At 53.5% G+C, this 70,874-nt stretch overlaps 1 pseudogene; it reads left to right on the top strand.

The window, feature by feature from the left end:
- Positions 1 to 41,736: 41,736 nt before the first annotated feature.
- On the top strand, positions 41,737 to 50,056 carry LOC129066319 (cyclin-Y-like protein 1; annotated as a pseudogene).
- Positions 50,057 to 70,874: the final 20,818 nt, after the last annotated feature.

Genomic DNA, 70,874 nt, shown 5'->3' with positions numbered 1-70,874 from the left:
GCAACACCAAACCATACACTTTTAGAAGTGTTTTCTAAAACACATTTTGAACCCCTCATTTCATTGGTTCAAAAATGAAACCTCATGGGAAAACAGAAATAGCTCAAGCTGAGTGATAATGAAAACAACACATTAAAATTTGCTGGGATGCAGTAAATGCAGTAGAGTAAAATTATAGCTTTAAATGTTTATATAAGAAAAGTTTAAAATTAGTGACTTAAATTGCTATTTCGAGAAGCTGGGAAAAGATGAGCAATTTAAATACAAAGTAAATAAAAGGAAAGAAATATTAAAATAATAAAGACAAGAGTAGGAATTAGTGAAATAGAAAATACTGACATAATAAAATTAACAAAGCCAAAAGTTGGCCCTAAAGAAAGAGTTTTAAATATGATAAACTCCTAGCAGAACTGGATAAGAAAAAAAGAGAATACACAAATTACCATTCTCAGGATTGAAAAAGGAGCTCCTACTATGTGTCCTACATCTAATACAAAGATAACGGGGACATAATGAACAACTTTATGCCAGTGGAGTCTGAAAACTTAGATACAATGTAAAATTCCTTGGAAAACACAACTTACTAAAATGCATTCACAAAGAAGTAGAAAATCCTAATAGTTTTATATTCATTAAAGAAATTATATTTATAATAAAATACCTTTCTACTAAGAAAATTCCAGGCTTAGATAGCTTTACAGAGGAGTTCAATCAGAAATCAAACAAAGAAATAATACTGATCTAACACTAATTCAGAAAGTGGAGGAAGAAACATTCCAAATTTGTTTCATGAGGTCAGTATAACTTCTAAAATCTAACAAAAACATTATGAAAGAGGAAGCTAAAAACCAATATCCTTCCGAACATAGACAAAAATCCTTAAGAAAATATAAGGAAATGGAATTCGAAAATATATAAAAAAGTATTATACATTATATCAATTGAGATTTATTTCAGGGACACAAGCTTGGTTTAACATTTAAAACTTAATCATTGTAACTCACTTTTTAAAAGTACAAAGGAGAAAAACCATATGATCATTTCAATAAATGTAGCAAAAGCATTTGGCAAAAAGTCAACACCCATTTTTAATTAAAATTCTCAGAAAACTAAGAATAGAAGAGAACTTTCTCAACTTTATAAATGGCATCTGTGAAAAACCTACAGTTAACTTCATACTTGATCATTAAAGACTGACTCCTTTTCCCCTAAAATCAGGAACAAAACAACAATGTCCTTTCTCACCACTTTTACTCAACATTGTACTGGAGGTCCTAGCTAGTAAGACAGAGCAAGAAAAAGAAATTACAGACATATAAAGTAGAAAGAAAGAAAACTATCTTTATTTGCAGGTAACGTAATCTTGTATGTAGAAAACCCTAAAGAATCAGAAAAAGCTCTGACTGGTGTGGCTCAGTGTGTTGGTTGTCATCTCATAAATCGCAAGGTCACAGGTTTGATTCCCAGTTAGGGCATGTGCTTGAGTTGCAGGCCAGGTCCCCAGCTGGGAGGCGTTCAAGAAGTAACTGAACCATGTTTCTCTTCCTCTCTTTCTCCCTCCCTTTCCCTTTCTCTAAAAATAAATAAATCTTTAAAACAAAAGAATCTACAGAAAAATTACTGGTATTAATAAATAAATCTATCAACATCATAGGCTACAAGGTCAATATACAAAATCAATTGGTCAGAAATTTGGTTTACGACATTAAGTTTGAGATGAATTTAAAACCTATGGTTCAAGGAAGAGGCCTAGTTTGGAGATACAAGTATAGAAATAGATTTTATAAGACGTTTAAAACACTTGGATGAATAAATCTCCTAAGGAATAAGGATAGAGAGGTAAGAAAAGATGCCCAAGGACTGAGGGTATCTTCATAAACCATCTCTTCTAATAAGTTTCACATAGTTGCTCTTTCTCTGAGTCTTGATTGTGGTGAGGGGCTTATGGGACTTCAGCTGGGTGGAGATTCAATAAAAAACCATGATCTCCCCCAAGGAACTCTCATTTGAACAATGGGATAGACTCCCTACAGATGTTGCAACTGTACTGCCTGCACCATAAGTTTTCATTAATAGTAACTGACCCTCTAGTCAGTATTTGTGGTAACCTCACTGAGAAGCCCTAGGCCACTCAGACGCTTGTGCCCAGGGAGCATGGGTCCTTTCTGGCTGGGAGAGGGGTCTGCTGAACCACTGAGAGTATAAATCTTCTTTTCATTGTTTGCTCAAGAGGAAGCATTTCTCCGATAAACTACAGGGCTGTTTCTTTCTTTGGCTTTTTATGCTTTGGTGCCTCATCTAGTCTCTGTGTCCTGTTTGGCTCTGGGGCTCTGCAAAGACAGGAATGCTCCACTACATCACGTCTGCAACGTGCTGCCAGCCCCAGATTCTCGGAGGATGTCTTGCTTCTGTTCCACCTTCAGATCTGGGAAGATAACAACTCTGGGCATTTCACATGACCTCAGGCTATGAGTGACTATAAAATGTGGAGCCAGATGGATTTACCCTTTTTTTTAAGACAAAACATGGCTTGTCTCTGCTAAGATCTTATCTATTTAATGAGCAGAGGCAGTATAATTAAAGCCTTTCTCCTGAGCCTCAGGACTTGCCAGACCTGCTGGAAAGTTTGCTTCGTTTTCATAAATCAAATTGATTTGGACCTTCACACGCTTGGGGGCCAGTTCTGACACCCAGGAAGGGAGGCTGACACAGTGGTGTTTGCTTTTGCCTTCTCATGGGGAGATGGCCTTGGTTTAGAGGAAAGCTCCTGGATGGGGCTCCTGGCTGTGCCCAGATGGCCGCGCTCAAGGCAACGGCACGGGATGAGAAGCGCCGCTTTCAAGCGGGATCTGGGAGTGAGCCCTTTGCCAGGGAGCAAATTCTCCTGATTGGGCAGAAACCCAGGGGTGCCGGGGCTAGGTAGCCCCTGACCAGTGAGCAGGGCGCAGAGCACTTAGGGTGGCTTTCCTGGCTGTGCTGGCTGTAAGGGGCCTTCAGCATGGTTCCTCAAAGACCCTGGCAGAAGTTGACATGTTTGCAACTTGTGTTCTAAGCAAACTGTTTGCAATAAATATGCTGGCTACATTGTTTTCTTGGCTCTTGTTCATTGGTTTAATAATGTGTTATTTTGGGGGAAATAGCTCTTTCTCTGTTGGCTTGGAGGAGGAACCCAAGAGAAATACTGTGTTGGATTCTGTGCTAATCTTACAAAACAACACGTGTGCGAGAGTGGTTTGGCCAAACCTGGCTACAGCCTCATAGAAACCCATAGCAAGGGGGCTGAGGATGGGGCCAAAACTCTGTTGGCAGGTCCCCAGGACTCCAGTATGGCATTGGATGGGTACCTGCTTGGGAGTAGAGAGAAAAGAGCAGGGGAGCAGACAGCATCCGCAGGGCTGAGCACGTTGCTTTTGGCCTGCACAATGGGGTGGAGAGACGTCTTCCACATAGGCTCCAAGGGAGGGGACCCAGGACAGACAGAGCTGGAGGGGACAGCTCAGCTCCTCTTGAAAGCCCGCACTCGCAGGTGGGAAAGCGGGCAGACTGAGTGGATTCATCTTCCCTGCACTGGCAGGCCCAGCACCCAGCCTGCGGCACATACTTGCAGGACACGATGTATTGTTCTGAAGCAGGGTCTTTTTACAGCCACAGCTGCTCAGTTATGACCCTGTGTTGTTTCCTGATGGGTGGTGGGGAAAGCCGAGAACAGCTGCAGCCTCTGTGAGAAGGAAGCCCAGTTTCTCGTGCATCTGTGGCCCTGCCCAAAGCAGAGGCCCTTGAAGGGTGACCAAGCTGAGTTTTTAGCTTCTCTAGGATGACCGGCTCAGAATATTACTCAGCTGCCCCTGCGAGAAGAACTTTTGAGCTGGGGGTAGGCACGGGACAAGAATGATCCTTCCTGGCTTGGAAGGCAGAGGGTGAGAGTAGAGGCAGCCTTCCGAGTTGGCTGGAGCTGACGAGGCCCTGTTATGGCAGCGAAGGGCGCCGCCCCTGTAATCTTCTTCCGTGGGCCACACTCTCCTGCGGGCCGATGAAGGGCTGACTTGCCCCCCATTCCCACTCAGCGCTGTTCAGTGAGGTCAGTACAGACATGCTCTCAGCCTATGAAGAGTTCACTCTCCCTAGGGGAGAGTCCAGTCCCATTCAGCCAGTATTTATGGATCATCTGCTCGTGCCAGGAGCCATGTTCTTTCTGTGGGGATGATCTAATTCTTGACCTTGGGGAGCTTCTGGGCTAGTAAGCCAGCAACCCAATTTACTCACACAGGTTCTCAGAGCAGCAACCGATGTTTGCTGGGCGAACATATGCCAGGCACCTTCACCTGCATGACTGTATGTAATGCTCCCAATGGCTCTGAGAGTTTTACACTATGATTATCATCCATTTTACAGATGAGGAGACCAGGGCAGAGAGAGTTAGGTAACTTGGCTAAGAGCATCCACCAGGAAATGGAAGAGCTCTCACTCTTTCCTAGAGCCAGAGGACCGATCCTAGGGAAAAGAGTTGTTCTAATCTCGATTGCTTTTGTGACGAGCCAATGATAGGGCATGTAACACTGTTCCGTGGAAGGCCAAGGTGGTGGTTCTGACAAAGAGAGTAAGGGAGGCTCTTCAGAAACCAATGGCGAGACAGGCTTTGGAAGGCCAATGGAATCTTAACAAGTGCAGATGAGGAGGGAAAAAAACCCTCGCAGAGAGCCAGCCTTAGCAAAGGTGTCACAGCGTCAGGGCAAAGCAGGGCGTGCGTAGAAGTCTGGCGTGGTAGGAACTTGGCGTTAGGGGAGCAGGTGGTGGAAGATGACTCAGACAGCTGAGACTCTGCGGCCCTAGCTCCGTGAAGCAGACAGCGAGGGTGGCGAGGATCTGCGGTTGCGGGAGACTTCTGATAAACTCCAGGTCCTCAGGACATTCACCTCCATGGGCAGCGCCACCTTCAATGTTCATGAAAACGGCAACATTTCTTCTGAGCATCTGTATAGCTGCCACCATGCTGGAGGCTTCATGTTCATTATCTCTCGTCTTCACCATAACCCTGCAAAGCAGATGAGGACACTAAATCCCAGAGAGGTTAAGTCACCTCCTCAAGGCCACCCAGGTAATGAGTGACAGAGCTATGCGTCAGACCCAGGTCTAAGAGATTCCAAGGCTGTGCTCTTTGCCAAACACATGGGGCGTTTCCCGGGAGAGCAGAGAATGAAATGAAGATTGTTTTCCGCTCATCCTTACTCCTGGGAGGCCAGCTTGGTCCGGGAAGCTGCCACCTAGCGCTGATGTTACCTGCAGGGACACACTTTCCCCCAGGGTCTTCCATTGCCCTCGCTGTTGATGGAAAGGCCTGGGAATGCCCTCCGGGGAGGGACTCGTGCCCCAGGGTGTGGTCTGTGAGAGGGAATAACTTGCACTGGAAGGCAGTTGGGATGAGCGTTCCTGTCTCTGACTTCGTCTGTCTCCATTCCGCACGCAGGCCTCCTGGGCACTGCGCAGGTGCACGCCAGCCTGGAATGAAACCGAGTCTCGGCCAATTAAATGGCATACGGGAGCCCTGATGTAATTTGTGGGTAAGGGCTTGTGGACAGTTTCCCCGTCGCTTGTTTGCTTTCTTTGCGTTGGGTTTTGAGTTTGCAGATGTTAAGCCACAGCTGGTTTCCTCCTTTCGGTAAGGGCCCTTTGATAGCCGGTCAACTGTGTTCTCCACTATTGTTTTTCACAGGTCTAATAGCTGTTGGCAACCATGTTGTGTTATTTTGTTCACATAATTATTCATTGAGCCTGAAATACCCCCAAGCGACCATCAGCATCTCAGCTGCGGCCCTGCTCACTGGAGGCACCGCTAGGAAGTGGTTAAAACCTCTGGGATGAAATGGGGAACTTTTCCTGATGTGGCTGATTGGGCCGCTAAGGCTAAGAGTGAAGTCGGACACACAGGTTGAGTTCTAATTCATCCTGGCTTGCTATGACACCGTTGCCCCAAGTCCCCTGAGTTCTGTGACCATAACTCTTCTCAGAGAAGTCTTTTTAGGAAAGACAGGCCAGCCTGGTCTCCCTTGCTCAAGGCTGAGACTGAGGGCAGAGCGGGGACCGTTGAGCCCCTCGAGGAAACCCCCTTCCTCCCGCCTTGGGTGCGTCTGTTCCTGAGCCACTCCTCTGGCCAGTGGCTGCTAGGAAGTCATCCTTCCAGCACCAGGTAGAGCGCAGATACAAAAAAGAGAAAAACCCCTAGATGGTGACCTATTCTCTTCTCACATTGTGTAACAGGCTGGGTGGGGAGCGAGTTTGAACTTCTCCTTCCCTTTCATCTCATGACTTAAACAGCAATTCCTGGCAGTGACGTTCAGGGTTAAGGGCGAGCGAGGAGGGCAACGGCCATCGAGCGCACGAACGGACACAGACAGCGACATGGACCTAGGGCCTCTGGCTTAACTGCACCCTTGGGAATAGCTGCAACTTTTCTGTTTGCATAAAAGAAGGCCCCAGGAAGTATTTTGTGTTTTGAAAATAAAAACCTTGTATAAAAAAGGAAGAGAGAATTTTCCCCGGTCAGCTTCCGAGGACTACGTTCCAAGGTCCTTGAGGAGGGAGTAGGAAGGAATTTAATTTCCCCGTGGAAGGGTTTGCAAGCTGCAGGGAAGGGGGCGGCTCTCACCGCTGATGCTGCGCAGGGAGGAAGCGCCTTCTCGGACGGGCTCTGGATGGAGTTCAGAAGGCTCTGCAAGTGTTTCGGGGGCCTTATGGCAAATCACTCAAATTTCCTTGTATTCGGATTTCCATTTAGCGAGTCCTTCTATACACAGGGTCCTACAGGTGGCTGCCTGGCCTCTGCGCTCCAAGGCCGGCGCCTCGGAGCCATGCCTGCTGCCTGCCTAGACCAGGCGCCTCAGTTTCCTTGGCTGTGAAGTGGAGACGGTAATTGCAGCCGCCACAGAGTTCGGGGAGGGGGGGATTAAAATGAGATAATGCCAAGGAAGCACGCAGTCCCGTGACTGACACAGTGATTGCACCATCAGCGGTTACTTTTTTAATGTAAACGTTTTATTTTGGAATAATTTTAGATTCACAGAGGAGTTGAAAAGATAGTGCGGAGAGTTCCCATGAACCCCCCACCCACTCTCGCCTCGTGTTAACATCTTATATAATCACGGTACAGTTATCAAGACTTAAACCAACATCAACACATTACTATTAACTAAACTCAAGATTTCATATGGAGTCTACTAGTTTTTCTACCACTGTCCTTTTTTTCTCAATGTATGCATTTATAGTATTTGATAATGAATGAGTTATCTAATGTATTTGTTTACTGTAGTTTACATTCCGTATTATTTTGTATCAGTTTCAGGTTTACAGTACAGTAGTTAGAACGAGCATATACTTTACAAAGTGGCCCCCCTGATATTTCCAGTACCCACTTGGCCCTACTGATGTCCTTGCTGCTTCATGACCTGATCCAGGGCCCTATGTCGCATTTACGCTCATTTTTATGAGACTTCTGCTATTGGTCTGCTGGCGCGTGAGATGAGCAGCAGCATCCTCTCTCAGACACAGCACAGCCACCCGCAGAGCCGGCAACAACCAGCCTGGACGTGCAGTCAGGGCCTTTGCTCTAGCAACACCTTGCCTAAAACCTCTGTGCTTTGGGGAGAACATTTGGGCCCAAGTTCTCAGTCCTTAGAGCTCCACCAATCCTCACCCTCCACCCCCAGCTTGTGGAGGACAGAGCCTAGGATGTGTGCAGAGGCGACCTTCTGGGCTTTGCGACACAGGGGCAAGGGTTGGGGCCATGGACTATTTGTATTGAGCTATGGCTAACAAGGGGTCACCTCCTGGTGTCCAGAGGCTTCCGGGGCAGCCTCCATCCCATGCCAAGCCAGTGCAGGGTCCAATGCAATCTGTAAAACAGGCCCTGTGGCTGCCCCCCACCCCCGCCCCACACATAGCTTTTGCTGAAACCTGACTCCTTGAAGCAAAGGCCTTGGCCCCGGGAGCCCCTCTAGGAAGTCCCACTGGAGATGTTTAGACAGAGCTTTGCTCAATTTCCTGTCAGGGCCTGCGGTGGTGAAGAGGGTTGGGTGGTGGCCCAAAGGGCTTAGGGCGCTCAGAGCCTGTCTTCTGGCCTCACGCTGACCCTTCCTCTCCAGCCTCGGGTCTTGTGGAGGATTTGGAGGGCTCTCAGAGACGGTTACCAGCCTGAGTGGAGGCACCTCAGCAGGGATCTCCATTCCTAGATCCACCGAGGCATTTCTGAAGGGCAGGCGGCCCCCAGCCCCCACTAGTGGAGAGTTTGGCTGCCAGCCCTTGCACTGGCCGGGGAGGACAGGTCCTTGCGTTCTCTGTCAGGGCCGCTCTCAGGGCTGCCTCCCAGGACTGTCCCTTTTTTTTTTTTAAATAATGTTTTAAAATCTTCATCTGAGGACTTCTTTTCTCCCCTCATTGCTTTTTAGAGAGAGGAAGGGAGAGAGAGAAACATCGATGTAAGAGAGATGAACCGATGGTTTGCCTCCTGTACACGCCTGGACTGAGGGTCATACTTGCCTGGACCGGGACCGAACCCACAGCCTAGGCATGTGCCCTGACCTGGAACCAAAGCACAGCTTTTCAGTTTATGGGATGCACTCCAACCAACTGAGCCACACTGGCCAGGGCTCAGGCCTGGCACTTTTATGCAGCACCAAGCTGCAGCCTGGGAGTTCGGGGGCCTATGCTTCGGAGCTGCGCAGCAGACCCGAGGCGCTGAGTCCGAGGGCCCCCGCGTCAGGCAGCCGGCCCACCTGGTGCTGGGGGTGGCTGACGACCAAGAGCGTGCGCTTAGCGCACGTTCCTCTTCCAAACCCTAAGCACATTTAATATTTTGATGCCTCAAATCAATTCTCCTAAAAACTAGAACCACGTGCCCGGGAGGCAGTGTGGTGTCGGCACACGTGGAATGGGGACGCAGGGCCTGGAGGCAGGTGTCCTGTGCTGCGGCCCAGACCTGCCACCAAGGGCCCTGTGAGCTGGGACAGGTCCCTGCCATCCCTGGACCTCGGCCTCTCCAGCCATAAAACAAGGACACTGGAATCTTGAAGGGCCTACCAGCTTTGAGGGTTTATGATTCCAGGGGGGAAAGAGACTCTGAAGTTGACTGTTTATAGGGAAGTTTATTTGAAATCCGTGAGGGCCTATGACTGCTTGTAAATGTTTAAGATGTGTTTTTGAGTAAGTCTGCATGCAGGCAAGCGTGGAGAGAAGGGGAACACTCCTCAGGAAGCCCCTTCCTGTCTGCTGGTGCCGGTGGGCAAGGGCAGCAGTGAGAGCCGGGCAAGGGGGAGAGACCAGGCGGGATCTGGGCCGCCAGGGCCCGTGGCACCGGGCGCCTGGGGGCCTCCCCACGGCTGCCCAGAGCGGCCTGAACTCCTTCCCTGCCATCCTCAGCTCTCCCCCAGGAACGAAGGCCTGGAGTCGGCAGCCCTGGCCTGCCAGCTCCCCTTGGGGGGAGTCCTGCGGACTCCCTGTGGCCAGCTTGAGTTCCGCTCAGCGCCAAGCAGCTGGGCAGCAAGGTCCCAGCTAACGGATTTTGGGGAAATGGAGCAGAGGCAATGGGAGCCAAGCTCTGGCCTGTAACTGGCCCCCGCCTGGGGTGTCTGGCAACCATAGCACCCACAGGAGCCACGAGGTGGAGGGCCTTCAGGTTCCTGGGATTAGATTGCTTTAGGACAGAGAAAGAGTTCTGTGCTGACAACATAAATTTAAAAAGAAATTGCTGTAAATGGCCAACCTGGTGCCAACCAGCAGGGGACCCCTTCGGGAGAAGGACATGAACCCTCGGGGCTTCATCCTTTCCTTCCTTGAGTGTGTGGGGCCCGTCCGAGAGGCACAGAGCTGGTGCCTGACCCGATGGTGGCTGGAGCCTGGCAGGAGGAAGGACCTAAGCAGGTGACCCACAGACGAGGGAGAGGTGGCGAGTGGCAGATCGGGGCCCTGGCTCAGGCACTGGTCAGAGGAGATTCCCTGCGGAGGTGAATTTAGTCTGAGACTTGAGGGGTGAGGAGGGGCCAGCGGGGACAGGGAGTCCCCAGCAGTCACAACAGCTTGGGGCTAAGACCCTAAAGCCGGAAAGTACTGGGCTGGGGTGAGGGCTTGGGGTGTTGAGTGAGAAGGGGGCTGCTGGCATCCAGGGTGCCCATGGCGACTTTTGGTGGCTGCGCTTCCTGGGGGGGTGCTGTTTGGGGGTAGATGGTTGTGTGGGCAGAGTGAAAGAGAACCGTTTGTGTGTGCTGGTTAGCGTCCTGGGGGGGGACAGGCCTTGCCCACTCGACCAAGCACGACATCCACACAGCTAAATGCCAGACTCTTGACTAAGAAGCTGAAAATCACAGCTCCCAGGACTCATTCAAACACAGAGTGACTTCACGGAGCCCTTCCCGTGTGCACCCACTTCCCCCGCCAGTCATCGTCAGAGGCGCCTCTCATCTTGTGTCCTTTTGTTGTGATGACTCACATTTCCTGGAGTCCTGCTGTCCAGCCGGCCCATAACCGCTGGAGGACAGAGTGGGCGGGAGCTGCCCCTGAAGCATCCTTCTCCTGCCCTCAGGGGCCAGGGAAGGAACCGGAGTGGGAAGGGGAACTTGCCCCTGTGACACACAGCCTTAATCTAGCTCCTGGCGGTGGAGTCTGCTGAGCAGGAGGAGGCTGTGGACGGGTCGGGAGGCAGGGCCCAGGAGCATGTGGGCAAGGCAGGAGGAAAGAGGGTGTTGTCTCCTTTGCAAACTGCTGGGTGCACCCCCTTACCATCCTCCCGAACTTCTTGGGTACTAGGCCCGGCTCCAGTACAGCAACTCTGTGAAGCTTTGTCCAACTTCCTAGACCTTTCTAGGCCTTTGTCCTCTTAACTTTTTGAGTTCCTGTGTCCACTTGGTTGTCCAGGCCATGCACTGTAGACCCTTGCTGCTCAGAGCATGGTCCATGCTTTGACAGCTTTGGCGTCACTTGGGGCTGGTAGACATGCAGATTCCCTGGGCCTTCCCTAAACCTTCCGAATCAGTGTCCGCATTTTAAGAAGATGCCAAGGTGACCCCTGAGCTCATATGGGTTTGAGAGGCAGGGCCACAGACCTCCATCGGCTGCTGCCCCTGCTACTCTACCCTCCTGGGTGGGGTGGGGAGCTCCCAGGGCCAGAACCCCGCCCCTCCGCTGAGGTCCAGCTGTGAAGACAACTGCTCTTGTAGGCAGGGACTCGGCATACGTGTGATTTGACTTCATTGGAGGAGGTGAGGGGTGAACCAAATGGAGTAGCACAGAGGTAGGAAAAAAAGGGAGCATTTACAAGCAGTTCATCCAGGGCCTCAGGAACCTTGGAGAAGGCTGTGGATCTCTTAGAATGTCCTTTGTCCGAGACATTTTTCTCTTAGTGAGTCCTGAACTGAGATGTTTATGAAATCAAGGCCATCACTTGGAGATATGACAGGATTGAGAGGGTAGTGGCCGTATAGAACCACTCTTTTCCTGACCTCAGAGTCTCAGAGGTCCCAGAGGGCTGCTTGCTTCTCTATTTCTCTTTCAAAAAGCCTGACTTACAAAACATCAAGGTCAGAGAAACCAAAATTATGGAGCAGCACCAAGACATGTCAAGAACCACTTCTCCCCTCCTTCCCCATCTCCGTCACCAGTACGCCAAGCTCGCTGAGTCAGGGGGGTGGGGGAACTTGCCGGTGTCCAAGAGATCAGAGCTGCGGGGAGAATGATTGCTCCACTTGGGGTGCAAAGAGCTTCCAGACACGCAGTGGGTTCTCAGGAAAAGCCAGGGTCATGGGAGGCTGCTGCCTTGGAGAAGGAAGATCCCAGGGTAGAGGATGACCCTGGGGTGAAGGCGCAGCCACGTGCTGATGGAGTGCAGCTGGAGAGCCCTTCCTGTCAAAGACACTGATTGTTATTAAGCGTTTACCAATAGCCTGGCCCTGACCAGGTTCTGGGAAAGGGAGAGAAGGTGCTCAGTTCAGCGTCAGTCCGACAGGAGTTGCTTTGTTACGGTGTTCTGCTTAGAGTCCATGGGAACTGAGAATGCTCAGTCAGCCCCTACCGCTTGGGTTAAGCCAACGGCCTTACCACGGTGCGGGAAGCGCAGTCTGCCTCCCCCTGGCAGCCTTTCCCCGTTACTCTAGCCCCCTCCCCCGATGAAGAGCTCAGTCTGCTCGGTTTACACACAGATAACGCACCATCGTGCGGTGGTCTGCCCCCCGCCTTCCTCCCGGCCCCATCTCCCAGTGTCGCACCCCCCGTGCCGCCTATCAGTTTAGTGCCATTCAGCTCCAAACCCACCCTACCTGCCCGCTCTGGGAAGACGGAGTGGGCTCTGTCAATATTCCCCCTCTGCCCATGGGACTGATGCTGAGCCTTGTCCAAAGAGGACGTTGCAGGGACAGCGGGGAAAGGCTCAGCTGCAGCACCTTTTACGAGACAACATCCTGAAAGGACAGGGTTCAGTCTTACAGGACATAGTGCATGCTTTGTATCAAAAGCCATACCATGGCGCTATCTCCCCACAGCCAGAACACATGCGTCAGGAAGCAAGGGGTGTAAACAGGGGCCGCGTCTCTTCCTGTTATGCCCAGGAGTCCACACATAGGACGTTTGTTTGTCTCCTGTCCAGGTGTCATTGAGCTCTGCTGGTTTGTAGGTTTCAGTACCCAAGTGGGGACCCCTTCAATCAGGGGCTACAACTGTGATTCCATTAAAGTGAAAGATGAGACCTTGCCACTTGGGGCTTCTTATGCCACTAAATCAACAAAAAGCAGTTACTCTGCCAGATGGAGTGATTGATCCTGATACCAAGGATAATTAATGGGGTTGCAGCTCACAATGGAGGCAAGGAAGACTATCTCTGTGCCCCAGGGGACTCTGGCGTACCCCTTAGCTCTTCCACACCCAGTAGTACAGGCATGTCCAAAACTGCAGCAACCAAAAACCAGGCAGGTGACTGAGCACCCCTACTCTTCGGGAACGAAGCCTTCAGTCACGCCACCAGGTGGAGAGCCCCAGCCAGCCGAGGTCCCAGCTGACCATGGACAGCACAGAACAGGGAGCAAGGGAAGGAAGCCTCAGACTTCAACTGTGACCTCAAGGCCAATTACAGAAGAGAGGTCGTGCTAGCTTTGCACATTTCTCTCATTTATTTTATGTATGTGTTTATTGGTACATGCTAACCGATTCTTCTTTCCATTTTTATTTACTTTATAGTTGTTGGAAGTTAACTTTACATTTAGTCTTTAGGAAACAGATTATTCACCACGTATGTGATGGATTTGAGGAGTAGTTACTACAGCTAGAGGCATAGATACAACAGCTGTTAGGACTGTGTGTCTCTTCATGCGGGATAGTGTGAGAAATTCCTCACTTAGACGGAGGAGAGCCGTATCTTATTAGGTGGAAGTAGAGTCTTGTTTCATTGTTACACAGACGTTCAAATGTGTGTGAAAGTGTGCATATTGGAAACTGAGTGGCCACAGGAGTGGACTGTGCTATTATTAAATATATTGCTGCTCAGCTCCAAACTCTCCCTCCTATGCTGCCCTGTTGGAATGGAGGCGGGCATGGGCTTTGCAAATGTCTTCCTTTGCCAGCTGGCATAGCATGGAGTCTGATCACTAGAGAACCCTGAAGGGCCGTGGAGGAGGAAGAGACTCCCCTTCCTGGTCCCAGTGCATCCTGCTCGGCGGGCTCGGAAGAGTGCACTCTCGGCAGCACTCAGGCCTGCAGAGGCCGGCTTCTTGGGCGCCTGGCTCCTGTGTGCAGGCCGCAGCCAGAAGTGCCCAGTGGCCGGCATCTTCCCCGGCATCTCCTCCAGCGTGTCATAGTGGCATTCGAGCAGCAAGACGCCTTCACATGAACAGTTTTCCCGACATCCTCCCAGACCACTGCGAAGTGAGGGTGGGCGTGTGGCACCCCCGGACACAGAAATGGAATAAACTGGATGGGAGGACAAGGTACAAAGTTCCTCCATTAGGCATGAAATGAAATGAAATGTTTATTTGGGGGATGAGTAGCAAATGCAATTGTTGAAGCTGGTGAAGAAGTCAATAAAAAACTATTTTCTCTGCATCTCAGGGTGGGATTGAAGATGCTGTAGGTCACAGAGCTGGGTGGTCAAGAAGAAAAGCCGGACATTAAGTGGGGAGAGCAAGGGCAAAGGAGCCTGTGTGTGATGATTAGTTTTACTTGTCAACTTGGCTATGCTGCAGTAGCCATTCATTTAATGGGACGCTAATCTAGATGTAGTTAACACCTGCAATCAGTGAAGGAAATTACCTTTGATAATATAGGTGGGCCGTGTCCAATCAGTTGAAGGCCTGAAGAGTAAACACGGAGATTTCCCAGAGAAGAAGCAGCTCTGCATCCAGACTGCAGCATCCAGTCCTGTCGGAGCCTCCAGCTCCGTCTCAGAGACTGCGGGGGCTCAGCCGGCCCGCTCCTGCCTGTGTTCCTAGCAGCACCGAGGCCAGGGCTTGGCCCAGTATAGCTGCTCAATAAATATTTCCTGTCTGGAAACGACAACCATCTGTCGGAGTTGGTGTGAACAGAGCTCTGCCTTGGGGCAGGGGTGGGAGCTCAGGGACCAAGGAGGGCCTTTCCTGTCCTTAGATCCTGTGACAGTGAGCGGGAAGCTCTCCAGGTTGTCGGAAGACAAAGTGGGAAGGAAATCTGAGATCTATAAAGTAAACTATGAAAATTTAGGAGGCGTGCTGGAAGAGATGTAAATTAGGGGAGAGATCCTGAGACTTCAGCGTAACTGGTGCGCTTGTGCAGGTGAGGACTTATATTGGCCGTTCTGATGGGTCTTAGAGCTTCACATGTATTAATTCCTATCTCAGCTTCCCCAGGAGGTAAGTTCTAGTGTGTTCCCTACCTCACAGGTGGGAAAAGGGAGGACCAAAGAGGATAAGGAGCTGGGAAAGCATACATTCTCCAGGCACATACCCTCAGGCAAAGGGAAGTGAGCCCTTGGTCCATCACAGACCTCCACTTGTATTTTCAGGAGTTCATCAAGAAAGCCCCACAGGGCTGAGTGAGTTCCCATTCTCTCTGGGACCCGAGGTTCGCTCTGCAACAGCCCTGGTGGTCTTCAGCGTGGGGACAGATTTCTGCGCAAATCTTTTGACTCAGAGCTGCAGAGCTGCCTTTGTGGCTACATGTGCAATTCATAAAGTTTGCATTTTCCACAGGACTGGGTTTCCAGAGCATTTTGGCCTGAACCCCACAAGCGTTCAAGAATTTCAGCCGCGAAACACTGTCCACATTGCACAGCCCCCCGTCCTTCCCACGGCTGTGCAGTTTGGCACGGGCGTTCTATTATTGCTCCGGGATCAGGTTCAGAGTTTTATTTTATTAATATTTTTTTTTTGCTAGTACTTGGAGGGGAGGGGATGTGGACCAAGTCTGTTTTCTCTGGGTTCCTCATTGTTCCCTGACGATATCCACATTTGGCCTCTTTCTGTCAATTCTGACCTCGTCGGCCACGTTGACGCACGTGTTCCGTGTCCTGAGGGCTGGTCTGTGCAGTGCATGGAAATGAGCATGTCTGGAGGTGAAAGCATATGTTTAAAGTCTACAAATTTGCAAATGTATTGTGACTTTGCAACCACTGTGTTAGTTGGGTTTAAGAATTGCGTTTACACTAATTTTTCCTAAATCAAAATAATCTTTACCTGAATGCTGGATCCTGGTGTTGGGGGATTTGGTCTCGGTCATGTGGGGCTCCTGCCCTGTCTGCCCCCTACCCTGGCCGGGGAACTCTCAGGACCACACGGGCCACCTTGTCCAAGCCCACGGGCTCGGGGTCGGGCAGCATTGCTACTTCTGTGCTCCGCTGGCATCAGACGGTTGCTAAGGCCGAGAGCTCGGGGTCCCGGGTCCTGTCCCCCACCCCCCAGAGCTGTTCCTCTCGGAGGTCTGCTATCTTCCTGCCTTACCCAGGACCATAACTGCCATAACTGGACCTTGTCAGTTATGGAGCCCTGGGCACCATCTTCTAGTTCTAAGGCTGTGCCCTCTCTGTTACGGGTCGTACTGTGTCTCCTCGAAAACAGATATGTTGAAATGCACTACCTCAGTATGCGACCTTATTTGGAAATGGGGTCATTGCAGATGCAGTTAGATAAATTAAGATGAGATTATACTGGAGTCAGGTGGGCCCCTACAAGAGAAAAGAGACACACTGGGAAGAAAGCCATGTGGTGACAAAGATGAAGACAGAGACTGGAGTTAGGCAGCCGCAAGCCAAGGAACGCCAAAGGTGGCTGTCACCGGCAAGCCACCAGGAGTCAGCAAGAGGCAGGAAGGGGTTCCCTACAGGTTTCAGAGGGAGCACGGGCCTTCTGGCACCATCATTTCAGACTTCCGGCCTCCAGGATAGTGAGACAATGCATTTCCATCGTTTTAAGCCACCCAGTTAGTGGCACTTTGTTCCAGCAGCCCTGGGAAGGTAAGACATCCTCCATGTCAGGGTCCCTCAAGCACTTGTCCATACCCCGCCCTCCCCAAGGCGCCAGCATAACCCCTCCTCCTGGGGCCTGGGGTTCCTTCTGCGGGGAGACGCCTCCTCAGAGCGGGAGGGCTGCCAGGACAAGGCTGAGACCGGCCACTCTGCTTCTGTTGACCGATCCTATTACTGATTTCTGTCAGTACTCAGTCTAAGCAAAGCTACATTGTATGAGCTGCACTGTTTGCCATACAATGTCAAGTTTGCAGCCAACACCCGAGCCTATGCATTTTCCTTTTAGTTTATTCTTCCCCATGGAGGCCGAGTCCCAGGTGCGATCATGGGTGTTTCTCAGAGAGCTGGCGGTGCAGGGCGCACTGTGGGAAAGTCAGGTGTTTGTGAAACACAGACTCTTTCATACTTTCAGGGTGCACGACCGCCAGGATCAGGGCATGCGCTCTGGGATAATGAAAACCCCCAGCCAGCGCCCTTGCCCTTTGAATATGCAGAGAATAGCTGGGCGTTGTTTTACCTAGCCTCGGGCTCCCTGGGTGCCGGGGGTGTGGCTCTGAGTTTTGGCCTTTCTCTCCTTGGTGCACTTTCCAGAAGTTTCAACCTTGACTCTCTCACCCATGATCCCTCCTCCGCCCTTGGCATTGGGGTTTGCATGTCTTGCCGCCTTTCAGACCTTCAGACCGGCTCCGGCTTGTACGGACTTAACCGTGGGCTGCTTGTCTGTTCCTGCTCCATGAACTCGCGCGAACATGGGGAGGGCATGGGTTGAGAAGAGATGAGGTCTTCGGGCTCCAGAGAAAGAGACGAGGAGTTTCTCTAGAATGGCCAGTGGGCCACGCAAGTTACGATGAAAGAGCAGAGCTGCAAGCGAGAGGAGCGGGACGGAGCCTCAGCTTAGAGATTCAGTGTTGGGTTGTTAGTCTTCCCAGAACCATTGATTGAGCAGATGCTCCATACAGGAGCCATGCTCTGAGAAGAGTGATGGACAAACTAGACTGAAATCCCTGCCCTGTGCATTTACGTACATTCGGGTGCCTGCAATAAGACAATAAGCAGGAAGACAAGGCGGGAGGCCCTATGCTGGAAGGATTCGAGACCAGCTAGGGAGTGGAATGCTTTGGCTGAGGACAGGTGACGTGAGACAGAGACGGCACAGTGCCTGGTGCTGGGAGCATGTGTTCCTGGAGGGCTGGCATCAGGCCACCAGGGTGGAGTTTAGTCCCCTGTGAGGACTAGATGGTGGCCGTGGTGGATCTCATCAGGAGCATATCGATCAGTCTTCCGGATGTTCCCAATGATGGGGATGGAATTAATAAAATGTTCAGCTAAACGGCATCTTTCAATGAGATCTGAAGGAAAAGGAGATACATAAATAGAAAGAGAAGGGGTGGAAAGAAGAAAGGCTGACGCTGGCTTCCTGGCTGCCGCTTCCCAAGGACCACAGTCCGCAGGCCCAGCAGGTGGGGCCTCTCCCTGGGTGCCCGGGAGTGACTCACACAAAGGCCTCTCTTTTCCGTTGCACCAAGCACACGAACTATGTGGTGGCTTCCTGGGGTCTCACAGGCAGGTTCTTGTATTGGGATGCCTGTGACAATTCTGGCACTGGCTTCTGGTGGGGTCACTGTGGGAAACACCCATCGGAGACTGGGGCGCCAAGGCTGGCAGTGGGGGGTCCCCATGCAGGCTCGCCCAATCCTCATGTTAGAGCTCCCTATAGCCCAACAGGCCCTCCTGTGTCCTCAGCAAAGAGCTGCGGACTGTGCTTGTGGCCTGAACGCCCTGCCTGCTGGCTTGTGCCACAAGCAGGCTGCCGTGAGTGACAGCCAGCTGGAGCAACAGGCCAACCTGATGGGCCTGTTCCCAGGAGCCTGTCCTCACTGCGGAGTCTTCTAGTCTTTTACAGAAACCCCTGATTCAGGTGTCTTGAACCAACCACTGGCTTCAATTAGAATATAAGATATGGAACAAATATCACACACACACACGAGCTTCAGGGCTCCCCACTGGCCATGTGTTTTTGCAGGCTGTTAACTGATGTTACTCTATCTGAGCTGTAACAACCAGAAATTCCCTTCCTGAGACATTCTTTGAGGAGCAGGATTCTGGTTTCGCTCTTCGCTCTTAGGAGTCAACTCCAGCCAAGAAGGTGCTCTTCTTGTCCTGCTGTAAGCCAGGAATGCTTTTCCCACTTTGGAGCCCTAGGGTTTTGTTCGTTTCCATCAATACCGCTTTATTGGGTGGAGTGACTCACAGACAGATCGTGTTTGTGTGAGTGTGTGTGTGTGCGTGTGTGTGTGTGTATGTGTTGTAAGCCAGGATTCTGAGCACTGAACCCAGTTTCCCACAATGGTAACATCTTGCAAAACCATCATCAAATACCACAACCAGGATATTGACGATGGCACAATCAAGCTACAGAACAGCCCCACCCCCACAATGACCGCCTGCTCCCACCCATCTCCACCCCTAGCCCCCACCAGTCGCTGCCCTGTTCTTCAGTTCTGAGATTTTGAAAGACGTGGCTTTCACCAGGCCAACCCGGGTGAAGTTGGCTCGCTGTTGTCCTAAGCCCTCTGCCCTTGGCTAGATGTAAAGGTTACAAACTGGTGTCCACGCTGCTTACACAGTCAGCGTTGCGTGGTAGACGGCAGTGCGGGCTCCACAGGCAGAATTCTACCTGTAGAAATTACTAGCCAAGTGACTAAATAAGCCAAGTCACCGAACCTTCACAGGCACAGCGGGGGTGCTAATAGTAGGACTCAGAGGGTTGATGAGGGGTTAACTGAGTTAATAGACTCAATTCCTAAGGACAGTGCTTCTCGAGCTTTCCTGTCACATGCATCACCTGGATCCCATGAGGGGGCCTGAGAGTCTGCATCTCTTACAACTCCCCAGTGAAGCTAACACCACTGGCCTCAGACCACACTTCGTAGCCAGGACTCGGACGAGCGCCTGGTACAGAGTAAGCGCTCAGAAATGGCTGCCTTTTTTCCCAGTGGGAGCCTGAGCCGTGTTGGGTAGAACCTGGAGCAATGAGCGTGGGCTGCAAGGTTCAGAGCCTGGCGGGCCCTCGCGCTGCCAGCCCCATGGCCAGGCCGGCCCCCGAGAAGGAGGCTGATGGTCAGCCTTAGTAGTCACGGGCTCTGGGGAGCGCGGGGGCACCCCTGGCCCAAGTCCCTATCCCCATGCTGTTTTCCATAGGAAACAGCCCGGGAGTCCGTTCCCGTTGCTGGACTCTCCTGGCTCCAGAAGTAGGCTGCTCCCCTCGTCACGTGGAGCGAGCCAGCAAGGCCACCTGCGCTTAGGTGACCGTGACCAGCTCTAAGCTGCCAAAGGTTGATTTGCCCTTAATACATCAGGGACAATAATGGGAATGAGAGCTCTGTCCTGGGAGCAGCTCTACGATGTGCCCCTACCCAACCCGGAGCCTCGTTGCCATGGTTACCTGTTCTGAGCGCGCTGCCTTGGGGAAGGTGAGCAGGCTGCGATGTTTCTGTCTAAGGCGAAGTGAAATGCCATTCTTTAGGCATGAAATCCCACAAGTGACACAGCCTGGTTGTGAAAATGCCAACAGCACAGGAGTGCATGGAGTTAACAGTGCCACCGCCTTCTCCTCCCTTCCCTCCCCGCCCCCACCATCCCCTTGAGGAGTGACCACTGCAGCGTGTGTCCTCCTGGCGCCAGTTCTGTGGGCACACAAATATATGTTACTGTAGAAGCCATGATGAGTCCCTGCACTCATTGTCCCACACCCTCACCTTGCCCTTTTCACTTCGAAATAAACCCTGACCCTTTCCCCACAACATCACGGAGACCCGCCTTGTCCTTTTAAACGGCGACACGTGGCAGTGCCGAGATGCACAGCACCCCTACATTGTGTTCACTCCCAACACATATTTCATCTACATCTATGTTTTTACTTTACAGGTCGCAGTGAACATTCTCCAGGACGGGTGCCCGACAATGACTTGCTGCAGCGGACAGCACGTGCATTTATGTTTTGGCAGGCGGTGACCTCTCCAAAGGCTCTGCCTTCTGTTCGTCATCCACTGACAGTCTATGGGTCCACCCGACACGTCCCGGCTACTGCAGGGTGCTCCAGCTTTTTCATTTTTGTCAGCCTACAGGGGGAAGATAATGACTTGCGCTTGTTTCACGTTGCATTTCTCTAATCACTAGAAAAGCTGAGCGTTCCTTCCGATGTTCATCTGCGATCGGCAGCTCCTGAAATCAGTTTCTTGCAGCCACCTGGCCGCCAGCTCCGCTCACCCGTGAGGAGGCACCGCGGACGTCGCCGAAGGAGGTAGGCAGTATTTATTTGTTTACGTAAAGACTCAGCTGCAGAATTGGTTGCGGCAGCCCCCAGAGGGCCTGCAGCTCGTGTTGGAAGGAAGATGAAAGCTTCCCTGTGACACTAGGCCCTTTCTGTTCTGGGAACTGCTAATCGTCATCCTGTGTCTGCGACGGTGCAGCTCCAGCCAGCCTGCCGGGGCCCAACAAGGGGGCCATTCATGGATCTGCATGGTCCTGAGGCAGCGGGGTGTGGCCACTGGGAAGAGCCCTGCGACTGGGGCCAGCAGACCCAGGTTCCAATCCCAGCTCTCTCTGTGACGGGCATGAGCCACATTCCCCTGCCTCTCCTCCTCTTTGCCATCTTGCAGCTTTTGACCTGCCTCACTCTCCTGAGGCCTTGCTGCACCATGGCCTCTGTGGCACCGTTTTTGCCGGACCCTGTGACGAGCACCCTTCTCCTCTGCCCGTGAAGGGTCCTCGTCTGGGTGTCCTCTGCGTCCTTCTCCACACGTTCAGTTCCTCCCGACAGCATGCACAGGGGCAGCTTCGGCGTGTCCCCAGCAGCGGGCTCTCAGCAGGAGCGCTCTCCTGGGCCCCGGCTCACACCCCCGCCTGTGCGGCAGTGCCACCTGGGGCTCCGGTCCCAGGAACGCTCACGAGGTCCACACCAGAGCACGTTTCTCCCTCAGGCTCTTCCTCCCGTGTGCCAGGCCTTAGTAAATGGCGTTGACTAGCCACCTGAGCCAAAGGCCTCAAGAGTCATCCGTGGGTCCTCCAGCTCTGCTGCTAGAAACTTTCCCCAGATTCCCCGCTGCCCGCCGAATGAAACCTGGGCTCTTTGGATTTTTTCCTAACTTACCTTCTCATTTTCCTCCACGGGTTTCCCTGCATGTATCTTACATTCGAGTCAAACTGAGCTACTTATAATTACTCAAATCATCATGTCCTTTCTGGCCTCTGCCCCTAGAGAGCAGGAGTTTTCAACCCTGGCGCCACTGGCACCTTGAGAGAGATCAGTCTTTGAGGTGGGGGGCGGGGCAGGGGCTCTCCGGCGCGCGGTAGTGCAGCGTCCCTGGCCTCTGCCCATAGCGTCACCTCCCCAGCTGTGACAATTAAAAGTGTCTCCAGACATTGTCTCCAGTTCCCCCGGGAGACAACACTGCCTCCTGTTGAGAACCACTGACCTAGATTCACATTGTGTCAGCTGCATGGAAAGCCCCCTCCCATCTCTACCACCCCCACTGGGTAATTTAGTGACAAATTCAAAATAGCAAATGATAGAAAAGTATGCACTGTGATTGTTATGTGTGCCAGTAAACGAGGACTGGAATAGAATATGCAAAGATGGACAGCGTTATGTAAGCCATGTTTCCTTGGGCTCTTCTTGTGGGTGGTTAAAAGTGGGGTTACTTTTTATAGAACTAACCTGCATATGGCTGTCTGTCACCTCCCCCTGCTGTTGTAAGATTCTGACCCCAGAAATTTCTGGGCGCACTTCATCTTTGTGGCTTCACAAAAGAGTCCTGTGATAGAAGAGTTGCCCCTCACATGGAACCCTCCCAGCCACACACACCTGGCAGACTGGGTGATGCCCGTCCGCTGAAAACGGGGCGCCGGCCAAGCACTGGGGTTCTCTGCCAGGAACACCGATCCTTGCGGTTTCAAAGTGGCCCTGCATCCGTGTGAACCCCCGCGGGGCTGCTGCGTCTTTGTGTTCCCTGCAGAGGGATGGACAGGGGATTCTAGTGAAACTGTTCTGTGCGCCTTGGACAGGTGTCCGTGGAAGGCTTGGGCTGGGACTGATCAGAGGGACAGATGCTAGGCTGACTCCTTGTTCGAACACCTCGGCTTTGTTGCTGACCAGGGCGCTGTGTCTGAGGCCCTCCCACAAGGCCGCTGGTGCCCGCTCCACCGCCCGCCGTCTTATGGGGAGCATGGGCCGGTCTGCTGCAATGGGAAGTGGGATTATGACTTTTTTATATCAGATTTTCTTAAACACTCTCATTATTTTTAAAAAAATATGGGATCCATCCACAAGTCCTGCCCCTAAGACTTCTGAGCTTCCTTCTATCAGACCCTCTACTCCCAATATGATGAAACACAGACTCTCTGCTTCCAGGTCCCACGCTGTGACCCTCTCGTGCGACCTTAAAGGGGTGCTTCTCTGCAGCCTGGTTATTGGGGTCCTTTTCACTAATGTGTATACGCCTTGAAGACACAGAGTCCCTTATCCCACTGTGGGTGCCAACGGTGAGGGCTCCCTGGGTGCGTAACATCCATCACGTGCTATGAACTGGGCACAGAGGTGAACTGTAAGTGACACAAGGTCCTTCCCTGGGACATCTGGGGCACAGAGACCTTAGACCTGCTCTGCCACCATTTCACCCCGTCCAGCTCTTGTAACTCCTCCTCTCAGAGTGCCACCCACGACATGGGGAACAGCCCCCTCCGCAGTGATCCGACAAGACCCTGTGTTTCAGTGCCCTGAGCCTCTGAGAAGAAACCGTCTGCATTCAGCCAAGGGCTATTTTCAGTGTCCTGTGCCTTTTAGACCAGAAAACAGTGGTGTGGTTTTTCAGTAAAATACCCCAGTGATCGCCTGTCTTCAGATCTTTCACTTAAAGAGCTTATGTTCGGGAAGGACTCAGCAGGTTGCAAGTGAGGATTGAAACCCAACCCCAGTCACTCCCGGCCTAGGTCCCTCTGCTCCTCAGATGTCTAGCTACAGTTCTAGGGAGCTCCTGGAAGCAGGGCCGGCCTGCGGCCCCGGCCGAAAACCACGGCCTCGACCCTGGGGCACAGGGGCTCTGGGAGGGTCCAGGAAGAGATCTGATTTCTAGTAGAAGCTCGCTGTTCAGGAAGTCAGAAGGATAACTCAGGGGCAGGAAGCGCCATTGTTCAGGAGCCTTGCTGATTGCTGTAAGAGACCTGGGGATTGTAGGTGCTGCTTATCAGGAGGAAGGTTGTTCCCACCCTCCCTGTGCAGACTTTGGAGGGCCCAAGGTGTGGAGGGTGGTGACCGCAGCGGAGGAAGGAGGGAATTGGTTTGGAACGTGTAGCTGTAACTATGCCTTACTCATGCAGAATTACAGGAAGAGGGTTTGTTGTGAGTGAATTTTCCAGGAAATATATAATCAGCCCTGTGAGCAGGTTTCGAAAAAGTATAATTATCTGGGAAGGGAATCTTTCTAATGGGTGTTACGCCTTGCCTGGCTCCTTAAAAGGAGGACGTGGAACAGCATTTTGCTTCTTCCGTATTTTGGCTCTCGGGCCCATCATTTGCTCCCTGAGCTTTAGCCGGTCTCACGGGCTCTGAGATGTGCCCCGTGCCTTTCCATCCGTGAGCCTGGTGCTCTCGTCTGCGCCTGCCTGCAGCCTGTGTGCCTACCACTCTGCGTCTCCCACCAGCGCTCTGCTCAGCGTCAGCACACACACAGTGAGTGCCAAAGAAACATCTCTGAATGAATGACTTAGGGCCATAGAAACCCCCGCTGTTATTACGTTCTGTCCAGCTGGCAAAGTACTTTCATTGTTTTTTCTGAAACAATATGTCCTCAGGAGCACCCACGAGCAAAGAGTCCTGTCTATTCATCACTCTACAAGCATTTCGCTGCCTCCTCCTTTGTCCCAACACAATGCCGGGCAGCAGAGGCATGAAGGTGAATCAGACCTGTTGCCTTTCCTCAAGGAAGTCATGACCTGAGTTAACATAAAGCAAGTGGACACAGTTCAGCAAGTGCCATGTGTAGGTGTGTCCCACACGCCATGCAGCACGAGGAGCGGGGGGTGGGGGGGGTCTCCTGTATCTAATGGCCTAAGACAAAGGCGTTTTTAAAATTCTCTCTGATTTCCACTGTTCTTCTCTTGTTTCTCACTGTCACTTCCTGATGTACCTACTTCTTTACCGCGCTGAGTTGCAACTCCGCCTGGCCGCACACCGCAGGCACCTGGGGGCCCGCTTCAGCCCACGCGGAGCCCGCACTCAGAGATCCTGATCGGATCGGTCAGGGCCAGCCCCGGACTCCCAGCCGTGCCGACAGGCAGCCCGGCGTTAGAGTGGGCGGTCCCGAATCTGCAGATTCGGGCAACGCTGGGGGATGACCTCATCGCACCTGTGAAGTTAAGTGCAGGGGCTTTGTGACGGCTGTTTCCTGAGCACAGACTCTATTTTTCAGTCTCAGGGGTGTGAGGACCAGTCCTGGCCCCGAGCAAGTTTCAACAGCCTCGGAAGAAGCCAACGGTGGAGCAGCCCAGCAGCAAGGAATGTGCCTCACCGGCATCGTAAGCCTGCGGGCAGTCGCCATGGGCTTGAGGTCATTGCTAGTCAGGCATTTAAAATCTCAGCTAATCAATGTTGGTGCTAAGAAGAGGCCACAAAGCCTATCATAGTGGCCAAATCATCAAAACCAAGAATTTTCTAAACTGGGAAGCTCCAAGATCTATGGTTTAAAAACTGAATATGAGCTATTCATACATCCAGAAAAGTTCAATATAAACTGACATCATAAAATATATCTAGGAGGGCGAAGTTCTGAAGGTAGTGACAGTCTGTCACCTAACTTCTGTAAGGTCTTCTCTCAAACACCAGCCTCAGCAGGCTCTGGCTCCACCCAGCTGCCAGCGACACGAATCCACCAGGCAGCCACCTGCTGCCGCCTCGCACACCCAGATCACATCACCGCCGTCCCGAAGCAAATGCTTATGGAGCGCCCGCTGTGCGCCTGGCATAGCGGGACGCAGACACGGAGGAACACAGATGCTGTCCTTGAGGCGCTCTAATATATGAAGGGTGGGAGCAGGCAGCTCACAGCTGCCTCCTCCGGCTCATAAGCTCACTCCGAGCAATGAACGAGGGCAGAAACATCAACGAGGCAGGGGGCGCTCCAGGGCTCCGTCCCCTGAGCCTGAAACGCGGGGTGCTTAGCCCTCCTTGCCTTCATCCAGAACGGGTAGTGCGAGGAGCGGCAGCTGTGTGAGGAGAGTCGGCGATGAAACAGTCAAGGAGTCACAGCTGGGTGACAGGGAAGACAGGTGCTGTGTTATTCTGATATAAAGTTATAAGGATGGCAGCCACCCTTTGGTGGGTGCTCACTGTGTGCTGGGCACAGTGCTAAACGTGTCACGCATGTCCACCACAGCCACCTCTGATGTCAGCGTGCTTACCGTCATTTTACCTTGGAGGACGCCGAGGCCGTGCGAGGTCCGCAGTGTGCCCGGGATCACACGGCCTGTAAGGAGCCTTCCTGAGAGCCATACCCAGGCCTGTCTTATCCATAGCTGCTGCGCATCCTAAGAAACGAGGAATAAAGGAGATTCTCCAGGGCTGGAGCAGGGAGAGGACACCTCTGGGCAGAGGCAGACCCCGAGACAAGGGTTTGAGCGTGAGTTGGTGACTGGGAGGCGATCCGGGGAGCACTGAGGGGAGTGGGGGTGGGAGATGGGGGAGGGAAGGGCACCGGATAAGGGCAGGTAATCAAGAGGTCCCTCCGTGGGCAACTGGCTGTCAGCCCCCTGGACACTCAGGGAGGTGATGCACACCACACCTCAGTTATCCTACCTGGGTGGTGACGCAGCTGGAGACGCTGTCACCATGCCACCCCCTGTCATTCACTGAGGGCTGCTCTCAGGGACCCTGACTCTCAGGCACTCTGGCTGCTGGCAGAAAAGGCTGAAGTTCTCAAGAGCAGCCTCAGGCAGAACTAGGTGAGCGAACTGCCTGAGGCCTGGCTCCAGCTGCGGCCCCTGGCGGCCCGGGAGGCGAGTCCTCCCTCGAGCTGCGCAGGGAGGTGGCACGTGCTTGAGCTTCAAACTCGCACCACGAGCTCCTCTTCAGAACTCGATGCCTGGGCTCCCCGGGAGTGAGCTCCAGCCCAGCAGAGAGGAACCTCTTACCCATACATAGCTGTGGCTGCTTTGCAGAACTCCCCCTCCTGACCAGAATGATGTCCCAGCAATTCAGAGATCAGCAGTTTGGGAGTTTGTGAGTAAACCAGTGGCGAAGCCTTTGTAGGCAACTTTTACATGCTGGGTTTCAGGGCAGGGGGCCTGGGTTTCCGCGCTAGCTCTGATAATGTCCCCCAGGCCAGCTTTTCTGAGTTCTTATTGCCCGGCTGGTCTGCAACACCCCGTCTCAGCCAGCGCAGGTTGGGAGCACTCTCTGGGGAACACATGAGCCAACAACCCACTGGGTTTGCCCTCGTGCAAGTTTGTGAATGGAGCCGCTGCCCGAGGCCTCCCAGAGCTGGGTCCCAGGTGTTTTGCAGGGATGGACACAGCGCGGCAGGGGGAATGGGCTTGGGAGCCAGGGCCCAGGGGAGTCCTGCTCCGCTGTTTGCTGGCTGTATCCCTCTAGGCAAATCACTGCCGTTTTGAGACTCAGTTCCCTCACTGGAAGGATGCGGATAAAAATACTGTTCTCTTTTGTGTTGTTGTGAGAATTAAGATAGACAGTGCACGCAAGCAACGCTTTGCATGGTGCGCAGCACACAGCAAGGGCTCCATTAATGTTAGCGTCTTATTATCATCACTTTGTCCCTGCAGGGATCCCTCTCGGTGGGGGCAGGAGGGAGCACCTGGGGCTTCCTGAGCCTCCTGGCGGCAGTCCTGACGTCATGGGAGCAGAGGCTCTTTGCCGGTCTCTGTCTGTAATTGTCAGGCTTTGTTCTCTTCCACAATTAGACATATCAGATTCAAAAGAGACATTGTCTGACACTAATGAATAGATTAGCCTCCCTCCCCAGACAAAGGAGATTTTCCTTATCAAGCCTCTTGAAATGTTGATGTTGCCCAGAGTGGGAGCTTCAGGGAGCCACTCCCAAGTAAACCATTCATCCCTGCAGTACCTGAGTGCCCTGCCTCGGCTGAGAGGTGGGAACCTGTGGCTGGAGCACAGGGATGGGCCTGGGGGTCCGTCAGGGGGCCTGCGCTGGGCGTACCCCCGGGCTGACCCCAACTGGATATGTGGGGGGGTGGGGAATGAAAATCCTGACTCTGATGTCGGGGGCAGGGTGAGGGGCGGAAGACCTGGAGTAAGGGAAGCCATGATTTCCACGCTCGGGCTCAAGTTGGCAGCTCGCAGGTCTGCTCCACTCGGCTCGGGCCAGGCTGAAGGGTGCAGGCCGGACCAGCTCTGAGGTTAGGAGGTGGGTGGTCACCGCGGGGCCAGTGGGCGCTGTGCCCTCGCCTTCTCTCTCTAGAAGACCTGCCTGCCAACCGCAGTGCCTGTGGCTGAGTCTCTCTGGCGTGGTGTCAATGCTAGGCATATGCATCCTCAGGCCCATTCCCCACTCTGGCTTGGGGTGCTGGCCTCCCACGTCAATGTGCTATGTGTGAAGGGATGCTGTAGGTCTTCCCAAGGACACCCAGCCAATGGTCTATTTCCTTCATCCCTGAACGCACATTCCAGCTGTTGGATGGGGGGCCAGACCTGTGAGCTGGCAGGGGGCTCCTGCTCCCACCGGGCGGGGCGCCCTTCCTCCCCCTGCTTTGATAAGATCCCGCCCTTCCTCGGTGTGTGTGTGTATGTGTGGAGACGTGCCAGCGGAGTGAGACTGGGGGAAACCTTTCCCTGCCGCAGGTTACCGGATCATGGAGGACACAGAACTTATTGAGGAGAAACATGTTTTAAAAAGCTGAGCATAATATCAGAGTGTTTTAAGAAACACGACAGGATTTCATACTTATTCTTCTGCTTTCATAATAGAATTTGACCTATCCTGAAATGAACTGTCTTTCAAATTATCTGCCAGATCACACAACAGAAGGCATTAGGGGTTTTTTTTTTCCCCTCTCCAGAATTAACATTTTAATTTTAGCGACAGAGTTAAGAGAAAAACTCTGAGACAAGGGATCTAGCTTTTCAAGAGAAAATGACAGCACTTTTAAAATGGGGGCACTCACCACGACAGCGCCCCCATCCCTGGTTCGGTCCATCTGTAGGAACTGGCCTTCTCAGAAGGATTGGAGGTCTGAGCAAAGCCAACCACTAGCTTCCAAACTGATTTTCAAACCAAAATTGGAACAGTTCTCAAATGCTCCTGGGTTTTGGGGCTATTAATACTGAAGAACAATGAGAAGGGAAAAGTAAGTGTGTAAGAGGTGATTTATGACCGAAAGGAAGTTGCAAGCGCAGAAACTTGTATGCAACCCAATCACAGACTCCTCTGGAGATGTTCCAGGGAAGAGATGGAGAGAATATAAAGGAGAGCATTTCCGAGGGATATTAAAGCTCATAAAAGGGGGTAATGTGGGCTTGGGGCCTAAAATGAGCGAGGAGCAGCGGACTGGGTTGAACTTCCCATAACCACAGCAGTTTCTGAGCGGCTGTCATCGGCGCCTGAGACACCCCGTGAGCCTTTCCTTGTATTTATTTCTTACCATTAGTCCGTCACCAGGCAGGTTAAATGGCAGGAAGAGAGACTCCCTACCAGATTGTGGGACTGTGACCACTGCTGCTCAAACCCGTGGTCTCATCTCAGGTGTCAAGTTCTCAGGTGTCGGGGCCGACTCCAGCTGCTGACCAGTGAGCCCAGCCACGGCCACGTCCGAGCGCAGGTAACGCGGGGCAGTGAGGCTGGGCAGTGCCAGCCTGGCCAGGTGTTCTGGGAACGGACAGCTAGCCTCACCCTTTTATTTATAGTACTTGTGAAAGTTCTTTATTATTATTTACAGCTTTATTGAGGTCAAACTGATATGCAGTATAATGCACATAAAGTGTACAACTTGCATACTTAATATCTACATGTATGTGTGTATAGATGTGCATATATACATATGTGCCTCTACTTGAAGGACTAAAGAAAGTCAGCTCATCCATACAATGTTTTGACTGCAGGGAGGACATTCTCATTCTCGTAGCGTGTACACCAATCGCATTCCTTTGGGGCAGCAAAACAAGAGGAGGCAAGGCTACTGAGGTGGGCTTCCAGCTGTCAGTCCTTAAGAGGCAGGAGGTGGGACCAACTGCAAATATAACCCCAGTTCCCCCAATGGCCAGGTTCGTTTCTAAAAAGGAACAGCAGGCAATCGTCCAACCTAGAGAGTCAAAAGAGTAGTTTACACAGGTGCAGTCCTTTACAGTTTTAAGTTATACCACCAGGATTGATTGGGAAGGTACAACATATCTGGATTGTAATTATGATTATTACTAATCATCATTACCAATTCAGCTTCTTAGGAGTCATTCTAGGGCTAAATGGGGGAGGGTAGAAGGGACTGGTCACTGGAAGGCCGTGGCTGTTCCCAAGCCCTGAAGTCCTGCTGGGGAAGCCTCTGAAGGTTGACCAAGATGACTTGCTACCGCTAACACTACTTCCGCTGGCAGCATCAACCTCAACCCTCTGCTGCCCAGACCATGTCTCCACATAACATACACTGTTGCCAGCAGAGTGAGACTGGAGGAAATAGTGTGTTTTAGTCAGTACTGGCCAAGGAATGGGGTCGGGGGAGGGCAGGGGCGTGGAAAGGCCTGGGAATGAGGAGAGGTCTGGGATGTAGAGAAGAGTCAAGCCTCATAAAGACATTTTACGGTGTGGTTAGGTCCAGAACTATTGGCATCGCATGTTTACTGGTCCCCTAGGATCTTCAAGAGCTGGGAAGTGCCTCCACTCCCGTCTCCCTTTCTGCCAGCTGGCATTCTTGCTGACTTAGCAGTGCTGAGAAATGTACCTCTGGTCTAGCTTGGAATGTTTCAGTTCAGATTCATAAACGGGGTGAGGAAGGGCCTGGCTTGGCTGGTTGCGGAGGCCGGTGTCCTGTTTGGAGGGAGCATCTGGAGGAGCACCCCGACCCCCACCCAGTTGTGTTGAAGAGCTGGGTGGTCGGCAGGGCCAAGGCAAGGCAAGGCGAGGCCGGGCATCGCACATCTTCCCAGAAATGGGCCTGGGGGGCCGGTGAGCCCGTCACCATCACACCGTCCGGAGCCGGGGACACGTGTTACCCTGCACTCTGCAGTCCTCCGTGCGAGGCTGGGCCGGCGCCCAAGGCCCACGCTTCCTCAGCGACGCCTGCACTTTGGAAATGACCCCACAGAGCGCAGCAGTGGGGAAGCCCTGCAAAGATCGTTTCTCCTCCGTGCCGGGCTTGGACCCAGATGTCCCTATGGGTGTGAAATGGAAAAGGAGTCACATCCTCCCTGCAATGTCCGCAGGCCGGAGGGCAGCCCTGGGCTCTCAGTGCTGTGCCCTGGGATGTCCGAGCTGAATGCTGGCGAGCATCTGAGGCGGGGTGCACTTGCATGCTCTCTGCCTCCGCTTGTTAAAGGCATTGTTACTTATTCATTTGTTGTGTTAATAAGTAGTTACACATGCTCATGATACAATCTCGAAAACACTGAGAGGGAAACCATAGAAAGCCTTTCTTTTTCTCTAGGCCCCACCCCACCCTCTTATCCTCCCCAGAGGTAACCAGTATTTCTAGAATCCCGCTCCCCCTCCCAGCCTCCCCGTGCCCCCACTCCCCGTGCTGCTTTTACTCCAGCCACTCTGGGCCTCTTTCAGCTCCTGGGAGAGCCGTGCTCGGGCTAATGCCACGGGTCCTGTAAGTCTCAGAGCCGTCTCCTCCGTGCACGGTTGAGCTGACTCTTCCATGGCCAACCCAGGCATGTATTCTAGCGTTTCTCCTGTTTCCCATTTCCTGTCCCCCGTCTCCCTCCTAGGACTGAGAGCACCATGAAGGCAGGCACTGATCTCTCCCTGGGTTCACATACATCCAGCGGGCCCTTGGTACGGATTACGGGAGTACAAGTGGATGGCTGGATGGACAGTTGAATGGAAGGATGGAAGGATGGATGGATGGCTGAGCTGCCTGGGATATCTTCTGACACCCTGGAAGGGCTTCCTTCATTTCTGAAAGCTCTGACTTTCAGAGAAAAGAGAAAGGGCTTTCCCAGAGCCGGAGACACCTGAGGACAAGAACAACCCCTGCTCGGCAGAAGCCAGCCCGCGATGCCTTTTTAAAAGTCCACTGGGAAAGATGAGTGGCTTGGCTCACGCATGATCTCCCTACCCAGAACATGTGACGCCAAATCTCAGAATCTCAGTGGCCTTTCTTGGCCCACAGAGAGCCCTCAGGGAACCAGGAAGGATGACTGAGACAGTAGAACTCTTCGGTTACCTACAGATTGAGTGAGAAAGGGAGCATGTGACCGCCTACATGCCTCCAAAATCACCAGGTTTGTTTTGCTTTAAAAGCCACTCATAAGGTATGGAAAGAGTCATCCTCGGAGATTTTAGGGTAGCACCCAGGATCCCAGTATTTCCACACGGAAATGCTTCATTGGTCACCAAGCTGGGGCACACAGTGTTGCTCCCAGCCCGCACTTCCAGATGAACGGGACTTCTAGATCACTGAGGCTTGGCACTGAAATACTCATTGGATCTTCCAACACCGCTGTTATTTCTAAGCATTTTTGAAACCTTCCTTTTGTAATTTTCTTCAAGTCAGCTCAGGACAAGTCTTCTGTTTTATGTCACTGTTTTTATAAGGATATAGTCCCTTCCCTACTTAGTAAACAGAGCACTTTAGAGACAAGTCACCAGTTCTACGGAGCCTCGGGACAACCTGACATGTGGACATTGTTTTCCAGGGTTTGTGTTCAGTCGAGTTCTCAAGGGCAGCAGCAGTGTGCGGGCTGCGCACCCTGCAGGAAGCGGCCTCTAACTCCTCTGCTTTTACTAACGATTCTTCTCTCCTCCCTTTTTGTTACTTGTCCCTTCCTGTGTCTCCTATTGTCCTGAGTGTGTCCCTTCTTGTGCCCGGGCTTTCTGATAAATTCCATAATTCCTTGAGGCCTAGACAATATGGACGCCCCTGCAGCAGATTAGGACTCCGGGACAGAATGCTCCCTGTTTACTTAGGGCTGTGGGACATCCGTTAAGAGCTTCAGCAGCAGTGAAGACACCCGTCATGGAACAATCTGTTACAGTTTAAAAAATAATAATGGAAAGAAATTGCTCAAGAACGGATTCCAAGAGGGAACATGGAGATGTTATCCAGAGACTGTTGTTTCAGGCTTATTACAGACATGCTGAAAACCAAGGCTAAAATGCCAACATGTCCCACGCAAGGAGATCCATTGGGAAAGTAGTCTTTCCACGTCAACGAGAATGAGTTGATGGAGAAGCAGTTGTGTCTGTCACCGGTGCAGCGAGGGGAACAGCAGGTGGGACTGTGGGCACCTGTTCTCACCACCTGCGGTCCCCACCTGAGCCTGGCTAAGCCCTCACTGGGAGCCAGTGTCAACGAGAGCTGATGGGACCATGAACATCCATATGATCAAATAATATGATTTCATTCATATGTGTAATCTAATGAGCAAATGAACTAACAAGCAAAATAGAGACAGACTCATAGAGAGCAGGCTGACAGCTGTTGGGGTGGAAAGACTGAACAAAAAAGAAAAGAAAGAGAAAGAACTAATAGACAAGGACAGCAGAGCGGTGGCTGCCGCGGGAAGGGGTGGAGGGGGCGGAGGACGTGGAGGAGGCTCGGGGGGGTGGATGGTGAGGGAAGGAGACTTGGGTTGGTGAGCACGCAATGCAATGTACAGACGATGTGCTACAGAAATGTACACATGATCCCTGTATAATTTTGTTAACCAGTGCCACCCTGATAAATTCAATAATAAAAACCAAAATAATAATAATAATAGCTATCGTTCTTTAAATCCTTACTGTTTAAACACTTAGCACACATTCCTCAATTCATCCTTAAAATAGTCTTATAAGATATATTATTATTTCTACCTTACAGATGAGGAAGCTGAGACCTAGAATGTTTAATACCTAAGATCAAGGTCACACAGCTGTAAGTTCACCCGTCGTTGGAGCCTGTGTACCCAGCCCACCATGCTTGCTGGCTCTGATCGGTGGTCCGCATTTAGTTGATGAGAGGAGCCAAACCAGTCCTCTGGCCCCTGGCAGCCAGAATCTGGGTGCTCCAAAGCCTCCCGGGTCCGCCATGAGCTTCCTGCTGCTGCCTCCAGGTCTCAGGAGGGGGTCTGCAGACACCTTCTTCACCGGAGCCTCTGAGAGCTGGGGCAGCGATCGTGCCTCCCCGGATAGCAGACCTCCCCTCTGCTGCCCGTGGCCACGGTCAGCCCCAGCGCTTGTGCCTATGGATGGGCTCGTGCGCAGCAGCGCCGGCTCCTGTTGGCCGCAAACATACATTGCTGGATGTGCTTACACCTAGAGAAGGCTTTGAGAGCTAAGTGTGCAGGTTTAAAACCTCTGTCAGAGTCCAATGTCCTATTGTGTGCGTTAGCATGTTTGGATCTACATGGTCCAAGGATGGCAGGTGTCTCTCACTGAAAATTTTGAAGGTCCTAAGACTCGGCTGTGCTGATTTGTGTCCCTGTAAATAGCAGCAGAGGAGGGAGGGGCTCCAAGGTGCCTACTCTCTGGAGGCTGAACAGTGGGAGGTGTTTTTCTAGATTAGCTTGTAAGCAGCCCGTTTGTGCCATTGCAGGGAAACTGACCTCTCTCCATGGACGTGAAGGCTTGATTTTATTCAAATTGGCAAAGGTGAACCCAGCCCCATCCTATACTGGGCTCTCGTAAACAACAAAGGCTTACAGCGTGGCCGTGGCCGCTGTCCTTGGGGGAGGGGGGCGTGCATGGTTTGTGTCTGCTTGGGGACTCCGGGCTAAGGAGGAGCAGGGAGGGGAGCGCGCAGCCCTTGTTGGGTCAGCCAGGCATTTGCAGTCACACTAGGGTGGCCGACTATCTCTGTTTGCCCAGGACTGAGGGGTGTCCCAGGACAAAAGGCACTGAGTGTGAAAACCAGGAAAGACCTGAGAAACCAAGGTGAATGGGTCCCCCTTAAAGTTGACAACCCTCCTTGTGCCATACTTTCCTTACCTGCAAAATGGAGATAATACCACCAAACTGTGCACGTGGATGTGAGAAAGAACGGACTGTGATAGGATTTGTAGAAGGGGCGGCCGGTGGAAGCAGCAGTATTTGAATGCCTTGCCCCGCTGAGGCAGAGGAGGATCCCAGAGCTGCGCAACATTCAGGAAGGACAAAGCCAGCCGGAGGGGAAGTGACCTGGGGAGGGCTCTACGGGGGCAAGGAAGCCCCAGCTCTCTCAAAGAGCCAGTGAGACTTGGTCTGACATTGTGCAAAGAGATCTGATGGTCTTAGAATGTAACAGGAGTGATTCTAGAAATAACTTCTTCCCTGCTTCAGGCCACTTGTGTTTTGCAGGATTTTGCTACCGCTGTGCTGTGACTCTCAGCCTCCTCTATCCCCCCCGCCCCCACCACCTGTCCACTCCTCTCCTTGAGATTTGCTACTGCTGCACCGTAGACTGCGGTCCCCCCTCTGTAAAACACCTGCTCATTAACTGGCCATGAGAGGTATCTGGTGAGCCCGGATTAGGGAAACTTAAGCTCAGAGAGGTTAAGTGACTTGCCAAGAATCACCCAGCAGATCAATTTTGAATTCAGAAACAGGAACCAGATGTCCTCGCCTTGCTCTGAGCTTGCTGCGGAAGGCGGAGCGCAGGGCCCGGCGGCCGCAATCGAAAGGCTGCGCTCCCCTGGGAGAGACCGGGAATCGCCAAGCCGTCCTGTGATTTACAGGCCGGGGAAGGCATTTTTATAACAATTCAGCCTTGAGGACACCCCCGGAGTTTAGAAGTTTTATATGTGAAGCAAATTTCTATCATTTAGAAAAAGATGCCACATGAATGGGTTTAATGAATCAAGGACTTGGCATGAGCTGTATCGAGTATCAAGTAACGAGGTTCCGTTTCCAGTCACACGTTTAGCACTTCTCATTTCAGCCAAAATTGGCAAGAGTCAAGCTGGTTATTAAAGCGAAACCTGGAAAAGGCAATTAAGTGCTCTGAGGGTTAAAAGGTTGACTCCAGTGGAGACATGAATCATAAATTTTACTCACAGATATTCATTCCTGTTACTCAGAGGCTGTGGCTCTTACAAAGAGCAGCGGGTGAGACGGGGACCCCGCGCGGGGCTGGGTGATAAAAGGCAAGGGTGGCCCTTGCTGGCCCCAGCCGGGTGCTCTGTAGGGGGAGGGCAGGCTAGGGTCTCAGGGAAGGCTGCAGGGTCCCCCGGCCCTTCCCTGGAGGCGGGAGGCATTGTTGGAGGCATCCTGTGCCCGAATCCTCTGGGCAGCCGTCCTGGTCCGCCCCGGACCGAGGGGCGCCCTGGCGTGCCGGAAAGTGGTCATCCCCAAAACTAGACAAACTGCAGGCAAACTTGATGACCAGCCCTGTGAAGACCCAACAGTTTCACAAAATGAATAAAACCAAAGGTGGACTTTATGCCTCCACCTCCAGGGCTGTACGGTGGGACCCACTCCGTTCCCACCACCTGGGGCGATTCACTGGGAGGAGGCAGCGGAGCACCAGGCAGAGGGCGGGGGCCGGCTCGGACCAGGTCGCTGCCCAGCTGTGGTGCCCTTTGATCGCCGGCCCTTGGATCAGTGTGAAAGTTCGAGGGGGCTCTTCTGGTCCACCCGGAGGGCTCAGAGAAATTCCGGGTCCTACCCAAGATCTACTCAAATTGTGTTATTCAAGCTGCCGTATCTTCGGGAAAGAGGGGGACCGTGCTCCTGTTAGTTCTTTGTCCGAAAGCGGGCCCCGTTTCAGAGCAGCCAGCAAGGGGGGCCGGTACTCCAAGGAGAGTCAAACCCGCTGCCCTGAGAACAGCTTTGTCTGTTTTCTGATTAAACCTATTTTGAATCACTTGATATGCAGGTGGAGAAGTAGGCAATCTCGGTGGATTTGTTAAGGAGGCTTTTTTAGCGAGAAAGAATTCTATCCCACTTTGTCCTTTCTGAGTGTTGTTTGCTATGAAAAGGCGCCCCAGAGGAGAAGCCACAGAGAGTGGCGGCCGCCTGCCACTTCCGAGCTGAGAGGGGCCAGCCCTGTCTGCACGTTTTAATTTCTTTGGAAAAAGTTAGGTAGCTGAGTATCTCTCTCCAAATTTACATGCAATGCAGTCACCCACGGAGATGCTGTCTTTGCTAATAATCTAGCAATTAAAATGGAATGTGACTGCTAATTAAACCTGTCACTCAACCAAGAGATGGGTATTTGTTTTCAAGTGGAGCTGGATTTGATCCAGCCTGTCTTCAACAAAAGCTGAAGACTGAAGATTTGGAGTAGAACGTGAGGCCCCAAGAGGAAGGTCGCTCTAAATACCTTTAAGTTTTCTTGTTTTGAAAATGGGCCCTAATACCAGTTAAGATCAAATTAAAATCTTAAACCAAATAAGTCACCTTAATTTCAAAAGCGTTGTCTTTGAGTTGTGTTCTCATTTCTTCCTTCAGTCAACATACTTTTTCCTCATTTAATTTGCATGTAGAATGTTAATAATTTGAAAGGTTCAGAGTTCTTTAGTATTAAACTTTCTTTAAATTTGTATTTAATCAAGACTGCTACCATTTAGCGTGGCATGTTAGCAGGGATCTAGGTAGTCAGAGGCTGCATGGTCTACCATGGACAATGCCTACCCAGGAGGATTCTAGGTTTGAAACATTTCAGTTGTCATAATTAGAGAATTTTGTGTCAAGAAAGGCAAGGAGTGGACCAGGGTAGCGCCGGGCAGCTCTCCTTGGCAGGGGCCACCCTGGAAGCCCCGCGCTGCCGTGAGCGGATTGGGACATTGGGGCCGGCCTGGCCCAGAGACGTGGCAGCCTTGGGATGCTCAGCTCGAGAGGAAGGCTGCAGTCGCATGCGGGGCCTCTTCCTGATGTCTCGGACGTGCCGGGCTCTGGCTGTCACACAGAGGCACGGGCCTCTGCCGTCTCCTCCGTGCTCAGGGCCAGCATCACTAGTCTAGCACCTCGTTCTTTTCTCTTGTGCCAGGACACACCCTGAAGCCCTGTTAACGCCATTCTCAAAGCAGCCACTCCCAATCAGATGGAAGGGAGAGTCAGGTGAAACACAGTCACATTCCTGGCTGTGGGACATCCTGTCTGAATGCCCGCCAGTGCAGAAGGAGAGGTCTCAGAGCAAAGAAAAAGAGGAGGGATTGTGGGGGATCAACGCCATCCACAGGCGGAATGAGGCCGGCAATGTCCCCTCCCCTGCTCTGGAGCCTTGCTCTCTCAGCGGGCAGAGTGCGTGTGGGGAGACTGGCCTCCCTGCCTCCCAGATAAGGCTTCCGAGTCAGTGGGAGGGAGCACTGTGGAGAAGGTGCCCTCACCAAATGCTTTAGGAGACACATGAGAAGAGGATGTGGCAGGCAGGCTCCAGGCCACCGCTCACCTTCACAGCCCACCAGGGTGTCTGTTCCCAGACAGAGCCTCGCACAGGAAACCAGGCAGCCACAGCAGCGGGCAGGAGCACAGCCACCTGCAGGGAGACAGGGAGAGGCTTTGAAGGAGGCTCTTGGCTCCTGAATGTACCGCGTGGGTCCCCCGGGCCGCCTGGTGTGCTGCGTTTACGATTTGTATTGAACCACTGGCCACACAGATGTGTCCCGCCCACACAGGCTTCCAGAGGCCCCGTCCTAGCTGGAGCTCCCCAGGGGAAGCTTGCGGAGGGCCAAACAACGCCAGCAGCCTCCACCTTGAGGTGCATGAAGATGCGAAGATGCACCCCGCTCCCCTGTCAGGGGGACGCTACTTAAGTATTTGGGGACGCGAAGTGGCTCCAGAAAAATGGATGCAAAAAATACTAAGATTAGAATTCTATCAGCTCCTGCCTCCCTGCCTTGACTCTTGCTCCCTGGAAGTTCCTTGTCTACCTGGCAGCAAGGAGCCGACCACCAGGCCGCACCACCTCCCACCTGCTCTCCTCACACACCTTCGTGTTTACACCCTCCTGCTTGTCGCAGGCACCGGCCGGTCTAGGCCCCAGGCTGCACACGCCCGCCCATCTGTCCCTCTGCTTGATCCCTCTTCCTGGACGCTTGCTGGCTGCTGCTTACCACTCGCGAGTCGAGTCAAGGGTCCCTTCCACGGAGAGGCATTTCCCGAGCACCCAGTCCCAAGTAGTGACCCTCTCTTTGCACAGAGTCCCCCTCGAGCATGTCACCCTGCCATCTTCCTCTCAGCACTCATCACTCTCTGAAAATGTCACCTTTCACTTTTTCTCTTGCTTATTGTCAGTCCCCCCGTGAGAAGATGACTTGGTACCTACCACAGGGTAGGTTCTCCGTAAGTGTTCGACAATGAAAGAAGCTTTGTTAAGCCTCTAGGGCCAGAGGATTGTCTTTTTCCTCGGGATTCTCCAGCTGGCTCTGCAGGACGGTGAGCGGGAGGAAGCAGCAGGCTCTCCCGATGCCAGTGTGCCAAAGCGATGCGCGCCCAGGCCAGGGTGGCCGGCCGCTCGGCCTCTGCGGGGCACAGACACAGAGCTGCCTCTCCGCCCCAGGGGCCTGTCTCAGGCTGGCCCCCCATATCGGGCAGCTGTGCTGGCACCTCCTTCCCGCTGCCCGTGCTGGAGGCGGCTGTGTTGACTCTTGGACCCCAGCCGCAGGACAGGCGCCCCTGGGAGTCTCTCCTCTGATGCTGGCCACATGTTTTTGCTCCGCCCCAACCTTCTTCCCAGGACATGGGCTCTTGGATTCAAAAGTAAACAAATTCCCAGAAGCTCTGGGCTGCAAGAGGGGCTGGCCTTAGTCATTTGGAAAAAGAGAAAATACTGAAGTCTCACCAAGAGACAGTTTGTTCTTGGCCAAGAGAACACAAGACTTTGCTCTCTGGCCTTTGTTGCTTTGTGACAAAAAGCAAATCCAGGGAAGAGAGGCCCAGATGTGGCCTGCTCAAGAGTGGCCTCTCTGAGCCTCAGTTTCATGACCAGAAAGTGGATATCGCAGTAACGTCTATGCCCAAGGTCAACTTTGAAGCAAAAAGTATACAACACATGCACAAGCTTAATGCAGAAACACCCAGGAATGCTAGGAAGTGTCTGGGGACTTAGAGCAGCAGGCTGCTAGGTAGGGGCCCGATGGACGTGGCTTAAAAAGGGTGAATCGAAGCGCGGTGGGGCAGCACCCTCCTCTCTGCTCCCAGCCAAAGTCAAGGCAGGACCACGGCTCTCAGGGAGCAGAGGAGCTCTGAGCAAGAAGGATCTGGGTCTCCCTTTCCTTGGCTCCCCTGTGCCAAGCTGTGCCAGGCACACAGTAGGTGTGAACGAAGAGAGAGATGTGCTTGGCTGCAAATTCCAGGACAGGGATGTTCAGTGAGTGCTGAATGAATGAATGAATGAATGATTGAATCGGGAGTCATGGTGTCCCCCGTCCCTGTCCTGTCCCTGCTGGCCCCCCACCTGCGTGCCAATTCAAGTCCATGCCATGGAGCAAGGCCAGGCCCTGGAGTGCCCTGGGGGCAGAGGAGCCTGAGCAGCGGAGTCTCTGCCACACTGTCCCAACACCGTGGGAAGTCTCAGGCTCGCTCAGGTCTCGCCCAGGCCCCTGTACTGGGGAGCAGCTCCAGCCAACACGTCCCACCTCCTGCCAGATACTGTGCAGAGACATGGTCCTCGTTCACAGCCAGCCTGCCCTCTGAGCCAGCGTGGGAAAAGCCACAACGCCTGGTGGAGCGGGGGGGCTGGGGCTGGGACGTGCGCGCAGGGACGAGGCACCGGACATTTAGACTCTCCTCCTCCCGTGTTTACCTCTAGGAGAAAAGAATAGCACAGGAAGGATGATTGAAGACTTTCTTTAAATGTTTTTTGTTGTTGTTTTTGAAAGAGCAGAATGCCTGAGCATGTGCAAAGCGCTATTTAAATTTCTCGTCTGTAGCATGTATTTGAACCTATAATTATGGCTTTCGAAAACAAAAAGGATAATTATGAAAATTTCTGGGCTCATTAGAGACACACAATTGACATCTAAAATGATTTCAGTGAGATAGGATGATGCTGGAATGAGTCTCTTTTAAGAGACCCAAAGGAAAAGAACTTTGCTTTTAAAAAACTCCAAATTCTTCGTTAGCCTGGAGTGTCACGGGTCACCTCAGGCAGCACTTCCCTCCGCGGGGAGGAGGTGCGGGGCCGCCCCCCTGCAGTGCCCGCGCAGCTGGCACCCCCTCCATGGGCCGGGCCCATCGGCCTCAGCGGGCGGTGGTTTTCAGGGCCTCCCTGCAACTGGTGGTCACCAAGACCCCTGCTGGGTGCATGTTGTGCTGTAGCACCCGCCCTGGGCTGCTCAGGAGACCGAGAGTGCAGTCAGACACCCTGGTCCATTGGTTGTCCTGGGATGTGACGTGACCCTGGAGCCAGGCTGCCCAGACTGAAATCCTGACCGCGCCACCCACCAGCTCTGTGCCCGTGGCGCATCCCTTCCTCTCTCTGGAGTCGTTGGGCCTGTGGAGAGCAGGCAGCTGGAAAGCCTCCCCGCTGTGCCCTTCCAGCCTGTGCGCCGGTGTCATGCCAAGAACGCCAGGTCTGACTGAGTGACAGGGCAGAGGAGGCACACAACTGGCGTGCCAGCAGGGCCAGCAGGGCACAGCAGGCTGTGACAAAGGTCTCCAGGAGAGACAGGCAGCCCAGCAGCCTTCTCCCAGGGCCTGAGAAATGGCCATCTGCCCTGTGTCCTCAAAGGGATGGGTCTCATTTCCTGTGGTCTCCCTGTGGTTATTCTAAGGCCCAGGGCCCCAATAAGGTCATAGTGTGGTTGTTTCAGTTAGTAATTGGAAGCTCAGTGCCCCCCAGCTGGACGTGAGAAGGTCAACATAGCTTTCTCTCTGGCTGGTGCTTCTTGAGTCAACTATTTGTGGCCTGTGGTCAGTCAGTGGGGACTCTGTGGACGGGTCAAAGCCAGGACTCTAACAAAGAACTATTATCTCCTCAGCCTGAAGCTTATGTAAAATCTGATCTAATGAATCTGAGCGTTTACTTAGTATTTATGGCTCTAAACAACTGCTAGAATTTTTAAAAATGATAGCAACATGAATCATACATGTAAAACCCAGAATCAAAAACTTCACTAAAACAAATTAAAAAGACGATTATCTTCACAGCCTTGGGGTGAGCAAAGATTTCTTAGGATACAAAAAGCACTAACCATGAAAGGAAAGAATAATGAATTGGTTGTCAAAAGTGTAAGTTTCTGCTTTTCATCATCAAAAAACGCCATTAAGAAAATTAATGAGGAATAGACTGGGCAACTTGGGGGAGGCGACAGCAGCTCGCGGAGAGGGGTGCGGCGGCCGGGCCCGCGCCCCGCGGCAGGGCGAGCAGCGGCGGAGGCCGAGCCTGCTCATGCGGCAGCCCGCGGTGCCAGCGGCGCTGCGCTGTCGTTGGGGGCCAGGGCAGTCCCGAGAGCGCAGGCGAGTCAGGGTCGGGCAGGAGCCAGGTGGGGGTTGGGGGAGGTGCTAACGAAGGCGGCGACAGGGGCGAGGAGGGCAGGCACCCCCTGGGGGACGCGCTGACCTGTTGCACGAAGCCCAAGGCCAGCCCCAAGCTGGGCCGGTGCTCAGGGGCAGAGCCGGACTTCGAGTCAGGGAGCCATGAGGCTGCGGCTGGGGGTACGGTGGCAGTAACACCTTCACCCCCTGTCCTGGACCCTGCAGAGGTGGATTTCGGAACCGGGAAGGCCACCACTTGCAACATATACATGACACAGGATCTTTGGAATCAAACCCTTCTGACCATTGGAGGGCAAGCACGATGTTCCCGAACAAATTTCAAATGGATGTGCGAAAAAAGAGGAGCAACAACAAAAGCATGTATCCCCAGGGCACCTTACTAAGAAATATAGCTCATGCTCAACAATATTTCTAGGTAAGAGCAGTCAGCCAGCCTCATATTAGAACCACGGTACAATGTGTGACCTCAGCGATATGTCCACATAAAGGCCAGAGGTGCAAATAGATCCTTGGATGCTTCTGATGAGAGATCGCATCCACTCACAGGAGCAACGGTTCCAGAGGAGCACTTCAAGCATGATCCTGAACGCAAATTTATTTACAGATTTGTTCGTTCTCTTTTCAAAGCTGAATGTGCAGGAGGGAAATAGGTTTACTTAGAAAGGCTTTTAACTTATGCCGAGATTGGCACTTGTCCCACCAGCTGGGACAGAGTTGTTCGGGGAGCCGTTCTCCTTGCCTCCGAGGTTTGGGACGATCGGTCCAGATGGAGTGTGGGCTTCTTTCTGCCAGAGCCCAAAGACATGCCCACTGAGGATGTACATGAGGTGGAAAGGCATTTTTTGGAGCGTTTATGCCAAGTACTCCTTTGACCTACGCTCCTTAGAAGATGACAACAACCTGCCTTTTTTGTTCTTATGCCTCTTAGCAAAGAAAGAGCACAGAACCTAGAGGCCATCTCCAGGTTTGTGAAGACAAAGGCCTGTGCGGAGCTGCCAGGGAAGGCCTCTCTGCGGGTAACCCCACCGCCGTGTTCTCAGCCGTCTGCAGGGAGAGCTGCGGGGTGGTAGCCCTGTGGGCCCCTCATCGGCAAGGACTGGGAAGATACCCCTTCTCCAGCTCCAGGACCAGCAAAGTTAGTGACAGACGCCACGTGGAAGAGACATGCGGACAGCAAGGGCTCTGCTTGTAGGAAGGAAGGGGCCCTGCCCACGCAGCGCACTCGGTGTCCCTCACTGGGCTGGGACAGAAGCCGCCCTGAAGCGAGAGCTCCCAGCCCACGCGCAGACGTTTGCTGACAACACAGGCTGAGAGCCGTGAGCTACGGGAGATTTTTCATAGAAGTTTAAATTTTGATACTTGAAAGACTGTATGTTTTATGATTTCCTATTTTTCTGAACCATCCCTTCCAAAAAAGAAAACAGAAACCCCTCCCCTAAAGGAAAAAGAGCCCCCCCCCCCAATATTGCTACATGTTCCTTTACAATCAATGCGGTATTACCATTAAAACATGGGCCTCCTAACAACTCCTAAAGCCACTTAGCAACAGACTACAGCATTGTTAGGTATTGAAGGATTTTTCCTACTATATCATGGAAGCTTCTAGTCATTATTGATAATCAGTTCAAACCAGAAAGATGCCAAATAACACTTGTCATTCAATTCTTTGCAGGCACTACTTATTAGCATGTTAGCATGTTTGGGATAACAGGAAGTTTCAGTCATTGATTATCTACTTATAATGGGTCCACGCTGCATATCTTAAGAACAATAATGGGATTTAAAAAAACTACAAGGCTGCTTCTCATTTTCTCTGATGATGTTTCTTTGTTCAATAAGTGTATCAAAAGATATTTTCATAATTCCAACCAACATGGGGGTCCACTGGCAACAAGCAGATAACGCTATAGGTGCTTCCCAAGCGCGACTGGTGCGCCTGGGCCCCTGGGGCGCCGCAGCCGGAGCAGGCAGGCCGCCCACGCACAGAGCGGCCCGCGAAACATTTAACGTTCTATCTCTAAACGTGTCCAGTTTCATGAACTGTAAAATGACAAAGATTGGCTGAAACAAAGAGGTTTAATATTTAAATTTTTGTTTCAGCCAGTCTTTGCCATCTTCAAGAAGGGGCTAGAACAAAAAATTAAAACTAAAAGCTTAATATTTCAAATATACAAAACTGAGTTTAAGAGACATTTAAGCTTCCAAATGTTTAAGTCTGTAGCATTTATACTTCAAGTGCCAAAGCTTAAAAGTGCACTGAGATTTAAGGGGGGACACCTTGTATCTCCACAGAAATAGCCTCCCCTTTTACAAATAAATCTTTACAAGTCATCACAAAAAAGAAAAAAAGAAAATTAATGGTTAAGCCACAATTTGGAAAATATTTGAAAAATATAGATTTAAAAGCACTATATCCAGAATATGTAAAGGACTTCTGCAGACCAGAATAAAAAGACAAGCCAATTTTAAAATAAGAACAGTGATCTCACAAAATAAGAGATGAAAGGCTAATAAGCACATGAAAATATGCTCAATGTCATTAGTCATCAGGAAAATTTAAATAAAAACTGCAGTGGGGTATTAGTTCATACCCAATAGAATGACTAAAATAGAAAGGACTGATAGCACCAGATGCTGGCGAGGCTGTGGAGCAAGTGAACCTCTTATATGTTACTGGAGGGAATACGAAACTTTGCAACCACTGTGGGAAACAGTGAAGCAGTTCCTCACAAATGCATAGGCATCCTGTGACCCAGTCATTCCATTTCTAATTATTTGTCCTCATCTGACACGTTGGGAAGGTAGTAGACAAGATATACAACGGGAAATACACAACCAGAGCCAGGAAGGCACTGAGGTTGTGACAAGAGTCTCTAAGAGAGACAGACACTCCAGTAACCACCTTCCCGGGCCTGAGAAATGACCACCCCTGGTGTGTCCCCAGAGTGGTAAGAACACACCTCACAGGCTCTGTCTGCCAGGTCACAAACAAAAACATGCATTCGTACAGAGATTCGTACAAGCATACTTACAGCAGACTTATTTTTAAAACCCCAAACTGGAAACAAACCAAATGTTCATCAACAGGAGAATAGTGTTGTTTGTTTTTTTTTTAAGTAATATATTCATACAATGGAATACTATGCACCAATAAAAAATAACAAACTAATAATACCCACAAAAACATGGTTAAACCCCAAAGACATTACACTGAGCACACACACACACACACAAAGGCCAGACAGAGAAGAACAGGGCCAGAGGGTGTACAATATGATTCTATTTAGGTGAAGTCATAGAATGGGCAAAGCCCATCTGTGAGCAGGGAAATCGGAGAACGGCTGCCTCTGGCAGCAGGAGGCAGAGGCCGACTGGGGATGGGCGTGAGAGAGGACTTTCTGGACATGATCAGAAATGGTTACCATCTATGTCTTAGATGATGGTCGCACAGGTGTCTATGGTTGTCCAAACTCATCAGATGGGACACTTAAAATCTGTGCATTGTATTTTATATACATACAATTTTATAGAATTAATGTCTCAATTAAAAAATAATACCAAGAACCAGCATTGATTAAGCATATACTCTGCTCAGCATTGGGACACATCGCCTATCACTGGACCCAGCAATGCTCACAGCCACCGAGAGGGGAGGACCCATTGTGACCCCCTTATCTGAGGTTTTGCACAGCCATTCACGGCCTCTGTGGTTCTTGCTATTTCGTTACCGCTGGGTCCCCATCAGCATTTATTACATGGCTTTGCAGGCACTTAGGTAATGGAGTGGGACTGAAAATGTAAATTCTGGGCATTGTCAATACTGAATGAGCTTGTGCTAAGCACCAGGGGGAACTAAGTGAAGAGGTGGGCAAAGAGGGGTGTCCCTCAAAAAACCACGGTCCGAAGAGGTCCGCGCAGGCGCAGGCAGACCCCTGGTCTCCCCGGTTCTCTTCTCTGGCAGTCTCCTGGCCCGGGCCTAGGTTTTGTTTTCTGTTGCCTCCCAAGGCAACACCTGGGGCTGAAAATGCTTCCCTTTTATCTACACAAGTTCTGGTTCCAGCAGCAGGTCACAGCACAGGTGCTCTGTCAGAGGGCGTTTCAAAGCCCCCCGGGGCTTCAGGTGCACACCTGGGCCTCAGCGTGGGCCCCCAACCTCGATGGCTCTGGGGGACCCTCCTGCCAGCAGTAACTCGGTAGATGTTGCTTGTAAACTTGCTCTGAGGCCCGGCAGGCAAGGAGGGGGGCATATCTGCCCCTGCTCCCAGCTTCCAAAGACAGGCTTGGTGCAGGTTGAGACATCGCGGCCTTCATAAATCACATAAGTCACATAAATCACAGAAGGCCTGGGCCCTAGGAGCTGGTTTTCCTGCTTGACGTTGACGGGCAGCTCCGCAGAGCCCTGTGCTGCCTGCAGATAAGCACTGAGCATCCTTTCCTGGGGGAGCACGGTCACCCGGAGGCTCTCCGTTCGCCCACTGCAGGCTCCTCCCCAGCTACTAGCCGCAGCGGTGGCAGGCACGTTACCCAATAGTGGGCCCGTGGTGAGGGGGTGCCCGGATGAAACAACGCCCCCCGCCTTCCTCTGGGTCCCTCGGTTGTAGGTCCTTTGTCTGCCGCCCTTGAAATTATGGCTCTCAATGGCAGAGTTTGGTGAAAAGGAAAGGAACCATTTATTCAAAAGTTATACATGTTTTGATTAATGGCTAAATGTTGCCCTTAAATCTCAAAATCTCTTTAAAACATCCACCATTTAAAACACCCACGAACACACACAGCTCTGCCTTCCCTGCTTTGCCCAGTCAGGCCGGTCAGGGGTACCGTCCTTCAGAAGAAAAAGAACAGAAGTCCAGGGCTCGGCTAGGCAGGCCTCTCGCTGCTGCCAGCACTATCCGCTGCATCGCCGCGATCTCCAGTTCTTAATCCAAAACCCTGTGTCACCTTCTCAAGGCCCACTAGCCAACAGTCCTTTCTCCCCTTTTCTTCCTGCGTGGTCTTCACATTGTTCCCCAGAGTCTGTGTCCCTTCGTCTCTCCCACAGACCCTGCCTCCCCCCCATTTCAGTTACATCCTGCGTTTAAGTTTTTCAGACCTTCCTGATTAGCCTTGTTGAGATGCAAAATAACCGTCTTTGCATATTAAATCTGAAGCTATCCTGTTATTGACATGCAAAACGACTCTCAATGGCCCTGCTCCAGGTCTCCCATCCTCCACGGCACCCCTTCTTGTTGGGGGAGAATATCTTATATTTTTCTTGGCCAGCCCAAGTTCTGAACCCCATCACAAACACCCTTTGGGGGGGCCCTGGCTGTGCCCGTTACAGGCACTCTTGTGCCTGCCTGTCTCAGGGTTCGGGCCACCGGTCTCCCCTAGCAGCACGTCCCAGCTCCTGACTGTTGCTGCCCCTGTCCCCGCGGCCCAGGCTGCGCACCACCCTGCTTCCCCTGAACCCGCCCCCTCTGGCCATTGGCAGTCACAGGCCTCAGGGAGGTGGCTGAGGATGGCTTCGTTAGGGGTTGCGCGCTGAGGCTGAACACATCTCAGGGGATGGCCTCTACCCTGCTCCCACCCACCTTCTTCCAAAGAGAGCCAGGCTGCCCGTGGGCCACCTGCGGGGAGCAGCGCCTGGGAGGACGTCCCCACCACCACGTGGAGCTCTTCCCAAGTCATCCTGTAAAAGACACAGCAAGAAACTATCACTCTCTCTTTTAGAGGAGGAAATGGGCCCCCAAATTTCTGGTGCCTTGGCCTGTGCGCCCTGGTGGGGGCAGAGCTGACAGAAAGCAGGACAGTCAGACAGCGGGACAGCTGGATCTTGACCCCATGTTCCCTGAGCAGAGCCTCACATGGTTCGGACCTGGGCCTTCCTCACACGCATCTTTTATCATGGGAGATGTGTCGTGTGGGTGGTTTCCTCGGATCGCCCAAGATGAGGCAGCTCAGCAGGTCAAGGAGGAGTCTGGCTCTGCAAACTCGCACTCCACCCAGAGGCCCAGGTGGTGGTTTCCTTCTGAAAAACTAATCTGATCACATCACGCTCCCGCTCAAAGCCCTGACCTGCACCAGGCACTGGGCTGCATGCTTTATGTCTATCTGTTTAATCCTCACACGTTTCCTTTGAGTTGGGTGTGAGGACTTTTGACATGCAGATGAGGGAGGTGAGCCTGGAGATACCACATTCGCTAACTGCTTGACGTTCACCCCAGCAATTGCAGGGGTTCGGGTTTGATTCTAGATCTGGCTACAAAATCTGTGCACTGAGCCATTCTGTTCTCTGCTTCCTGTTTCCAATTTTTTTTTCCCTCTGACTGTCCATGGTGGACAAAGATGGGCCCAAATTCTAACCCCCGGTATCTATGAATGTGACCTCATTTGGAAATAGGGTCTTTGCCTATGTAACCAAGTTAAAGTGAGGTCAGACTGGATTATGGTGAGCCCTAAGTCCCATGACTAGGGTGCTTATAAGAAGGCCATGTGAAGACACAGAGACACGCAGGGAGAATGTCCTGTGATGAAGGCAGAGATTGGAGTGATGTGCCTATAAACGAAGGAAAGCTAACGGTTGGTGGCAGCCACCAAAAGCCAGGAAGGGGCAAGAAAAGACCCTTCCCCTAGAGCCATTCATCAGAGGGAGCTTGGCCCTACCAACACCTTGATTTTGGACTTCTGGTCTCCAGAACTATAAGGGAACACATTTCTTGTTGTTTTATGTCACCCAAATATGTGGTACTTGGTTATGCAGCCCTAGGAAACCAGTACGACGTCTTATTCTTGCAGAATCTGGGCCATGCTATTTCCTCCTCCTGAAGATCTTCTGTGCCTATCTGCCTGTAAGAGACTGACAAGTCCCAAAGCCAGGAAACCTGTTCGATACTTTTTAATTAAGAATTTTCCAAACAGACTTGACCTTGGGACCCCTTTCCCATAAAGCACTTTCTGTCATGGTGTGAAGCTGGGGCTCCAAGGGGCGCTCCCTGAGAACTGCTATTAAAAGCACATGCCCACCAGGCCTCCTTCCTAGGCTGCAAACCGAGCAGCGGGCAGGACCGCTTCAGGAAAGTGCCTTTGTCTTGATTAAACCTGCCCGAGCCTTTTAATCACTTCTGACAACCCCTTGCCACTCTCATCAACATTGAGGGGAAAAGACCTCAAGAAATTTAATTAGTATTGAAATGGCTATGAAAATACCATTCACAGTGAGCGGTGAGTAAGATTGTATATTTACTGTGGGACAGGGACCCACGGGCAAAAATAGCAGAGGCAGACGCACAGGCTTGTGTTGTTTTCGTCTCAAGTGTGAAAAGACAAGCAGCCTGAAACCTGGAGGCTCTGCGGGAACTGTGCAGCAGCTCCCGCAGAGGAATTTCCCCAAAGGCAAGCCCGGCAACTTCAATCGCTTCCCCGTGGCTCCTGCAGCGCCTCTGTCTCAGCCAAGAACGTCTCCGAGATAAGTGCCAGGCGCGGGGGTGGGGGCAGTGGGTGGGGGGCGGCCTCCCCTTTGTTCACAGACACAGGGCGAGAGGCAGCAGGTTCTCATTCCCTGTGGCTGTGGATACGAGGCCCAGGGACAGGGGAGCCACGCGCCCGCTCAGTCTGCAGGAGCTGTTTCCGCTCTGGACCGCGCCACACTGTAAGAGGGTGGGCATTTCTAAAGCGAGGCCAAATGACGTGCCTGGCATCCGGCTGCCCGGTCTCCCCACCACCCGCTCCTGCCTGGCTGGCTTCTCGGCAGAAACGCCCCTTCCTCCCGGAAGCCGCCCCTGACCCTCTGGCCCACCGCGCCCCCCACCCCGCCTCGTGCTCTCCAGGCACCCTGAATGTCCTCCTTCGAGGCGCTGACACCACGCAGTGGCTGCTGCCCAGTGGCTGTCTCTTCCAGACCATGGGCTCCGTGAGGATGAAGCGGTCACAGTGGCCCCTGTGTCTCCAGTGCCCAGTGCAGTGTCTGCGCCCCAGGGGCACCCAGAACACAGCTGATGACGAACGGGGGGCCGCCTTGATCCCCACTGCCCACCTGTGAGCGCCCTTGCTCTGTGTGCCTGCTGCACACCCCCCATCCTGATCTGGAGGGAGATGGCTGCCAAATCACCGGCCCCACGGGCACGCTTCTGGTGACTGGCACCCAAAGCCAAACTCAGTGTCTGGTACTGGCAACAGCCTCACGCTCCCGCAAAGCTTTCCATCCTGAGCTGCGACAAGTATCTGTGTCAGCCTGCACTGTTCGGTTAGTGTTCGGCTGCCACATCCGTTTTGAAGTCAGGAAGGAGGCTGGGGTTTCAGCGACAGGTTTGCACACTGCTCCCGGTGAAGGAGGCAGCGGGGTGGGGGTGGGGGGGTCCCCACCTCCGCCATGGACACCTGTGTTGGCGGAGGTACAGCCGAAGGCCCCCTTGCAGCGCCGGCTGCTGTGGAGCCCGTTCTCTGATTGTGTATATTGGTGGCAGATTAGGTGAAAAGCAAGGCTGATTTTTAACCAGCTCAGTTTCTTGGTGACCTCAGGTCCTCACCACCATGCCTGCCCTTGACCAGAGCAAGTAGGCTCTGGATTAGCTCTGTAGAGGGCAAGGCAAATCTAACTGATCTTCCCAGACTTCGGGCTTTGTAAATCCTCCCGCGGCAGCACCGTAGATCCTCTTGTCAAATATCAAGCGGGATATCTCATCAGCATCTTAAGGAAGGAAAAACAGGCCCGCGGAGATGGGGTCTTTGGGCTAACTTCACAGACTCAGGACTTCTGACGTCCAGGCCAGGGCTTGCTGGCCTGTTAACTTAGGGAGACACTGAGGGCCAAGCTGGCAAAAATTAGCTAGCTTTGTTTGTTTATTTAGTGTTTCCTACATTCCAGGTAGAATGTCAAGAGTTTTATGTTACTTATTTCACTTATTCCCTCTATTAACCTCTTCATGAATTATTATTATCCCCATTTTATAGCTGAGCAAACTGAGGGACAGTGAGATTAAACAGCTTACCCAGCATTGAATGGCTCATGGATGGCAGAGCCATGACGTAAACCCAGCGCTGGCTGACAGCAGAGTTATGCCCTTCGCTGAGTTTTCTGGCAGCTTCTGAAATACTAGCTAGTTCCCTGGGATCAGGCAGACTGCAGCGTGTGGTCTGGGCTGACAGTGCAAATCCACCAAAACTCCCGATTGCCATTCAGGTGTTGGGCCTGCTAAGGGTGGCCTCTGAGATAGGAGCATGTGGCCGGGGTGGCGAAGGGTCGCTGGGGCCGCCGGGGACACTCCTGGCTGAGTGACGATGACCCGGGCCTGAGAGGGATGAGCCAGTGTCTCTTGGGCCAGGCCCTGGACGCCCTTCCTATTGACGTGACCACGTCCCTCCCTGTAGGGTCACGCTCAGGGCCTTGGCCCCGACCCCCTCATTCAGAGCCCCCGCACCCAGCTTTGGGCCTGCATTTTCAAGACGTGACTCAGGGAGAAGCAGCCCCTGCGGGGCGAGCCGCTGCCTCCCTGACAGTCCCCACGCTGCTGCCGCCGGTGGCCCCCGAGGCGGCCGGCTCTGCCACCCGCGGCGGGGACTTGGGCGTGATCTGTAGCTCTGAGAAGCTTTGATTTCTTCGTCCAGGAAGCAGGGATGTTCCCATTTATCTCATGCATCGTTGTGAGCAGTCAGTGAGGTGATATACACAAGGCGTTAGCACACAGTAGGTAGTCCTCGACTCTTTGCTTTGAAAACGATACCATGATGATGACAACAATGGCAAAATGACGTGTGCCCAGCAGTTCCCAGCCCATGCTAGACCGTACACTCACAGCAGTTAGTGCTCGGAAGGACAGGTGACAAGACGAAATTGCCTAGACGTAAAGCGGATTGGGGACATCCTCACAGTTGGTGTCTGGGCACTGGCTCCTACAAACCGTGGGCTCCCTGAGCCCACCTATTCAGAAGTAAGATCACCTGCAGCGTGAGAGCCAGGCCTTCGTTCCTGGGAGATGGGGGGCCAGGCCTCCCCAGGGCATCAGATGTCAGCAGCGCCTGACGGGTCCCCACAGCGCGTCTCACATCCAGGCCGTACACGCTGACCCGGCCTGGCTGGGGCACAGACGGGCTTGTGCGGCCGCGCCTCGCCTTTGTTCTCGGCAGTCACTCCCCCTGCTTCGCTCTCTTTGAACTCAGCTGTTTCTTCTGGGCTACCCAACCGGACACCAGTCCAGCCCTTTCTTTTCAAAGAGAGCCTCCCTCTGTGAGAGGGAGGCCACCGCCCACTCCCCCACCTGGGCCCCTCATTACTCCTGGCACCTGGGTAAACACAGCCTTTCTGCTGGGCACTTCCCCAGGACAGGGCCTGGCCCTGGGCTGGGCAGCCAGGACGGAGACGTCTCCTGGACCCCTGGAGACGTGTGCCAGGCACTGGAGGCACAAGGGCGATTCAGACTGCTCTGCCCTGGGTCGGAGGTAGGAGGCGCAATAGAGTAAGAGCAAGATCCCTGTGTTCAGACAAACCTCCACGCAAACCCTGGTTCTACCACCCACTAGAGCCTGAGGTTGGACAAGACGCTTCGGTGCTCCTAGTCTCAGCCTCTCCATCACTAAGCTGGGTTAGCAATACCACCCGCTCAGAGGACTGACAGGAGCATAAAGTGTGTTTAGCACAGGGCAGAGCATGGAACGGACACTCAGTATGTATCAGGGCATCGTCAGGGCATTGCTCTTCTGTGCTGAGAGGCTTCCAGTTTGTGAGACGGACGAGCACGGAAGTCGCAGGTGGAGAGGCTGGCACTCAAGGGGGGCAGGTGCTGGCTGCGGTGGGCGCGCCCCCAGCTGCCTGACATCCGGAAGGTGCTGCCCAGGATGGGCTTGAAGGAGGTGGGGCTCGCAGGAGCATGAGGTGTGAGGGCCTCAGCCCCTTCCCGCAAGCCACTGATGTGCAGCCATGTCTCATCTCCCCACACACGACAAGCAGGCCATCGGTGTCACCAAGGAGCTGAGGGGACAGTGCAGGGCAGCGGTGGGTGAGGCCAGCAGCCCTTTTGACTTCAGTGATCAGGAAGCACTTCATGGGAGAAAAAAATGTGTGTTGGATTCTACAACAGCTACTTTGGAGCACGTAGGCCAGGTAGAGGAAAGCACAGAGACCGCAAGAAGGTGTGAGAGGTGGGGGTGCGGGTGTGGGTGCCCAGCAAGTGGGCCAGGCAGGCTCCCAGCGCGCCCTCGGAGCAGGAGGGTGGGAGTCTGGCCAGGGAGACTCCCAAGGTCCTTCATTCATGTCCAGTCCACCATGGCCCTGTGTGTGGGGACTCTGAGCCCGCGGCCCAGGGGCTACCGAGAAGGGGAGGTGACAGGTGCCTGGGGCCCGCCCCGAGGGCCTCACCTGATCAGCCAGCTCTGGTGAGGCTGGGCCGCTGCTGACGTCCCCCTCCAGCTTTCCCTCCCTCCCCTGCAGCTCGCCTCTGGCTTTCTTCCTCTCTAGTCGGCCGCCCAGCTTTCCCTCTGTGGCGCCTCACCCAGGCTTTCCCTTCTCCGCACTCAGCATCTCTCTTCAGCCACTTGCTCCAACCCCCAGCCCAGGGGTTGTCCTTGATCCTTCTCTTCCTCCACCCTTCTGCCCAACCCATCTAAGAGTCCTCGACCTCCAGCACCGTCCCACGCCTGGCGGCCTCTCTCTCGCCCCTGCTGCCACGCCGGTCCAAGCTGTCCTCACCTCCTGCCTCAGAAACTGCAGTGGTCTCTGATCCGATCTTCTGAACACCGCTCCCGCTCCCAAACGGCTCTGCTCCTCACTGCGTGCAGGGGTGTTTGTGGCATTCCTCTCCCTCCACTCGGAGAGAAACCCAGGCTCCTGCGAGGCCTGCGAGGTCCTGTCCGACCTCCCTGCTCTGCCCGCCTCCCTGATCTCAGTTCCTACTCCTCTCTCCTGAGTCCCACACTGTAGCCACCTTGTCAAGTACACTCCTGCCTCAGGACCTTTGCACTTGCTGGTCCGTCTGCCTGGAGCGCTTCCCCGAGATGCCCTCTTGGCTCACTGCTGCCCTTCACTCAAGTTGCTGCTCCACTGTCACCTCTTCAGAGAGGCCTCCATGACCCCCTTAGCTAAAGCAATGTCTCTATCTCCCTCTTATCATCCCATTTTCTTGTCTTACAGTCCGTACCAGTCTGAGATGATCCCAAGTGTTCATTCACGTGTTCATTGTCTGCTTCTCCCCAGCTGGCCCGTGAGCTCACAAGGGCAGGCACCGTGCCTGTCTGGCTCATTGCCAGGCTCTGGTGCCCGGCACAGCGCAGGCTTCGTGGTAGGAGGACAGAGGACATGTGTCGAGTGACGGATGGATGGGTGCAGGCAGTGGAGGCCTCGGTGCCTGGGGCTGAGGTGAGGAAAGAGGGTGGGGCCCGGACACTCAGGACTCTGGTTGGGACATCCCTTCCCTGTTGGCTCCATGCCGCTGGGACATGGGCCCTCCAGCCTCCCAGACAGCAGGGACAGGGGATAGGAGTATAGGCTCTGTCCACAGGCCCCTTTTCTGTTTTTAACACCGGCTGCCAGGCCTGCACGTGCCCTGCTGCCCGCCGAGCCTGGGAACTTGCCTGTTTCGGGGAAGGGGTCAGGATCTGAGACTGGACTCCCCAGCTGGGGACTCTCTGGCCAATTCCTCCAACCCCGCCCACATCTGAGACCGCTTCTCTGGCTGGGTTTCCCATTACGTTTTGTGGGAACCTATGGGAAGACCCCAGCAGAGGTCAGTTCTTAACCCCTAGGTCCTTGTTTGCAACCTCTAGGGAGCAGATGAATTATCAGAGAGAGCGCGCAATACAAATCTCGAGTCCTGGGCCCTGCCGCACAGGTTCGGACTCAGTGTGGAAGGGACAGGGCCCTGGAGTGGGCGATGGGGCAAGCCAGCCAGGGTCCTGTGAAGCAGGGGGCCCTGGGCCAGGCCCCCGAGGCTCCTCTGTGCTGAGGCACAGCGCTGTGGTGAAGGGCAGGGGTATTGGAATTGGAAATCCCACTTTGAACTTTGGCCTATTGATATATAGCTTAACCTTTCTGAGCTTTAGTTTCCTCCTTTTTAAGTGGAGATGACAATGATAGCTGCATCCTGCAGGTCCTGTGGGCCACAGACGATAATGCCCGACGAGCACAGCCCCGGGCCAGGCACGCTGTGAGCGCTTAGTTCCCGCCGGCTGCTGTTGTCATCTCTAGCATTTCCCACAGTCCCTCAGCTGCGCCTGCTCCCGCCCCGGCACACACCTCTCCCAAGAGCGCTGTCAGCTGGGTTTCTGGGTGGGAGCCGGGGGAGGGGAGCCCCGATGGGAAGCCCCTACCGTCCCTGTGGTATAAGCACTCCCACCACGGCCCAGCTGAAGCTCATAACGTGCTGGCATTGAACGTGGAGTTGGAAGAGATGTGCGCAGCTGGCTAGGTTGTGCTGGTGCAAGCTGGGCCCAGGGCACCGCCGCCGAGTCCCTCTTTCCTAGGAGATCCCACCTGTGGGCCGTGGCCTGAGCTGGGCTGGTGAGTGCCCAGGGCTGCGAGCAGAGGCTGATGTAGCTGCTGCTCCTGCTGCCAGGAGAAGCTGTTTTCACACGGTTTTGCTATTTGGGTGCACGCACAGCTGATGCAGGAAATGGGAATTGTCACCTCCAATTACTGTCACTGGGCACCCAGCGCAGAGGTGATTATCAAAGGGCAGACGTGGCTCCACCAGGCTGATACTCAGCGCCTGCCACGGACCACATGGAAGGGCGTGAGGCCTCTGAGGCCACCGCTGCCTCCTTCACGTGTCCTGGTTTTGTTTCCTCTTATTTCAATTACTGAGAAAGTCAGGCTTATACTATTTAGAATAAAGGGCAAGGTCTTTTCATTGTCCTGTGTCCTCTCCTCCTCTTCCCTGCACAAGGAACTAAGGTGGCAGAGATGAGGCACGCACGGCGCTGTCCCTGTTCAGCCCTGTGTGGGTCTCCGGCATCCCCAGCCACGGGAGAATTGCGGTTTTCTCCAGGGTCGGCCCCGGGGATTGCTTTTGGCCCGGGGGAGGCGTGAACTGACGATGCCGGTGGGCTCAGGAATGCTGCCCGTCTTCACACGCTGCGGGGAGGAAAGCTTCCGGCTCGGGGTCCCTAGAAGCAGAGCCCCCGCCATCGTCTGTCCCTCAGCATTCCTCTGCATCCACCTCAACTCTCTCCCCTGCTGTGGCCCCAGAACACGTGTGGCCTGCTGAGAAAGGAAATACAGGATTCTGCTTTCAAAATGCTAACTGACCCCGCAGAATTCCCCCCGGCATGTTAAACTCTGTCCGTCCTTTTATCCCCTCTCCTCACGGCCTGGACCATACTCTTTCGGACCATACTTGGAGCTGGTGCCTCAAGGTTGCCATTGTCTCCTGGGCCCTCCCTCCTCCCGTGTAGTTTATTCAGTGACAAGTCCTGATGGTCCTCCCTGTGCCGACCACCACCTCCGTGGGCTCCAGCTCTCTCCCCTCCCCACTGGCCCCTGCCTCCAGTACCCCTCGCACCCCGGGGTCCTGCAGGCTGTGTTCCCCATCACCTCCCCGAAGCACTGCGCTTTCAACTCCTCCCAAGTCTGCTCAGAAACTTTCCACGTCTTGGTTGGCCTTGACCCTGAATTGTCAATGGTTTTCTGATGGAATCAGAGCGCCCTTTGTTCTAAAGTTTTCTTATTGTTTTCTTTCCATGGGATTGTAGAAAACATCTCCCGCCAGGCACACCCTACTGTTTTTGTGAAAATTACAGACTGCAAATAACTGCTTAAGTCAACTGCCAGATGAGGTGCTCTCTTTGGAGGGAAAATGCCAGCTGTTGAACAAGTTTATGGGCTTTATTTTTGGAGCAAAGAGTTCATCAAGTAAAGAAAAGAATTTTCCAGGTGCCCCAACTCCATTCTCATTATAAAGCATATGTGTCTGAGTGGGCTCTTTCTTTCAAGGTCAAATTCATTCCCCAGTCTTTATTCCCCTCCTCCTTCCGTTGCCTTCTTGGGCCCCTTCTGCAGCCTTCAGCAGACACTTTGAGGAACACAGAGAGAGGGACAAAGAGGAGAGAGGAGAGAGGGTCCGAGGGCCAGGCCAACCCCTGCACTCCTCCTGCCTCAGGCTCCAGGAACTGGTGCTGTGTCCTGAGGACATTTTCTGGCTCCAGCCAGGCTATCCCCTGAATTCAGTCTCAAGCAAGACCCACCAAGAGACCAGCTTCCTCTCCTTGAACTCTTGTAGGGAGCAGAGCATATCCCAGAAGAAGCTGCCCAAGATCTGTGCTCAAACCTGGCTGGCCCCGGCACCTGCCTTTCCTCAAGGCATCCCGGACAGCGCTGAGGAGCCCAGGAAGTGTGCCTGTCTGCCCCCTCTTCCAGTGCTCACGTCCCGCAAATGCCCCTGTGTCTCACTTTGCCTGTAGATGCACAGACGATCCTCAGCGGCCACAGTTCAGGGAGGCCCCGGATTCTAGAACTTGCTCAGTGCCAGGTACCCCCTCCAAAACGTATCCACTCTGTGTCCCCTCCTACCATATCCCACTGCTCCAACCAACAAAGTTATATTTTGGCTTTGATGAACACCCATCACCCAGTATTAAGCTAATACCTCGCTGTTCAAAATGTGGCCCACAGACCAGCAGCACCTGCTTGTTAGAAATGCAGGCGCTCAGGCCCACTCAGCCCTTCTGAACCGGAACCTCCAGGGAACAAGGCCCCCGGGTAAGCCTAGTGCCCATGAAAGCCTGAGAAGTACTACCTTAAGGTGCATTTTGCGTCTTCCTGCAGATAATTTTAATGCAGGCCACCTCGTGCTAATGGTGCCAGAGGCCTGGGCATTTCACACTCTCACAAATGTGACTTTTCATGGTTGGCAGAGCAGCCGGACGGTGAGTTCCTGGAGGCACCAGGGTCCCCGACAGCCCCAGCTCAGCCCTGGCGTGGACCGCAGTTTAATTGGCTGCATAGATGAATGGGTGTGGCCTCCCCTGATGGAGATGGGACAATGGACATTATTTCCATTTTGCATGAGAGGAAATTAAGGCTACAAAGGTCGGGGGTCGCTCTCGTTTAGTTCCTAGGTGTCAGCCTACATTCCATCACTGGGCTTCTAACCTCCCGCCTCCTGGTGGCTGCAGAATTTTTGATGCTCTGTCACGGCCATGGGGTCTGACAGCAGATTCTAAAATAAGTCCCTGTGTGGAATGACCTCCCTGTTTTTGGGAGGTGGAGACGCCGAGGGCTCTGCACAGCCCCCTGGAGCCTTCCTGCTGGGAAGCTGCCCTGGGCCTCTGTCCGCAGCGCGCCAGCTCAGAGCCCCGAGGCTGGTGGTGGGAAAAGTGGGAAACCGGGTCAGGTGCTAGGAGTGGGGGGTAGATGTGAACACCTGCTGCTCACTGCCCCGCTTCGGGTGCCCCCGCCCCCTGCCCCCCAATACTGGGCCAGAGGAAGCAGCCGCAAAGGCGAGGGGAGGAGCTCGGATGAGGGTTATTGAGAACAGTTTCTGGTTTTGAGGCTTAAGTTGGAATCACTTACCCCGGGCGCCCCTTCCCCGAAGGCACCCGGCTCTGGCTGGCCCCTTGGAGCTGGTTAGGTGTGGCCCAAGGCAGAGCGGCGCATGCGCAGAGGGGCTCACAGGCCCCCACGGTGGGATGGACGGGCGGAGTGTGGGTCTGCGCCTGAGACAGAGCACAGGAATGCTCCAGGCCTCCCTCTGTGGTGGCTGCAGAGGCTGACGCAGACGCGGCTTTGCTGGTCCGCGGTGCCTCCAGCCCCTGTCCCCGGCCTCGGGAAAGGAGTCCGTGGACCGGGAAGAGCAGGAAGGCAGATGGCTCTCTCTGCCGTGTCCCACAGCAGCCGCCCGCATGTCCTGCTCTCCCGCAGTTGTGTTTGCTGATCCGCAGACTAGAGTCCACTTCCCATCTCTGGTGTGCAATGAAGGCAAGCCCAACAGGGTGGGGCACCACCTTCTCCCCCCCCCCCCCCCCCCCCCCCGCCCGCACGTTGCTTAGGTGTCCCGGCTGCGACAACACCGGACAGAGGCAGTAGCCCCAGCAATGGCACACTCTTGAGCACTGCCACCGCGCACTCTTCTGACATGTCACCTGTATTAAAGCAATCGACCTCCACCCCAACCCTAGGAGAAAGGAAGGCTCTTCATTCTGCCCATTTCACAGATGAAACAAAAGGAGCACAAAAGGGCCACAGGATTGCTCAGGGGCACACACTGCTGAGTGGAAGAGCCCTTGTAACCACTGCTTGGGGTTAGTTCAGGGAAGGCAGCGTGGCTTCAGGGAAGGAGGGGGTCCCGGTGGCCCTGTACTGTTCAGTCGGAGGATCTGTGCGGAGGTGACACACAGGCTCAGGCCTGGGGTGTATGGGGTGGTGACATTGGAGAGGTGACGCTGTGGAGCCGGCTAAGGAGTCTGAGCTTTACCCTGTAGAGAGAGGGAGTCATCAAAAAGAAGAGAAATCTGGCCCACGGTTCCAAAAGGTAAGAGGTGGCACCCTGGGGACCCGATTAGAGGGGCAAGAGACAGAAGGCTTGAGGAGGTTGCTTTAGTAGGGCAGACGCGAGCAGGTGAGGGCTGAGCTGGGGCAGAGACGGGGGGCTGAGCAGATGAGCCACATCTGGAAGAAACAGCAGAGGTGCAATCGATCAAATGTGGCCTCAGATCCAGCGTTTATACTGGTTCCTCTTCTGGGCTACAGGTTCCAGCCCAGACGGGCACTTCTGTGGCGGGCTCTTCTCTGTGTGAGCCGCGGAGTCGCTGTGGTGGGGTGGGGAGGCCAGGGCGGTATTCAGCTCCTGAGGTTCCGCCGGAGGCCCCGCCTCCACCCAGACTGACAGGGCTCTTCCGGAGAGCCCACTGAGGTGGAGGGCGGCTCCGGACGGCTCCCAGTGACTTTGGTGGCCTTTTCAACTTCTCCACCCCCACCCCCACTCCAGCCAGGCATGGCCTGCACCATCATCCCCTTGGGGGCTGCTACAGACACGGACAGCTGCCAGGTGGGCTGCTGCCCAGGAGGATGTGGGGAGGCTGTGACTTCAGCTCTCAGGACTCTCTCCAGAGCCCCAGGGGGCGGATGAAAGGTCTGGACAGGGAATGCTGGCATAACAGTGCGCTTGTAGGGAAAAACAAATTTCTTAAGTTACTAATCCATCCATTCTGTGCTAATGCCTCCTGAAAGAAAACTTCAACTTGTATAGCCCAGCCTTTTCTCCCTTGGAACCACCTGAACCTGTAATTAGGAAATTGTGCCTCATTAAGGCCCAGGATTACAAAGCCTCAAGGCGCAGCTTGACCAGGGCGTGGCTTCCTGGGGCTCAAGTCAGGTTCTTGCGCCCTTGCCAAGGTGCAGCTCAGGTTCCCTTGGATCGTATTTCCTGGCTGTTACCTGGAACAAGTAGATTCCTGTTGACCTTTATTCTTTAATTCCTAACACTGATAACTGTGCCAGTTACCCAGAAACACAGTTTCCAAGAGCTTGTTCCAAGGCTTGTGGTGGATGCAGCTTGGATCCTTGTTACCTGGTGCTGTGTTTCCACCTTGAAAAAGAACCCTCTCCCTTGACCAGACTTTTGTCCGAATATCCCTCCTTTCCTCAGGATGCAGGTGCTTCCGACAGGGAAAACTGACCCTCAGTCCGACCAGGTCCCAGCTCCAGGACACCCTTCGGACCCTCCTCAGGGGGAGCAGCAGGGCCGGCCCGTCACCGAGCACGCTGGGGGACCGCTGCGTCGCCCCACGGGCCCGCCACTGTGCGCGAGGTCGGTGCCTTGGCTCAGGCAGTGGGGTGCGTGATGAGCACCCTCACGTGGGTCCGTAGGCAGGTGGTGACGTGAGTTTCAAGAAGGTGAGCTGAGAGCTGACCTGAGCTCCCCTAGAACCCCCTGTGCTGCCCCAGAGGGCAGATGTGATTCCCCAAGGGCCCATCCCCCAATCTCATTGGTTATCATTTCTTTTCACCTTCGTGGGAATGAGCCTGCGACTCCCTCAAGTGCATTTGCACAGTAAGCCCCTCTGCTGGAGGATGATTGGTTTTGCTTCCTCTTCAAGAGGTTTCAGGCACCTGAGAGAGGCCTCCTGTCCAGCAAGGAATCTTCCCTGATATTGCAACAGAAAGGCAGTCCCTGATATGCAAAGTTAACAAGGGGTAGTCTGTGGTGTGCAACTTTAAATTACAAACATGGGATCTGGGTTGTTGAAAGCTCTGGACTAGGAAGAACAGCCTTTGAGACAATTTACCCCAAGCTCCTCTTAGCATAGCATTCCCTCAATAGCAATGCTTCCCGGCCTCTCCGGACATTTTTTTCCCTAATGGTCATCTCCTATGAAATTTTGATACCACAAATATACCATAAATGTGTCTATGTACTATGGCCTTTTGGAGGGCCAAAGTCACTATAACAGCTCAGACTGTCCTCCAAGGACCCATTTTTGTCCTGTTGGGTATGTCTCTCTTGCTCCCTCATTGAGAAAGCGTGTCCCTGAGCAGCAGCTATCCCACTCCTGCTTGGATGCCACAAGTATCAGAGAGCTCACTACCTACCGCCTTCTCTGGGCAGCCTCGGCACCACTCGGCCAAAGAGAACAGACTGTCGATGTACACAACAGCTTGTTTGGCTCTCCAGAGAAGTAGCCATGTGGAAAAAAGCCAGTCCCGAAAGATTACATGCTGTGGATTCCACTTGTATACTGTTTTTGAGACCGTAAAAGGTTAGAAATGGAGAATAATGAGTAGTAGCCAAGGATGAGGGGCTGGAAGGAGGCGGGTGTGCTTATAACAGGGAAGCCAGAGGGGCCCGGCCAGTGCCTGGGGACTGTCCTGCACCGTGACTGCGCTGCTGTGTACATGAACCTCCGCATGTGAGAAAACTGCATTGCACCAAGCACACAAATACGTGCGGCGCCGGGACCATGGCGAGGATCAGCACACTGTCCCCATGCCAGCGTCCGGGGTGCCACTGCACCACAGCTTTACAAGATGTTGATTATCATTGAGGGAAACTGGGTCAAGGACACATGGGATCTCTCTCATTATTTCCTACATCTACACGCAAATCTATAATTATCTGAAAATACAGCATTTAATTTTTTTGAAAGAGCTAGCATTGAAAATAGAAATTAAACAAAATAAAGAGCCTACATTTTCACTTTACAAAGATCTGTTTTCCCCTTTGGGCTTTTCTCAGGGCCCAGTGTCTCATGGTCAAAGTCAGTCAAACTGACCTAAAAGGCTGGTAAGTGAGCCGCCGTGTGTACCAGGGGCAGCAAGTGTGCGCGTAATGGCGTCTGGGGACAGTGAGCGTGCGCATCGCGGCGTCCTGGGGCAGTGGGCTCTGGGGGCTGCCGAGCAGGCACCGGGAGGAGCAGGAGGCATGGAACCCTGGCTCCGCTCCCCCAAGGGAAGGGATGGGAGACCAGTGAGGGGACAGGAGAAGATGCTCCCGCATTCCCCCGGGCCGAAAGGGAAGGCGCGGATGCACAAAGAGGGAGGGGTAGCAGCTGAGAGCAAGAGGGGCCTTCAGTCTTCAGTCCTGGGGATGCCCAGACCCCCTCAGGGATGAGGCAGGGAGGGGGCGACACAGAGCCTCTGTGGATGGCACGCACCTCGTCTCCCACCTTCTCACATGGCAGAGACATGCGGCAGGTCCTCACATATGTCCTTTTGTTCAACATTGTTTCCTTATAATGTTGATGAGATGCTGTAGGAGCTTAACCCTTGTTGATACCAATTAGCCTGCGATAAAATTAGTTTTGCTGTAAGTTGTTTTGCTTAAAGTTGCAGTGAGGACTTGAGTGAGGACTTGCTGTGCACTAACCCGTACGCCAACTCAGTGAGCGGGCAGGCGCCCTGAGGTCTGTCTGCCGGGGGCAGGGCTTGGCTGCGGTCTGTCCAGAAAGGCTTCTTTTGGGGCACATAGATAGCTGGACCCGTGGTCCCCCAAAACCATTTGTTAGAAAACTGCCTATAATCCACTTCATCCTCGAAGTAGAAAAACGCAGCAGCCCACAGTCACTGCAGCCCCTGCTCAGCTGAGCAGCTGAGCTCCTTGGCCGGGGTGAGGGGCGCTTCCGCCGGGAGGCCCCGCTCAGGGTTGGCTCAGCGGACCCAGACCCACCCCTCGGGCCTTCCGGACAGGCCCCGCATCGGGGATCCAGGCGGGCTGCGGCGGGGCAGCTGTCAGGATCCCCGGAGGAATCCGTGTGGCCTGTCTGTGCTGATGCGGCCTGGGCCCAGCGGCGGCTTGCCCAGCCAGCCCGGCGGCCCCTCGGGAGTGCTGGCTGGGCCTGGGCGCTCTGCGAAAGGGGGTGTGGAGTTAGTGGTGGGTGCCAGGCCTTTGCTGAGCGCTTCACAGAACACACACACACACAGGTCTCATGGCTGCCCCTCACCCCAGCGCGGGTCCTCGGGTCTCATGCAGCATACGGGGTGCACAGGGACGGAGGGACTTCCCCAGGGCCCACGTGGCTGTGTTCACACCGAGACCCAGGTCTGCCCGACTCCGGGGCAGCGCTCTGCACCGCATGCCACACTCTGCAGGGAGGGCCTTCCTCACCCTTCTCTGTGCCCTGAAGTGGGGAGACAGCACGAAGATTGTGACCTCTTTGACAGACAGGAGCCCAGATCCCGAGAGGGCGACACACCCAGAGGTGCCCAAAGCGGACACGAGTTTTTTCGCCTGATGCTGACTTCAGGGTCCTTCCGCCTAAACTGCATGACCCTTCTCTTGGCCTGGGAACCTTGTGTGGCTGAGGCCACATTTACAGAGGAGTCAGGTGGCTCTTCATGGGAGTCAGTGGCCCTCGTGAGCCCAATATTTGCTGTCACTGGCACTAAATGACAGTGGGTTCCTCGGAGTCGTGCGATGCCCAGGGAAGGTTCCGTAACCCCTGCTGCAGCGCATCCCAGCCCTGGCACCATGCTGGTGGGTCCTGGTCACTTGATTTTCCCCCACAATCCATTGCACGGAGATGCCAGTGTGGGACGAGAAGGAAAGAGGAGAACCATCCAAACCTAGGAACCACTGGACTCACTCCAACAAAATGGGGAGGGGAGCAGGGAGAGTAGGGAAGGGAGAAGACTACCTTTGGGGGTGCCCCTAGGGCGAAAGGGGTGGATGTGGGGGGACCCTCTGGCTGCAGTCAGGAAGCCTGGGCTCTGGCCTTACCTCTGACACTGACCTGCTGCATCATCTCTGCTTTCTTGGGCATATCGGGGCGCAAATGCCGCTCAGAGGAGGGGGTGTGCTTAGCGGCAGGGAGCAGAGTCCTGGCGAGAGGGCCCTGAGTCTCGTCCCCATTTTTACCAGTGCTGTCCCACTTGTGTCTCATTAGACATGGGGACCCACCTCAGGTTGCTTGTGGGCAGGATTCTGCAGCTGAAGCTGATTGAGAGCCACCAGCTAGGGGATCAGAGCAGGTCTCTGCCCCCGAGAATCGAACGTAAGAGCCGAGAGGAATAGGCTGAGAACAGGACAGTCCGTGCAGGAGGAAGGGAATTCTGAAGGCGGTGGGGGTCAGCGAAAGAAGAGAAGGCAGCGGGGGGAGATCTGGCTGCAGGCGGCTGCGGCCTGACCGGGACGGTGCCAAAGCTCTGGGGAGGTGGGCCTGGGCGCAGCCCAAGGGAGATGGGCTTGCGATGCCCTGGAATTCCTCTCTGATTATTCTAAGATGTGCTCTGGTGACAACGTGTTGCTGACAAGCGGAAAAGACCGGCAGAGAGGGCATTAGCCCTGGAATGCGGGGTTTCTCCGAGCCGGCTCCAGCAGCCGCGGGCCGAGTGCCGTGCACGCGGCCCTGGACTCCACACTGGGGCGAAACAGTGGACTGCAGTGTGCCTCGGTTGTCAATGATTTCAGAAGGCCCAGAGCAGCACAGAAGTTCAAAATCAATAATCTCCCCTCCTGAATCTGTGAGCAAACCTGCCTATTGAACAGCTGGGGATCAAGAACCTGTTTTTCTCTTCTCTTCTGCATCCCTGACATTTTCATGCATATTCACTCTTCCTGAAGACAGGACTGTGTCAGGCTGTCCGGGTCCATCCTTGGGCCTGTCCACCCGAAGCTCCGTGCTACCTGCCCCCAGGGCTCTCATGTCGGAGCAGCAGCAGGTGCTCCAGGGCCGTTAGTCGCTGTCCCAGGCCTGTGGGGCGTGTGTGAGCACAGAGGGCATTTTGTCTGCATTTTACTCCCTGCCCCGTTCTGGGCACTGGGCTGCCACTGCACGCCTTTCACTGTGGCAGGGCGTCGGGAACATGGGTGTGTTTGAATCACACTCCACCATTGACGAGGACATGGGGCCTTGGACCTCCGGCCCTCAGCCCCTCTGGCAAGTCTCTTGCTTCGTCAGAGACGCAGTTTCCCCTCCTGGAGATGGAGCGCCATGTACGGACTCTGCCTGGAGAGACCAGAGGAGTGGCGAGCCCGAGATCCATCACAGCTGAACGAGGTCAGCCGGCCTGGGTCCCAGGGATGGGGGGGACAAGGGTGGCATTCCAGGTCACTCTCTCAGCCCCCTGGCAGTCAGGACTGTGAGGGGGATCCCGGCAGCTGCGGTTTCAACATGGGTGACCATTACCTCGCCCTCCGGCTCGGCTGCCCACAGGCGGCCGTCCCCAGGCGGAGCCAGAGCGCAGGCACCTGATGGGCCCTGGGACCGCCTGGCTCTCTCCGCAGCTTCTCCTCTTCGGAGGGGCCTGGGGGTGAGGTGTCTTCTGGCCGATGCAGTGGCCAGGCCCTGCGGCCTCTGCCTTGGGGCCCAGGTTTCCTGATTCACAAGGCTCCCGGCAAACGTGCGTGTGCAGGGCGGGCTCCCCCACCCCAAATCTCCCATTCCCCTCTGTCTCTTTAAACTCCCTTTGGGGCTGAAAGCCTTGACAACACCACCCAGCCATGTTTTTTGCATTGGCTAATCAACTTGCTCTTCTTTCAGCTGCTGGAAATTTGCAGCAGTCCCCCTTCATTGGGTCTTATTGGGGCTGGAGCCATTTTGAATGGCAGCCAGAGAGAGAGAGAGAAAGAGAGAGAGGGAGAGGGAGAGAGGGAGAGGGAATGAGAAGGGGGGCACCAGGGGCCTCTGAGGGACACATGCCCGCAATCCTCTTTCGTTTTTACTTAAAAATGGCACAAACCACAGCACAAGAACCGTAGCAGAAATGTTGCTTTAATCACTCCTAATCCCATCGCTCAGGCAAGTCAGCTGTTTCTAATCTTCCCTTCCACAGCCCGTCTATCAGGGACATTCCTCTCAACAGCGGTAAGTGGAACAGTTTTGCGTCCTGCGCTTCCCCGTCTTTCCCAGACCAGGCCTCACAGGGCTGCACAGTCTTCGGAGGTGTCGTTTCTAACGGCTCACTCGACTGTGGCTTCTGGAATCGACTCAGCATCCCATCCCATGGCCACCCGACCTGTGAGAGCCCAGATTAGCTGGGAAGCAGGCACGCGGGTAGTTTCTCTAACGTCTCCCCACTGCTGAACCCGAGGGATAGCTGGCGTTAAAATGCCTCCTTGGGAAGACACGCCGCTCTCCAAGACAAGCTCTTCCCCTGCCTGTCAGCAGATGCCTTTATTTTCCAAAGAGGCTCGGGCTCAGGCCCCTTGCACGCGCGCTTTCGTCTATCAACAGTAACAGGGATCGTTCCTCTCCTGGCTTTTTCCCGATGTGAATTCATCTGCACCTCCTCCTCCTCCATCCTCATCATCTCTGCCATCATCGTCTCACTAAGAGCTGCCATTTATTATTTACCCTGTGCCAGGCTGTGTGCTCTGTACCGTTACTTTGTTTAATCCCATCAGTTGTGACTGTTCTTATCCTCAGTCACAGCTGAGGAAACTGAGGCCCAGGATGCCGAAGTGGCTGTGGGACATCTCATAGCTCTCAGGTGTCAGAGGCTGGCTGCCTTGCCCAGCCCCACACCCCCGGGAGCCCCCCTCTCGGGTGGGTGAGCCTTTGTACCACAGAGCTCCTCCCACAAGGCCCTTTCCCGCAGGTGGAGTTTGGTGACAGAGCCTTGGGTGGGCCGCCGGGCCCGAGGCGCCTGACTGTCCTCGTCGGCTCAGGCTGCTGGAGCAAAACGCCACACACTGCGTGGCTTAACAGGCATTGGTTTTCTCACAGTTCTGGAGGCTGGGAAGTCCAAGATCAAGGTGCTGGCAGATTGGTATCTGCCATCACCTCACATGGTAACAGGAGAAAGGCACTCTCTGGGGTCTTTATTATAAGGGCATGTACCCCGATCATGAGGGCCCCACCTCCCAAAGAGCCTACCTCCAAATCCCATCACGTGGAGCAGCAGGTTTCAACATGTGAATCTCGGGGGTGCAGGCGTGCGGCCCATAGCTGTTAGCACAGCAGCCTCTCTCTGGGGGAAGGAGGCCTTCGCCCCCGCGGGACCTGGGTGGGGTGAGGAGTGGCTGGCGGAGGTGGGAGCCGAGAGCCCGTGTGTCCTTTGCAGAGACCCGGGCCCAGAGATGGCACGGGTCTTGTCACCCCAGGTCACAGGGTGAGTCATTGGCACAGCCAGGCTAGACATGGGTCTCCTGACTTGGGACCAGTGCTCTGTCCTCACTGGGGAGTGATTGCAACAGACCATGTTGGAAGATGAAGAGGAGGTTTAGAATCATCCGGTGGTTCTGTCGTAGAAAATGCTGGTGTCGTCACATAGACAGATGGCACTGGGCAGGAGCAGGAGAGGAGACAGTGATGGAGCCCGGCCTCTTGGGCGCGGATGGGAGCCAGCAGCACAGACCGGGGTGTGCATGAAACGTGGGCCCGGGGCCGGGGCCGGCCTCAGCCTGCTCCCTTCACGTGCCCGATGGAGCACAAAAGCTCCTACCAAGGGGATTTCCCAAAAGGTGGGACTCTTGGCCTTTCCGAGTCTCCCATGGGCAGCAAAATCCCCTGAGGGGGACCTTTATTGTGACTGCTGCCTTCCTGGGCAGAATTAAAGCTACTACAGGAAAACAGACATCCTCATTCACTGATTCTTTCAACACGTTTATGGAAACTTCCTATGTCAGATGACAGGGATAACTGGAGGGATAAAACGGCAAGCTCCCTTTCCGTAAGGATCTTCCACGTTGGTGAGGATAATAACCCAGTAAACAAGATACTTCCTGAGGATACGTGCCACGAAGGAGACAAACTGAGCTCTTGTAGGGACTGTGAGCGGAGGGAGTTGCCAGGAAGGGCCCTTCTGAGGAAGAGGAAGGAATGCTGAGACCTAGGAGTTTGTCTAGATCCGAAGGCAGAGCACTTGGGTGGGGCGGCAGCAAGTGCAAAGGCCCTGGGGTAGGAAATAACCGGGTGAGTCCCAGAAGAGCAAGAAGACCAGTGGGCACAGGCTTTATTTTAGGGTCAGCATTCGTGCTGCTTGGAGTGGAGAGAGAGCCCACTGGGATTCCCAGCCTGCATCGCTCACGCAGCCTGCTTCCTCGTCCGCAACACGTCCACTCGGGCTGTGTTCCTCCTTTGTCCCTGTAGGCCATTACCATCCCCACACAGGCACCTGCATTTGCAGGCTACAGGAGCGGCGCACGGCCTGTACTCATGTGCAAACAGTAGCTCTTCTGAACACGGACGCAGCGCGCCCTGCACGCTGCCTCTCCGCACCCTCGCTCCCCTGTCTCGATTACATCTCTGACGGCTGCGTCCTCATTAGAGGCAGTTAACAGATCAAAATAACATTTCTTGGACCTTGTGAAGTAATAAATCATGTTATGTTTACCTTTTGGTTACCAGGCGGGCTGCCTGTGGTTATTTAATTGGAGAAAGCTGCTCTTGTTAAGGACTCTCAGCCAAACACCCCATTAGCTCCAGGAGAGACAGCCCTGAACGGGCCACACCTACTCGTTTGCTGGTTGCTGACGGACACTAACTGCCTGGCCCCCGGTTCTCACCTGGGAAGAGACAGTGTCGCTGGCTCATCCCGCCTGCGGGCAGGCTGATCCAAGTGTGCATGTGCTGAGGCCTGCTGCTGGGACACTGGCGCCGGGCTGGCTCTGCCCCGTGGCTCGGAGCGGATCGGGGTGCGCTTGTCATCTGGCTCCTCTCTTCCCCTTCCCCTGGGGGCGGCCAACAGGGCAGGGTGAGGGAGTGCCCTCAGGCTCCCCGGGGACTGTCAGACCACCAGGCGCCACCTCAGTGCTGAGGCTCTCTCTGTCATGCAACTATGTCCCCTTGTGGGACGCGAGGCCTTTGATGGAGCCCAGAGCAGCACAGCACACAGGCCCACGTCCGTCTGGGGACAGCTGCATCTCTGTCCTTTTCATTCTCATTAAACTTTTTAAAATCATCGTAGATTCACATGCAGTCCTAAGAAATACAGAGAGACCCCAGCTAGTGCTACCCAGCTTTCTCCAATGGTGAGGTTTTGCAAAACTGCAGTCGGCCTGAGACGTCGGCCTTGAGAGTCTAGACCTTTCCATCACAGTTGTCCCTCAGGCTGCCCCCACGGCCATACCGCCTCCCTCTTGCCTCCACCCCTCTCATCCCTTGTAACCACTAAACTCTCCTCCATTTCTATAATTTTGTCATTTAAAGAGAGTTGTGTAGGTGGAATCATACAGAATGTAACCTTTTGGGATTGGCTTTTTCCACTCAGCCTTCTTCTCTGGAGAGTCATCCAGGTTGTTGTGTGTATCAGTCGTTCCTCCGTGTTACTGCTGGGTAGGTGTCCTTGGGACGGATGTACCGCTGTCTGCTTAACTTTCACCCATTGGCGGACGGCAGGTTGTTTCCCCCGGCAGCTGCTTTGAATAAAACAGCTATACATTCATGCATAGATGCTGGTGTGGACGTGGCTTTATTTCTCTGGGATAAATGCCCAGGAGCACATTTGCTGGGCTCCATAGTAGCAGCATGTTTAGCTTTTTAAGAAACTGTTTTCCTGAGGGGCTTTGCTGTTTTACATTCTCACTGGCAGTGCATAAGTGATCCTGTCTCTGTGTCTCTTCCCCAGCATTTGGTGGTGTTGCTATTTTTTATTTTAGCTATTCTTATCCATGTGTTGTGATTTTATTTACATTTCCCTAATGGTTGATGATGGTGAACGTATTTTCATGTCTTCATTGGTCACCGGTATATCCTGGGTGGTGAAATGTCTTTTCTTATCTTTTGTCCATTTTTGAATTGATTTGTTTGGTTTATTTTGTTTTCTTTCCTTTTTTTTTACTGTTGGGTTTTGCAGGTTGTTTACCTAGTTTAGATACTAGCCCTTTGTCAGATAGGTGATCTGTAAATTTTTTCTCCCACTCTGTAGCTTATTTTTCATCCTCTTTTTCAGAGCAAAAGCTTTTCTTTTTAATAAAGTCCAACATATCGATGTTTCCTTGTAAGAACTGTGCTTTTGATGTTGTGTCTGGGAACTCTTTCATGGCTCTGAAGATTTTCTCCCATTTCCTTTCTAAATACTTTATAGTTTTACATTTTACCTTTAAGTTTGTGATTGAGTCGGTTTTCACATAAGGTGTGAGACTTAAGTCAAGGTTCACTTTCTTTTTCTGCCCTCAGATGTCCAGTTTTTTTAGCACCATTTGTTTAAAAGATTGTCTTCCCTCTGTTAATTTGTTAAAAATCAGTTGGACATATTTGTGTCCCATATTTTGGGGTTTTTCTCTTCTGTTTCATTGACCTATGTGTGTCTATACTAATACTAAACAATCTTCATTGTTTTTTTAATCCTTACCTGAAGATATTTTTTTATTGGTTTTAGAGAGAGAGGAAGGGAGATGGGGCAGTGGGGCGGGGGAGGGGGAGTGAGCTCCACCGGTTGCCTCTCCGACGTTCCTGGCCCCGTGACTAAACCCACAACCTAGGTATGTGCCCTGACCAGGGATCGAACCTGCAACCTTTTGGTGTACGGGATGATGCTCCAGCCTACTGAGACATGC

The sequence above is a fragment of the Pteronotus mesoamericanus genome, unplaced genomic scaffold, assembly GCF_021234165.1.
Source record: "Pteronotus mesoamericanus isolate MK-2021 breed Mesoamerican mustached bat unplaced genomic scaffold, CSHL_Meso_final contig_2, whole genome shotgun sequence".
Lineage (NCBI taxonomy): Eukaryota > Metazoa > Chordata > Mammalia > Chiroptera > Mormoopidae > Pteronotus > Pteronotus mesoamericanus.
Note: the sequence above shows the minus strand (reverse complement) of the source record. Positions and strands in the feature narration are given on the sequence as shown.